General features: G+C 44.7%; 4 protein-coding genes across 10 annotated transcripts in view; 2 read left to right on the plus strand and 2 right to left on the minus strand.

Annotated features, from left to right (window-relative positions):
* Positions 1-5,681: 5,681 nt before the first annotated feature.
* Positions 5,682-18,442, plus strand: CHRNA6 (cholinergic receptor nicotinic alpha 6 subunit). 3 transcript variants are annotated; one of them, XM_074856442.1, is made up of 7 exons: positions 5,682-5,938; positions 10,665-10,804; positions 12,604-12,648; positions 13,721-13,830; positions 13,963-14,950; positions 17,712-17,765; positions 17,938-18,442. In XM_074856442.1, the coding sequence occupies exons 1-7, from the start codon at positions 5,860-5,862 to the stop codon at positions 18,073-18,075; spliced, it is 1,554 nt and encodes a 517-aa protein (XP_074712543.1). In that variant the 5' UTR covers positions 5,682-5,859; the 3' UTR covers positions 18,076-18,442. The 3 variants fall into 3 exon arrangements, with proteins under 3 accessions (XP_074712543.1, XP_074712545.1, XP_074712546.1); XM_074856444.1 differs by having other exon boundaries at positions 17,712-18,442; XM_074856445.1 differs by lacking the exons at positions 5,682-5,938; positions 10,665-10,804; positions 12,604-12,648 and adding an exon at positions 13,497-13,538.
* A 3,659-nt stretch (positions 18,443-22,101) lies between these two features.
* On the minus strand, positions 22,102-36,531 carry CHRNB3 (cholinergic receptor nicotinic beta 3 subunit). 5 transcript variants are annotated; one of them, XM_074856563.1, is made up of 7 exons: positions 36,289-36,531; positions 32,474-32,625; positions 31,399-31,443; positions 26,592-26,701; positions 25,837-26,366; positions 25,484-25,749; positions 22,102-23,713 (listed from the first exon to the last, which is right to left on the minus strand). In XM_074856563.1, exons 1-7 carry the CDS (start codon positions 36,374-36,376, stop codon positions 23,579-23,581), a joined length of 1,326 nt encoding a protein of 441 aa, XP_074712664.1. In that variant the 5' UTR covers positions 36,377-36,531; the 3' UTR covers positions 22,102-23,578. The 5 variants fall into 5 exon arrangements, with proteins under 5 accessions (XP_074712664.1, XP_074712662.1, XP_074712663.1 ...); XM_074856566.1 differs by lacking the exon at positions 22,102-23,713 and having other exon boundaries at positions 25,505-25,702; positions 25,837-25,884; positions 26,104-26,366; XM_074856561.1 differs by having other exon boundaries at positions 25,484-26,366.
* A 17,147-nt stretch (positions 36,532-53,678) lies between these two features.
* Positions 53,679-61,069, minus strand: THAP1 (THAP domain containing 1). Its single transcript, XM_074856515.1, has 3 exons — positions 60,850-61,069; positions 60,144-60,339; positions 53,679-55,724 (listed from the first exon to the last, which is right to left on the minus strand). Exons 1-3 carry the CDS (start codon positions 60,918-60,920, stop codon positions 55,272-55,274), a joined length of 720 nt encoding a protein of 239 aa, XP_074712616.1. The 5' UTR covers positions 60,921-61,069; the 3' UTR covers positions 53,679-55,271.
* A 2,911-nt stretch (positions 61,070-63,980) lies between these two features.
* Positions 63,981-70,403, plus strand: part of LOC141937719 (transcription factor JunD-like) — a 12,822-nt gene continuing 6,399 nt past the window's right edge. Inside the window, exons 1-2 of the mRNA XM_074855804.1 lie at positions 63,981-65,514; positions 68,747-70,403. The exon at positions 68,747-70,403 is cut by the window's right edge and continues 6,399 nt beyond it. Coding sequence (XP_074711905.1) covers positions 63,984-65,444 — 1,461 coding nt within the window. The 5' untranslated portion in view covers positions 63,981-63,983 and the 3' untranslated portion in view covers positions 65,445-65,514; positions 68,747-70,403. The remainder of the gene's footprint in view (positions 65,515-68,746) is intronic.

Consider the following 70,403-nt stretch of genomic DNA (forward strand, 5'->3'; position numbering starts at 1 on the left):
TCTAATATTCTTCTTTTCCTTCATCTCTTTTAGGCTAGGAAATTTCAGACCTTCAGTCTGGGACTCCTTACTGCATCATAACCCTATCACTCTTTTGCTCAATCTGACCCTGTACCTTTAAAGATGCCTACCCCTTCCAGTCATCATAATCATTGTTATTGTTTTTTCCCTAACAATACTACTACTATACCTATTATCCTCAATACAGGATGTTACAGAGGCTCCCAAATGAGCAACCAACCACCAAAAATAAAAAATTAATTATTAATACAGTTAACTAGCTCTCTGTAAATTACAGGTTCGAATGTCTGTGAGAGGAGGACAGAACAACTTTCTAGGGTTTAATGGCAACCCAAAACACATAACAAAGCCCCACTCCCTAGGGTTTAACGCAACCCAAAAGGCTTTATCACTCACCTGACAATGGAGGGCTCTCAACCTCAAGGACCTGCTCAGGGCAGCATCCCGACCCAAGGGGAGAGTGCTTGACCACAGCTGCTGCTCCAGGGGACAAGCTCAAAATGGCTCCCCCAGGGGACTCCATTTATACCCAGGCCGAATCTGACCTGTAGTCAATAGCAGCTCCCGTTGGCCAAAGGCCCCAATTACCACGAAGCCCTGAGAACAAAGGCAGCCAGGAGCTGCTGCACTTCAGCAGCCAAGAAGCTCTGCTTTCATTGGGAGGATGCACCTGCCACACAGGAAGAGGACATTAGGTGAGCCCTCTACACTTGCTGAATCCAACAGTCCATCTTTTCACATGTCATAGCATCCCTTTAAGTATTTCTATTTACACTTCTGCTTGATTTGGTTTTTCCCTACTTATCAGATGGTAAATTTCTTAGAAGTAAAATGTCAGTTATACTAGCATCCCTGGAGGCACTGCAGATGTCAATGTAGAATTAGATGACTTCCAAGAGATCCTACTCAAGCTTGGTCTTTATGTTATTTATGTTATCGTAACTATGTGCATAAACAAAGAGGTCTATCTCCTGCAGGTCTATCTCCATTGTATCCCTTTAGAGTTGCTTCAAAGTAGGTCTTGATTTTCATTCTGGGATTGAGGAGAAATGGCATCTATGGCAAAGAGGTCAAAAGAAGGTACAGAAACATCCAATCCACCCCTCTCTCCAATGTGAAAGTATGTTTGCACCAAAGAAAGGTATTTACATTAGTGAAGTGTGGAAACATGTATTTTACATGTTGAAAACATACTCCCAGGACTTGTTCCTTTAGTAAAAATGCTAGAAAAGCCAAACAGATAATTGGTTTGGGTTTTAGTTCCTTGAAACAGATCAGGTTTTATCAGCCTATGTAAGTCTCCATCAAGTTACAAGAAGAGTTAGTCCGAGCTAGAGGTCATTGAAGCTAAAAAAACTGATGCTATTTGACCCCATGTGTACAGTGGAAGTTGCTTTAAGGATGTTCCCATCGGTGATGCTTTAGCTTATAAAGGATGGCTCTTTGTGTACTCTGGGTACTGCAGCTGCTTGGCAGGCAGCATCATGGGAATAGGCATCCCCATTAATGTACTTGGCTACTCAGTGTGTAATGACTGCCAGACTTACCAGACTTTATACCTGGGGCAGCTGGGGGCGTCTGACAGAGGTCTTGTGGTTCAACCTCTTTAAAACAAAAGAAAAACGAGGAAGGGACTGTATCACAGAGGAAGCCACTGAACTGAAGAAATTCTATGCTCAATATGTGGAAATACCCTAATCAATGCAAGCTACAAGACCTCCTCCCACCCATCATTTAAAATCTGACTAACAAAAAAATGCTTTAATATAAATGATCCTGAAGCATGAGCGCATTACTGTGGACATTTGCACAAGCAGCCACTGAAGTTCCATACTCACTCATGCTTCATATCTCCTGCACACTAGAAGACACTGGTCAGTGCCTAATGGATCCAAGAGCAAACGCTGTTGGCACATGAGATCCCAGAGTAGGAGAGAGGCCAAAGCCCAGGGCTTACACATGAATGAGATTCAGGCTTTGCTGCAGGGAGTGCAGGAGGTGAATGAGCTGTGAGGTGAATGAGCTGTGTGAATGTACTGCTCAGGGTGTGAGACTTGACAAGCTGGACTCTACTAACACTTAAGCAAAGAGTAATGACCTGGAAGTGCTCCTGTGATAGTTGAATGTCTGCGATCATGGCAGTGAAAACTGGATTCCTAATATTCTTCTGATAAATGCTTTATTAGCCTGGTTTATCGTAGTGATGTCCAGGAGTCGAACAAAACAGGGGATCTCAACTGCACTCAGTGCTAACTCAGGTTAATGGAAACCTTTTTCCCTGATGAGACTGTAGTAGGCACTGACAAGGCAGGTACAGCACGTGGAAGGTCAGAGCAAACAGCGATATAGTGCTTTGTTCTTCAGTGCCCCAGGAAGAGCTGTGTTTCTCCACTTCCCTATGGCTCTCACTCCACAGAAGAATAAAAGAAGGAATGGAGAAGTGCTGCTGTTGGTATTGCTTCTATGCAGCTGTAGGAAATTAGACTGGGTCTCTAAAGAATTCAGGGTTTGGCAGGCCGGTGTTGCCAGTTGGATTTCCATGTCAAGCATTTATGGAGAATATATGTCAGATTTCACTCAGGTGGAAGTGCATGGTGCTGCATACGTATGCACATACGGGGGGGGCACAACATAACGTTGTCTGAGTTGTCTGATAGTGAGGATGTTTGTGCATGTCTCTGTGAACATGGGAGGTGCTGCTTTGGCACCTGTGGAAGCCAATAAATGTGCTTTGTGCTGTGCATTTCAGTGTTGGAACACTAAGCTATGGCAGGCAGAGCAGGCTTCAGAGGACAAAACAGTAATGAAGAGAGGGGCAGCACGGAGAGAGAGAGAGAGAGAAAGAGATCTCAGATATCAGGGTAAAGAAGAAAAGGAGGGAGGACTAGAAAGACAGAGGTTGTAGCAGCATAAAGGGAGGAAAGAGAATAACAAGTAACAGGAATAAAAATGAGTAAGAGAGGGGGAAAAAATTTATGACTCTTCTCTCCCTCCCCTGTCTTTCTCATCACCTCTTGATCCTCTGGTGCTTTGTCCACAAGAGGAGAAGAGGCAGGAAGATAAATAGATAGAGAAGAGAGGAGAAAAAAAATTAGAGGAGAGAAAAAAAGACAAAAGGAAACAGGTTTGGAGGGGAGCAGCAGGTTGGGAGTGGAAGGCTTTGTGGTAATTGAAGGTGTTTTCAACATGGGCAGATGTAAGGTGAAGGGGAGAGGAAGGAAAAGAAACTATGTGCAAGTGGGCAGGCAGGGGCTTGATCACTGAGAGATGACACAGGACATAGGACAGTGCCATTGTTGAAGGTTGAATTTTTAGAACAATGTAGCAATATTATGGTTAGGTCAAGAAATATGTTCTCTGTATATGTTAAAGCCAAAGGCATCCCTAATCAGAAGAACAAGTAGATAGCCACCTTTGAGCAAGGACATCCCAGAGCCATTAGACCTTGAAGAGAATACATTGCCAACTTGGCAAGCAAACTCAAGGTCCATATATACTTAGCTGAACTACGCTAGGGTCCTACCAGCAGGGCCTGTCATCTGCTCACTGAATGATTGGTATTGTCTCCTGACTCCACCTGCTTTCCCAGTCCCTTCATCCCCATAACAAAGCAGCTCTTTACTTCAAGTGTAACAGTAAGGATCACCTTGCCAGCTGGCCTGCCACTGCTCTCCATCTCTCCAGAGGGGAAACACACTCATTACCTTCACCTATGAAGACCTTTCAGTTAAACCCAGATATGTGTTTGAAGGTATGTTAACTTCTCACAGCCAACTCCTTGGCCTGTCAGTTTTTTGGAAGAACAAAAAGTTTGGAAATGTCAGAATGTTTTAATTTGGGCTCAGCTTGTGTTCGAATTGCATCTGACTATGTTACCATTTATCATCTTTCTACAAGCACTGGACTTTAACAGGAGTGCATATGCCATGATGACAGCCAGCCACAGGCATCCTGTGATGCTGCATGGGTGCGTGATTCTTTAGCCACAGTGCATAAATTCACAGAGGAAGTATGAGCTTCATTGGATAAGGTGAGGGAATTTCAAGGTTATGGACCTGGACTGTTAACATCATTCTAACAAACATTGCATTTGGGGAAAACCAGACAAAAAGCAAATTTTTTTTGTGCTTTTTACTTTTTTCCCTTGGAAAATGTTGGCAAAATGGAAATTTACAAGAAAAATCACTATGCTGAAAGCCACATTTTCATCTTAAAATCATTTGTAAGGAGAACTTATATCTGACTTCAGCTTGCAGGTGTCTCATAGCCATGCCTTGTGGTCTTCCATTATAACCATGTTAGTTTGCTACAGCTTTCGAGAGTGCAAGATGACTCCCAACCCTGCAAACACTTGTGGTTTGATTTTTTTGTTTTCTCATCTCTGCTGAAGGCTCTCTGACTCCAGTGACCTTCTTTTAGTAATCCTCCAAGACTGTCTTTTCACCCCTCAAAACTTGCCATGGGCAACTTTGTCCACTTCAGATATCTTCTCTATGCAGGCAACTCCTTCCTGAGTCTCTTTCTTCCAGACTTCTTCCCTTCTACCCATATTTTAACAACTTGTGTGGAAGATAAATTGCTTTCTTATCCCGAGCTGCAGTATTGCTTCCACGTTCTGCAGTATGAAGGGCATCCTTTTTCTGTTCATGGCTTTTCTCTTCTCTCCACATGTGCACAATGTAACTGCCTGGAAATCAGCAGCATTTCTGTTTTGATCAAATCATTCATCCAGTCACTCAGACTTGTTCATGCTGGATTGAGCACACATAAAAGAGATTTCCTGTCTGAGTTGCTTGTGGGAGGCTGGATGGCACCAAGTAACCTTTGGTGCCTTCCACCCCTCTGCAGTTAAACAGGGCCCTCAGTTTCTCAAACCCTTTGCCTACAGATTCTTTTCAGGCATTCCTGTTGCAAGGACATTGCATACTGAAAACTTGAGGGGTGAACCTGCATTAATCTGTACAGGATCATGATCTCCGTTTTTTTAATTTCTGTGATTAAGAATAACACTCTGAATGAGTGAACGTGGCCTGTTAGGTACTTCTGTAACGGTGCCTGGTGTTTCTCCTTTGTTCTACTCCTCCCATTCCACACTAGCAGGATGCTGGCACAGGAGTCACTGCACACAAAAAAAAATGAGAGAAGAATTGGTATTGTGAGGTGATTTGTCTGCAGGAAAGCACTTACCATGCTTACTTGTTCCTGTTAGACAGCAGTAATAAATCTACTTTCCTTAGATTTATTCACTCAGAATACTGACAAGAATACTATCACGATGCTGTGCTTATTTCAAAGTTCAGGTGGTTTCTGGTAGAGGTGTTAAAACCATATAGCATCCATTTCTCCTGCTGCAAAATTAGTCCTCAGCCAATAAACTGAAGTTGTTTCCTTTCTGCATATTCTGCCGGACTCACTCAGGGGAGCACCAGGCAACAGCTAAAGCAGCTGCTTTTGGATGTGTTCCTTAACCAGTGGGTGGAGGACTGACTGAGTTCCTCCCCCCAAGCTCCCAATGGCTGCCCAGTGTCTTGCCTTCCCTCTCTCTCCTGCACTCTTAAACATTCCCCTAGAGGCAGCGGTGCATGTGACTGTAAATGTAAAGAGTCACCTGATAAAACGCTGGCCGACTCTCTGCACAGCATAAACTCGGCTCACCTGGTGATCGTGAAGCAACTCTGCAAGCGTTTGCTCAGCTCAGCAGACTGCAGAGTTTGCCACAGATGCAAAACTGAAATCCATCTTTGTGCCACCTACTTACTGTCCAGGGGGGTTGTATGTATTTTTGCCTTATGTTTCTTTCCCCAAACCTCAAAAGGAAGCTCTATTCTGCTGCTAGCAATGCATCCTGAGAGGTGGCTATGTTGGTGTTACCCTGCTTTCTGTGTGTGGGCATTCGTGTTCACATCCTTGATTAAAGGTAGGCTGTCTTTGATACTAGTCTGTAAAATATTTTCTGGTCACTGTCTCTGCTTCTCTTTTCCTGGAATGAATTCAATGTAAAGCATCTACCAGCTATTTCTAACCAGAAATCTAATGTTTCAACAGTATTTTAAGAGAGCTAAAGCAATACTAGTTTTCATACATAAAACCTTTTGTTTTGGTTTGATAACTGAGGAACTGTGTCTAGCAAAGAATGAAAATTAAATAGGAGCTCTAGTAATTTAATTTGGTGCTTGAATTTTGCAATTGTTTAAATAATGCAGACTAAAGATGTGCATGTTCAATACACTTCAAAAGTGAGAACTTGCTGTATTTTTGTTCACTGTTGTTTGTGATCTATGCTTAATTTGTTGGTGTAATTTCCATTCACCTCTCACTGAGGTTCAGCAGGATTTTTGCTTTTAAGACACTACATCTTTTTTGAAAGTCTCACTTCTGCTGATGACCAAGACATGTGTGAAGTACAGTGCTTGTGTTAGCAAGCCATAAAGCATTGTCTTAAAGCAGCACCAATAGGATGAGAATCTGTAACTGATTTATAAAGATGAAAGGCCTAAATACTTGTCTGTTTCTGTTACTTTATTTTAAACTGTGTGTCTGTTAATAAGCCAGTAAGAAATTTTCAAATAAAACATGATTTTAGACTCACCGGCTTTATTCATAAGACTTTGGTAAGACATTCATGTTCCCACAGTAGGGTACTTCTGAAAGTCACAGTGTGATGGATGATGATGATGAGATCCGAAAAGGAAATTGCAGTTTCCTTTTTGAATGGCACAATACATGATATACAAACATCCAGACTTTACAGACATTCATATGTCTGCTCTCATGATGCTAAAAGGATGAAACGAAACATGTAGTCATGGAAGTTTTAGTAGAATTTTCTTTCATACATGTAAGTCACTGGTAACCAACATTTTAGCATTTAATTGTGATAGTCCCCTGAATCTGAGTATGCTTTGTATCACCTTAGAGGCAGAAAGGTAATATTTTTAAAAAACAGGGTAAGGATGGCCTAAGCATGAAAACAGTGTAGTATGCTGAGACTAAACATCTTCTTGTAAGACAGCTGTGCCACCAAAGGAAATGTAAATTGCAAATTTATGTCTTATGCTGTGCCAGAGACCACGCTGCCTGACACAAACCTGTTCTGTGTTTAATAATTGCAGTCGTAAAGGCTTATCATGATTGCTTTCCTGACATGTCCTAGTGCAGGCTGGGACTAACACAAAAATTTATGACCATGTATCTGAAAAACTAATTTTTCCTTAGTTGTATCAGTAGTATTTGGCATCATCATATAGCTTTGGTAACACGGCTGTGCTCAATATGAGGAGCAAGTTCTAAATCTTTGCCTTATAAAGTATTTTGAATTTAAGTGCTGAATTACAGTAGTGCATTGAAATAACAAAGTTATTCAAGAAAAATATTATTCTGAGCTGGTGTCGCCACAGTCCACATGATTTAATCATTCCATTTGAAATCAAAGTCTGTAGCCTTTAGCACTGTGGAAATAACTATTTCAGGTTTGGGCTATTATGTAACAGATTAAGAGCATTCTTCTTGTCTGCAGTGAGACAGCTCAGTGCCTGTCATAGACCTTATTCTCACTAAGCTATCCAGTCTGGGGTTTATATCAATGATCTACTGTTCCCAAAGAAGTGCTCTGTATTACAAAGATGCATGCTATTCTACAAGAAATTCTAATATTTCAACTTTTTTTTCTCATTGAACTTGATAAATGAACTCCCTTCAGAGCACAATTGTGTTATCTAAAGACCTGGAATAACAAACATGAGGATAAAATGTAGTCATAGTTTTTAAGACTAGGAGGTATCATAATCACCTAGAGTTCTTGACATGAGGAGGTCTAAAGCCCAGCTAGAAATTAATGTGGCTTCAGCAATCAAGGACAACAAGAAATGTTTCTATGTCAACAGCAAAAGAAAGACCAGGGAAAGCCTCCATCCCCTGCTAGACACAGGAGGAAAGATGGTAACAAGTGATGAGGAAAAGGCTGAGGTGCTTAATGCTTTCTTTGCCTCAGTCTTTAATAACAAGACTAGTTGTACTGAGGGAATCCAGCCTCCTCAGCCAGAAGACAGAGACTGGGAGAATGACCCCCCCACAATCCAGGAGGAGATAGTCAGTGACCTACTGCATCACATAGACACAAGTCTATGGGACCTGATGGGATACACCCGAGGGTGCTGAAGGAGCTGGCTGGGGTGCTCGCTGAGCTGCTTTCCATCATTTACCAGCAGTCCTGGCTGACTGGGGAGGTCCCGAAAGATTGGAAATTGGCCAGTGTGACGCCCACATATAAGAAGGGTCGGAAGGATGATCCGGGAAATTACAGGCCTGTCAGCTTGACTTTGGTGCCCGGGAAGCTGATGGAGCAGCTCATCCTGAGTACCATCACACAACACATGTGGGACAACCAGATGATCAGGCCCAGTCAGCATGGGTTTATGAAAGGCAGGTCCTGCTTGACAAACCTGATCTCCTTCTACGACAGGGCGACCTGCTTATTGGAAGAGGGAAAGGCTGTGGACATTGTCTACCTTGACTTCAGTAAGGCCTTTGACACCATTTCCCACAGCATTCTCCTGGTGAAACTGGCTGCTCATGGCTTGGATGGGCACACACTTTGCTGAGTAAAAAACTGGCTGGGTGGCCAGGCCCAAAGAGTTGTGGTGAACGGAGTTAAGTCTGGTTGGTGACTGGTCACGAGTGGTGTCCCCCAGGGCTCGGTTTTGGGGCCACTCCTGTTTAACATCTTTAGTGATGATCTGGGCCGAGGGGATCGAGTGCACCCTCAGTAAGTTTGCAGATGACACCAAGTTGGGTGGGAGTGTTGATCGGCTCGAGGGTAGGGAGGCTCTGCAGAGAGACCTGGACAGGCTGGAGCGATGGTCTCAGGCCAACTGTAGGAGTTTCAATAAGGCCAAATGCCAGGTGCTGCACTTCAGCCACAACAACCCCCAGCAGCGCTACAGGCTTGGGGAGGAGTGGCTGGAGAGCTGCCAGTCAGAGAGGGACCTGGGGGTGTTGATTGACAGCCGGCTGAACATGAGCCAGCAATGTGCCCAGGTGGCCAAGAAGGCCAATGGTATCCTGGCTTGTATCAGAAATAGCGTGGCCAGCAGGGACAGGGAAGTGATCTTACCCCTGTACTCGGCACTGGTGAGGCCGCACCTCGATGACTGTGTTCAGTTTTGAGCCCCTCGCTAAAAAAAGGACATTGAATTACTTGAGCATGTCCAAAGACAGGCAACAAAGCTGTTGAAGGGTCTGGAAGACAGGTCTTATGAGGAGCAGCTGAGGGAACTGGGGTTGTTTAGTCTGGAGAAGAGGAGGCTGAGGGGAGACCTCATTGCCCTCTACAACTACCTGACAGGAGGTTGCACAGAGCTGGGGATGAGTCTCTTTAACCAAGTAATAAGCTATAGGACAAGAGGGAATGGCCTCAAATTGCACCAGGGAAGGTTTAGACTAGATATTAGGAAGCATTTCTTTACAGAACGGGTTGTTAGGCATCGGAATGGGCTGCCCAGGGCAGTGGTGGAGTCCTCATCCCTGGAGGTGTTTAAAACTCGGGTTGACATAGCGCTTAGGGATATGGTGTAGTTGGGAACTGTCAATGTTAGGTTAATGGTTGGACTAGGTGATCTTCAAGGTCTTTTCCAACCTAGATGATTCTATGATTCTGTGATTCTGTGACATAGATTTTGATCCCGTGCAGCCTCAAGCTTTTAATTTCTGAGTAAGTACCTATACTTTTCGTAAACTCTCAGTTTTACCATAAAAATCCCGAGGATGAAATCAACCATATTTCTTTTTCTGCTTCACACCATCTTATTCTACTTCAGTCTAATCTCAGTGATGTAATAAAAACTCAATAACCAGAGTTATTAAGCAGGTATTCCTTTATTACGGCGCCAGGTGTGTGTAGGATCTGTCCTCCTAATGCGCGCGCGCGCGCACACACACACACACACACACACACGAGTTAAAAAGCCCTCAGACTATATAGATATTATACACACATGTGCATGAGTTTTCTGAGAAAAGGCTGGAGTATTCAAATGGTTTCCTAGAAATCGTTTACATAGTTCCCCCCCCAACCGTTCATGCTCTGTAAAATGTGGTGGTGGTCCTTGGGTGTTCTCTGGTGGTCATTTGATGAAGGCTCGAAGTCTTCCTCGCTGGTAAACTTCTGACCTCTTGCTAGTTTCTGCTGAGCTGTGTGCTTCGGGTGGTCAGAACCAGTCTCTGTATAATCCCATTGTCTTCTAGGCAGGCTTATCTTAGAGGACCTGCAGTTTTTATCAGATCTCTACAGCTAGATGGGCAAAAGGCTCAGAGTCTTAAAGGTACAGATTAGTTATTAACTTTTTCCCCTCATCATCAGGGTGGGCCAAATGGAGGCCCATAAGCTGGATCCAGCTTAGGAGACATTTCCATTCAGGCTATTACCGTACACCTTGAGGAGACAGGGAGCAGTGGGCAACATCCTGGAGGAGAAGACTTTCAACTGACAGCATACTGGCAGCCCTCTCCTTTCTGTGCTCCTGTGTCTTGATACATGGTGACAAGCACGGGATCCAGAAATACAGCATGAACTAGTATGTTGTCCATCACCTTCTTTTCCTCTTCCTTACCTCTGATGTAGCTGTTCTTTATCTTTACCAACACAGATACCACAGCCTGTGAATCAGAGGAACGATTATTTCACAGGCTCTTCTCCCAGTACAACCAGTTCATCAGGCCAGTGGAAAATGTGTCTGATCCTGTCACAGTGTATTTTGAAGTGGCCATTACCCAGCTTACTAATGTGGTAAGACTCATTACAGAATACTGCTGAGGTTTGGGGATGGTTGCAAACACACACAAATTGCTAAAGAAGCAGACATGATTGTCATGGTTGCACCTACAGCTCTCATAGCTGATGTTGTCATGTGTGCATATGTGTGCATGCTGAAACCTTTGCTGTTCTTCCTGTCGGCCAAGTCACTCCAGTTGCTCGAATGCGCTGTTCAAACTACATGGATTCATTTGCTTACTCTGTACTCTGGCACCCAGAGCAGCAGTACCAAATGTTCAAGCCCACTCTCCACAGGGCTAGCCCACTCCAGAGACACCTGGTTGTGTCTACGTTGTGTAACATGGAGCCTAGTTCTCCTGTGGGGCTAGTGTCATTTCCCAGTGGTTCTGAGAGATAAAAATCTTCTTTTTTTGCATGCTTTTTCAGTCTGTTTCAGAATAACATAAGAGATGTGAAACTTGCAGGGTGGTGTTTTAAAGCATGGAGCTGGGGATGAATGTTGTGTGTTCTGGGGCATACCGTATATAAGGGTGAGTGTGTCTGAGGTGGCAGACCTGCTGGGCAGGGCAGAGGGACTGTAGAAGAAGCAAAACATGATCTTAACCCTTTGCTGAGGTCTGCTCTGTGAAACATTATCCACAGAACAGAGACTGAGTTTTGGTTCTGAGGTACCTAGTTGAGTCCATAATGAAGTGACAAGCAAACAGTGAGGAGGAACATTCAACAACAGCTGGGGAGCTAAATTATCTGAGATTATAAATGAAGGCATTGTAAGTCCTCATGGTGATGGCATTGTCACTTTTGGGAGTTCCTTTGTCAAATTATTTGTTTCTATGTTACAGATAGCTTGACAGGTTTCAGCAGTTCTGACTCACATTGCAGTCCCTGATTCCCAGTACTGTCTTTGGAGAAAAAAAGGAACATCATAAGTAACTCAGTTGAATTTTCTCAAGAAAAGTAATTATTTTTACAAGAACTTAGATAGTTTAACCCATAGACAGGAACCCTACAGGCCTTTCAAAATGATCTTTGTGTTTAATCTTCAGTATGCAATGTTGAAAATTCATGTACAACATTTTTTACCTTTGGTTTGTAAATATCACATTTTTTTTTTGAGTCCACATTCTTAAAAACTAAGAACTACCCAAAGTAATATTCCTGCAGATATTTTCATTGTGAATGTCAACCTGCATTCGTAAATATATGTAATATGAATCCTTCTGAATACTTTTAGACCAAAAGCTCATTAGAACAGGATCCAATTTTTTTTTCTGATGTCTCTTGCAGCCCCTTCCTGACTCATTGCTGATTGGCAATAGCAATAATTAACTGTAAAAGGAAGGTCTCAGTACAACAGCAACTTAATTTGCATAGAAATGCAAGAACACTGTGGTACAGATGCCATTTTCCTTGAATCTTGACCAGTACTGTACTGTGTAAACAGAGGTTTTAAACACTGAATCCAACAAAGCACATAGCCACCAGCAGAACCTTATTCCTCTGGTACTGGTCAGAGCAATTCTAAGTTTTGTGTTCTGCAGGTACTCAGGCCCATGGCAAAACAGTGCAGTTCTTTGTATGTCTGATATTTGTGGGGGATAATTTTTCAGTAGATCTTTAAAATTTTTTCAACAGACTTGCACATGATTGTGCACAATATGTTAAGTCCCCTGAAAACAGCCAGAAAAAATTCTGATATCTGTTAATGTGGAATTCTAGTTTCCATTTCTATCAGAATAAGTTTGTGGCCATTTCAGGATACTGTAACTGATTTATGGAGTGAAGATGTGCATGCCTGTTTTTCTTTCTAGGATGAAGTCAATCAGATTATGGAAACAAATTTGTGGCTAAGACATGTAAGTGACTACATTGCATTTCTCATGCATTTTGCATTGATATGATGAAATGTGTGTTACCTTGTAAGCTACATCTATAGAATAAGTGCTTGGTTTGCAACAAGGATTTTGAAGGTATGAATAAGGAGAAGCTCCATTAACCAAAGCCACATTTGGAAAGGTAATTTCTTTATTCTTATTTCCAAGAAGTTAATCTCCCATCTTTCCTGTGTGGTATATTCTCCTCCAACTTCATGATCATTGGTTTATCTGGTAAATGTAGCTGGATGTACCCATTAAAGAGTGATTAAATATGCAGCTCTGCTCTGCTCTGCTAGGTCATCTCCATAATGAAGATTCCAACCAAAACATTTATTAGCAAAAGGAACATGCCTCAGTTTTTCCTGATGATTTTAGCATTTGTGCATAGACAAAGATCCTTAAAGGACCTAAACTGCTGAGAAAAACAAGCCAACTTCCACCAAAACCAGCTTCAGGCACTGAGTGTGGTCCACACAAAGCTTTCTGTGAAATATACCATACTTATGATCAGGATCTTCAGGGCAGGCTCTCAGAGCATGGAGCATGGCCCCATGATAGGGCACTAGACAGCAGTGCAAGAGCTGTCTGACCCTAACTTGGTAATTCGCTACCCCTGTGGAACCAATAATGTCCCCTGGCAGCAACTGCCTGTTAGTGTACCTCCTTTCTCGTTAGGATGCTGGTCGCCTTTGATGCCGGCCTCCTTTAACCTACAGTGTGCACTCTCATGACAGCAACAGCAAGGCCTGTATTTCCTCTCTGCAAGGGTCGGTACTGATGTAGCAAGACAGAGGAGAGATCTCAGCATGTCAGCAATGGATAACAATTGTCATCCCATCCCCTCACAGAGGAGAGAGTAGCAGATCAATGTGAGCAGAATTCATATATGTCCAGTGTTTCTCCAGGTCATGGCCTTGTTGTCTTTTGGACCGTTGTCCCCTTCTACACATGCTGCACTTTCAGTCTTTGTCATAGCCTGTCATTTTACAGAAATACCTGAGAAGCAGATATTTGCTGATAATACAAAAATATTTGTCCGTTCTTCTTTCAGATTTGGAATGACTACAAATTGCAATGGGATCCCAGAGAATACGATGGCATTGAATTTGTTCGGGTACCGGCAGATAAAATTTGGAAACCAGATATTGTCTTGTATAATAAGTATGATGAACACTTTTCTATTTTACCCTTTCTCTCAAAAGTATCCTCTTGCAGTGTCCATGAAAGATGTTTTAATTTAAATAATTTAATTTAAATTTAATTTTATTTTCTTTGCCTCATTTGTCTTTCTAGTGCTGTGGGAGATTTTCAAGTGGAAGGCAAGACCAAAGCCCTGCTTCGCTATGATGGAATGGTCACCTGGACCCCACCAGCTATTTTTAAAAGCTCCTGTCCTATGGATATTACCTTCTTCCCATTTGATCATCAGAACTGCTCACTGAAATTTGGCTCATGGACCTATGACAAAGCCAAAATTGATCTTCTGATCATTGGATCCAAAGTAGATATGAGTGACTTTTGGGAAAATAGTGAATGGGAAATAGTTGATGCCTCTGGCTACAAACATGACATCAAATATAACTGCTGTGAAGAGATCTACACAGACATAACATATTCCTTTTATATTCGAAGGTTGCCAATGTTTTACACCATAAATCTGATCATTCCCTGTCTCTTCATCTCATTCCTGACTGTGTTAGTTTTTTACCTGCCATCTGACTGTGGTGAGAAAGTGACTCTTTGCATCTCTGTGCTCCTTTCTTTGACTGTATTTTTACTCGTTATCACAGAAACAATCCCATCCACCTCTTTAGTAATTCCCCTTGTAGGTGAATATTTACTCTTTACTATGATATTTGTGACTCTGTCAATTGTCATCACGGTGTTTGTTCTGAATATACATTACAGAACTCCAACCACACACACAATGCCTAAATGGGTAAAAACTGTCTTTCTTAGCCTGCTCCCCAAAGTGCTGTTGATGCAGAGGCCAGTAGAACAGCAGACAAAAAACATCTCCAGAAAAAACAAGAAAGGACCAGCCAATATGTCAGGCAAGTCAAAGCACAGCAAACACAAAGATACCAAATTACACAGGGAGCAGCGATGCAGTCACTGTGATATGGCATCTGAACTCAATACCACCAAAAGAAGACATCTGAGCTGTCAGTCACTGAAATGGATGGCAGAGCCCATGGAGTACTCCCAAGAAGTGAATGATGTTATTAGCAGTGTTCAGTTCATCGCAGAGAATATGAGGTCTCAAAATGAAACCAAAGAGGTAAGGGAAACAACCACCCAGCTGGGCATGGGGCCACACTTCCAGCATAATCTAGGAGGGCAGCCCAGAGGAACTGGAGTTGTTGGGTTTAGAGAAGAAAATTTGAGAGCTGTGAATGGATCAAAATTTCCTACAGAAAGGGAGAAAATAAATCATTCATTGGGGATGGAACAAGAAAAGCAATCTGATCTGTTCTTCCCCTATCCCCAGTGGATAATTTAAGCAGCAGGACAGTTTTAGACTAGACATGAGGCTCACCCTTCAAAGAAAAAGAAGAGAAGCATCAGTCTGTTAGAGCTATGAGGTGTGAACTTTGATCAGCAATGGTTCAGGCAGAGTTGATCCTGCCATAGGCCAAGGGATAGACTAGACAGGACCTTTCAAGGTGTCTTCCAACCTTCTTCAGATCCTCAGAAGCAACCCTCTCCCACTGCTCACCAACTGCTTAGCCCTGGTAAGCAGTAATATCTTAATACTAAGTGTGTTGTTTGTCAAGCAGGGTTCTTTTCTGTGTTAGTAATGGAACAAGCAAATTTGGGAACAGCTCTTTAAGAAACAGGGCTTGTCTAGCAGTGCAGTAGTTAATCTGGAGAACTATCTTCAGCCAGTGATAAATCTGGTAAAGATACTCCTTTCAGAATACTTTTGTCTCTACTTTGTTTTAGTCTGGTGTGTTCTGGTTTTTTTACAGTGATTTGACTAATTGTGGCTTCAGCAATACATTGTTTTCAGCCATGACAAACATACATTGAAATAAAAGTTGAGTTTTGGGGGAAGACAACTGAATAAAAAGAGACAACAGATGAATAAAGACAGACTAAAAAAAAAAGAGAGAGGGGTTTAAAAATGAGACTTGGCATTTGAACTAATGGATTTGCTTGTGTGAGGTTATAAATCTTTCATCCTAGCTGGGATTACTGTCATTGAAAATGATGCATGTTGGAATTTAGAGAATAATGGGGCCGTGTCCTCAGGTGTAAACACAAGCAACAAAAAGCAGCTCCAAGAAAGATTATCTGACATCTCCCCACACCCAGGCCTCCCAAGGAATAGGAATTCTCTGACACTTTGTTTTAAAAAAGTATTTAAAACCTAATGAAACATTTGTCTTTGATCTGTCATGAAGTGTTTTCTTTTGGTTTTGAAGTTTTTTAGATGCTCTATGATGGTAAAATCCATTTCAAAGTTAAATACTGCTGTATTTGTATTGAAAAACACAAATACTTTGTGAGGGAAATGTTGAGAGGTATTCTTTCTGTCAGAATATTTTGTTGAAATCAGCACAAATTCATTCAACTTCTGTGCAACCCCAAAATTACTTTTTTTCCCTTTTTTATGTCCTGCAGAAGTTTCATCTGAAAACAAAGTCCATAACTTTCTAAGTAAAGGGCTACAGTTAAGGCCTGGTGACTGAATTTGTAGGATAAGTGGGTAATATGTGCCAGCCCAAAGGAAAAGACAGGAATCTGTCAGCACAGAGGAGGATGGGGACTTGCTTAGTACCTATGCCCTTAATGTTTTATGTGACTCCAACATTTTAGCCCTGCTCTCACTGCCAGACCAGCTGCATGAAACTTATCCATGTACCATATTCAGCTAGCATAGTCAGCTGATTTCTCCAATGCACTCCAAAAAATAAGAGGCTTTACTTGAAGCAGTCCAAATAACATTCTGCCTTGATTATACAGCTCATGATAAGTCTTCCATTGCCAGTTCTGCTGATTTGCATTTTGCAAATCTCTCCTGCCACGTGAAATTGCATTCTTAGTCTGGTGTGTGCATCAGCAGCTCTGTATCTTACCTTTCAAAAGATACTAGGGATGGGAAGCAGGAATTTTCATTTGAGAAAAAATCCTCCCTTTGGAAAAAAAGGGTTGTTCTCAGGCAAACACTAAGGAAATGGTTCTGCAGGCTGCTTCTGCTTCAGCCAGACATGCAAAGCCATATGGGTGATATCATGTACTAGTCCTGTATAAATAAAAGGCTTTAAAAACTGTGGCAACATTTCCAGCAGCTGGAGTTCTTGCTGCATTTTCTTTCACAAGAAGTACAACAGCAGCCTTTTGGAGAAAAGCATAAAGAAATTGGGAAAGCAAGTGGAACATCCCTCAGCAGAGAGCTTTTAAGCAGTCACTGGTTTATATGAGTGAATGTTCTTCTGATGCAGCGTATGTAGGAACAGTATGAAGGACAGCAACTTCATCGAATGTGGTTCTAAGGCATATGTCTCAGACACACAAAATCCGCTCTGGCCTGCTTAGCACATGACACTGTGGTTTGTTCAGTCAGGGCCCTGTGTCCAGCTGTCCAGTTTGCTGAAATCAGCAGGACTTGATTGGAGTGATAGTGTGGCAAATCAGGCCAGGATAGCAAACTGTCTCTTGTGTGGGCTGTCAAGATAAATCCTTTGACAGGGTCTAGTGATGTGCAGCTGTGGTGGTTCTGCCTGATGTTAAACCACCCCACTCTGCACCCACCACATGATCAAGTCCTATTTGTTAATGTCAGTGTCACAGCCATAGCTTGCCAACAGACTAGAATATTTAGAAAAATTCAGCAGACTAGGAATGTTCTCAGACGATTAGAAATTCAGCCCCCTGCTAAAGACACTTGAAAACTGCAGCAACTATAAGCATGACAAGCAATGTTCTTGAGTGCATGTATGTTCTTCCTCACGTTAAAAAGCACAAGCATAATGTCTACTCATAATTGCATGTTACATTACATGTAGTTTATCCTTTTCATTTTTTTTCTCTTGCAGGTGGAAGATGATTGGAAATATGTAGCTATGGTGATTGACAGAGTATTTCTCTGGGTATTTATAATCCTTTGTGCGTTTGGGACTGCAGGGCTCTTTATCCAGCCGCTAATAGCAGATACATAACTTGATCCACTGCTTTTTATTCACTTTTGCTCTTGTTTCATTTTTGAACTGTCCCCTGTATTTCTCTTCTATTACATAACCCCTCTGCTCATCATCTCCTCAGCACCCAGCCACAGAGGAAAGGAGAAAGAAAGAGAAGGGTCCTCTGGGAAAGCAAACAACCCGAAACAGAATGAGAAAAGGACCGAAAATGGGAGATGAGCATGTGGTCTTTCTATGGTGGAACGCCTGGGATTTTTAGAGTGCCTACCTGTCTTTCCCTCAGTGAATCAGCAGTAACAATCACACTGAAGATCACAGGAGCAGATTGAAGTTATTGAGCTTTTCCCTTGATTTCAGTACAGGGGGCTATTAGGGACAGTTCAGGCACTTCTGAGTGCATTGCACAAAGAAGACTCTACCTCGCTTCATTTTTCTCTCCTGATCATAATTCTTCTTCATCTTTGAGTTAATTTACACTTCCTCTCTATTTCTCGCCTTGTACAACAGCTAGTCTTTGATATGGCACTTAGATGAGGTACCAGAGTCCTACTGACTGTACCAATACTCCTTATTGTGTTTTTGTGTCAGGGCAGCCAATAATCAAAATAAAAGTACAATCAAACCAATCTCTTGACCCTGTAACATTTTCAATACAATCTAAAATAAGGGGTCCCTGTCTTCTGCAATACAGGTACACAAATGAGGGTCTCAGATTAGCAAAGCACATTGTTCACATTTATGTTTGAAGTCAGAGAGGTCTTAAATACTTAATCATAGTTGAAGACAAACCAACTTAGTATTTTGCACTGCATGTATCCTTGCTGACATCATTTGAAGCATCCTAGAGTCACCAAAGAGGAATAACCTAGATGCACTATGGAAAACCAGAGAAGACCTGAACTGTCTGTGGTTACCATGTAAGGCACCCACATTTGAAATCTACATGCTTCTAAGACCTTTAAAAACTAGTTCGTTTGCCACTTAACTTTGCATGTGACCAGCGTTCCCTCTACTTCCTAATACTGAATACTAAGACCTTGGTGAACTCCAGTAGGATTTCCAAGACGTGTTTATCTCATCAGGTTAACAGTGGTCTCAGCCCACAGATTCTGCTCTGAAACCTCATGCTTGCTCAGGCTCAGACATAAGCCCAAGAGGGAAGAGTTTGTCCTTGAGTAGCTACTCATCACAGACAGAATTGGGTTGACAGCATTGGATTGATCTGAGTTCTCCTGTGTTTTTAAAACCCAAGACCAACTTGGTTTACACACATTCCAGCGGGAGAAGACTGGCTACCATGAGTCCTGTGCAAAGCTGGGCACCTTGGTCCAAACAGCTCTGCGACAGTTTTTTTGTTTGCTGGCTCCTCATGAGTCAGTGCTGTGTGTGCAAACCTGTAGCTGTAGGGACTCTTCATTTGGAGCTGAAGTTCCTGCTATGTGACCAGGTTCCCAATCCTAGGGCACTTAATCCTTAAATACTTTGTAGATATGCAGCTGGTGTGGTTTCTATACTATGTGGACAATTTACCCTCAGGTCTCTTGTCTGTTTAGATTCCTGTTGGTTTTGTGCTGAAGGATTCTTCTCTAAAAGGCACCATGTCAATTAAAGCCAATGGCTTCAAGGGTAAAAAGCCTTTCTCTCTTATAGGAGGCTCTAAATTTAACTGTACAGTGTCAGTGCAGTGTTTTCAGAGTGTCTGCCATGTATCAGTGTCTGCTTTGGGCATCACCAGTCCTTGGAAAGTATGACTCCCTGTTTCAGAGGTCACTGACTGGCCTTTTACTCCTTTTTGATGCTCCATAATAAAGAGAATAGGACTGAATAAATGTATATGTCAGAGATAAAGGTGAAATGACAAGAATATAACTGTCTTAATCCAGTAGTTGAAATACATAAAATCATAAAACCGTGTTTTCTAAAATCCCCCCGAGTGTTGCATGATTATGTACCAACTGACAGACAGATGTATGGACAAGCATGGTTTGTTTTGTCAGCCTGTCAATTAAATATCATTCCTGGCATATACTTTCTGGAAGAATTTGTATTTTTTTGAAAACTTCCTGATGCACAATGTGTTTAGAGATGCTACTAAATGACATTTGCTATGCTGGTTCTTTAATCAGAAAGGAGGGGAGGGAAAAGGAAGGGAGTTTGTAGAGGAGAGCTGCATTCTAAGCCCGAAAGCTTCATTTCTATAGGAAAGACATCTGACTGCCAGCATTCACTGTTGCAGTCTATTACCATACAAACGATGGAAATACTGTGGCTGAAGTGTACTGCATTGGCGTCATAGGCATGACAGCTGCTACCCCACAGCCAGTAAGTTGATTTTAGCAAAATCCCTGACTTTTTGTCAAAGTATTCACAATTTTACAGCTCCTCATCTCCAGTTAGGAGACCTCAGTGCCCCAGCATCAGCTCCCTGTCTTTGTCATTTACGGTAATACACTTCTCTCTGTCTTGCATCTGGACCTCAAACACAGGGTTTGGTCAGTTTAGCTCATCAGCCTGGTATCCTAAGAAAGTAAGATTTACAAAGTCATGTTCTGTAGCTTTCTGAGTGTACTATTTCCCCTTCCCCCCCATCCAGTACCTTTTGGATCCTTCTTTTGCCATTTTCAGCTGTGTTTGGCACATTCAAAACTTGGGAGCCTTGCATACTCCCGTCAGCTCTGTGAAAGTAGCTGGCTGATTAAAGAGAGGAGGGGAGACACGCGATAAGCATCTCACCTTGGAGAAAGCTGCAGTAGGGGCTCACCTCTGAACTGACATGGAAGAACCCACACAAAAGGTACATTTTTTACTTGCCCCAAGTCTTGTTGGGGAACCTTCTGACTGAAATACCAAGGGAAGTTTCAACCAGAGCTGGTGCCATCCCAGACGCTGGGTTGGGTTGCATACCATGCACAGCCACAGGAGAAGTACTCATGTTCATTGCAAGGCACACAGAGTGGTGTGTCTGTTCTTGCCCCATCAGCTCCAAAGCCACATCGGCAACATCCCTATTGTATGTTCTAGTATAAACATAGCACTGGCAGCAAGAAATCTCCTTTCCTTGAGAATGATGGCATCTCTGAATTGATTTTAAAAGCATAGAAGCAATTTGACAGCTCAACCAGCTCATTACATTTGTTTCCCAAGGGAAACCATTTTTCCACTTTTCCCCCTACTAAAAGGACCAGAGGAGTTTGTCACATTCATCTCTTGGTGAATGAATGATACGGATACATGGTCCTGCCAAGCAGTGCCAAGGCCCTGGCAAACCAGTGCCCAGAGTCAACGCAGCACATGTTGAGGCAGTAGTAAGGCAGAGGATTGCTGGGGTTTTTTTAAGATTTGCAATTTACAATGTTGTCATTCACAGACAGAGCACATGGAGCAGAGGGAAGGAGCGCATTGGAGGACGGTCTGCCCAGATGTCCTTCCTAGTTGTTTTTTAGTGGCAGGCCAGGTTGTGGGACATGCTGAATGCATTTTCAGACCAGTGGCAAGGAGATTCAGGGAAGCTCAGAAACAGTCAGTGCAAGTAAATAATGACTAATGAGACTACAGATGTAGCAGTCCTAGATGCAATGCTAGGAAGATGAGAGGCCAAAAGCCATACCTGTGCAGTGTTCATACATCTCCTGCTCCAAAGATCTGAGCCCTGCTGACCTCCTCTAGCATAAGCCAGAAGAAGCAGCTTGGCGTGAGACACAGCCACGTGTTGCCTTCAGGCAGGCAACTGAAATGTCATGTTGCAAGGTGAGGACAGGACCATCTGCCAGCTAAACACCTGAAGCACTTGCCCAGGAGAGGATTTTGTCATCTGTCATGGCTAAGAGGCAGCCCCCTGGCAGCAGTGCTCAGACGGAAAACCTATTGCTAATTGATTTCAAGAGTCTAAATGCTGGAAAGAAGAGCTTCCTGGCAGTTTTGCTGTGGATATTTCACAGTATTGGCTAGGGAAATAAAATCAGACTTAATGCAAAAAGAGAGGAGCAGCTGGTAGTAAAGTCAATGTCTAGAAGTTTTATACCAGTGTCTTATGTTAAGACATCTATCTGTATATGCTAAACTAAATGGCTCTGTTCTAGGTTCCTGCAATATAATAACCAGATCTGAATGCTCCCTCCTCAAAATCACACACAGAACTAAAAAGTTATGAGGACTTTCCAAGAACATGACAACTCCTCTGTTTGAATAGATTTGAGACAAGGCTTTTAAAATGGGCTACAATCTAGACTTTTCTGACAACAAAACAACAACAAAGCCCAGCATATGAGCACTCTCATCCCAGGAATCATTTACTAAATACATGTTTATTAATAATGATTGCACAAGTGAACAGAACTTTCTGAAGTGACCCAACAAGATGGAATGATACTAATTCACAGATATCTGGTGTGTACACATAATCCAAGCACAAGAATACCTCTGTGTATTTTTAACACATTCTAACCTCCATCCCTCTGGAGAAAGTTTCAAGGCTAGCTAAAGTTTTAACACCAGGTGCACATTTAGACTGTCAAAAATTGGATCTCCAAATCCCTCGCTACCCTTGAAAACATCTACAAGTTCTGAATGGGTTTTTCTAAAGCACTCCATGTCAGCAAAACACTGCCCCAGCAAAAGTGGTGAGAGCTTCACTTGTGCATTTTCTGTCAGGTTTCATTTACACTTTTAAGAGCTGCTGCTAATCATGCAGGAGAATCCCATTTGAATGAATCAAAGGAATGAAACTGTGAATTGCCTGGGCGACACGAACAAATCAACACCCAAAGATGTGTCTTCCCAGTAGGCAGCTCACCCCACAGTTCTCAGGAGAAACTCCACTTCTGCACCAACCACAAGTTTCATTTGCCAAAAACAGTGTCTGCAGCTTCCCTCCAGCTGAACTGTTTAGGAAGATCACTGTTGCCTTATTGAGTAACATAGCCACATTTCTCCAAGCAGTATACTTTGGTTGATCTTCCATTTCCACTTGTCTTGTGAAAAAGCAGGTGCAGGAATCATTGTTTCTAAATGAGGAGCATGGGGAAAATCCTTACTTGTTCAGCCTTTTGGTACATTACAGAGCAGCAGGCAAAACTGCAAATAATACTGAAAAGTGGGTAATACCTTGTAGCTTCCTGACGTCCAAGAGAAGAGACAAAGCGTGCATGCCATAAAGGCTGGTAGCAGGTGGGCAGAGTGGTAAGTTCTGTCACTGTTGAGCTGATCCTGCCGCAAGGTGAAGCCACAGAGTCAAGATTTCAAACATCCCATCTAAAGGTATTTGTACTTCTTGTGATGTACATGCTGTGCAATTGCCAGTTCTGACACATGCAAAGAGCAATCTGTAGAGACTTTGTGGTTTTTACTTGGAAATGTAGATAAACTGAGTACTGATTTGTGTGCCTACTATAACTTCTTTTATAAAGTAGCATTTTAACTGACAGATCTGCCTTTTAAGCGTAATCATTGTGCCAGATGTACTGTTTCCAATTTTAATAATCTTGGCTTTTATTGTAATATAATCAAGCTACTAGGAAAATACTTATAACTCAATTGTGCAACCCCACTTTAGGACTCAGCTGCTCACCAAGCCCTTTTCCTATCTGTCAAATCTGTAACTGGTAGAGTTGTATGCAGATAGAAAGCATTAACCAATGCCCACTGTTACCATCACTTTTCCTCGGTCTTGCTGTTGCTTCCCATCTTGTACAATAGAGACCAAGGTCAAAGGCAACACCATCCCTAGGCATTGTACCTGTTGTATGCTACTGTGAGAGCATTTTCTACAAAGTACTGTTCAGCCACATCTGTAATGCAGGGGTAAAGATGAGAACTGAACCCATCACTGACACCACCAGAAATAGCCATAGGAAGATCCGATCCAGGACTTGAGCTACAAATTTCCAGTCTTGGACAACCTGGGAGGGAGAGACGGAGAACAAACAGAAACAGTAATGAGTCCAGCACTTTATTCATGCTCTACATATATTTTAGCTCAAAAAATCTGTTTTTAAAATTCTAAATTTGTAGTGTGCTGTATCCTAAAACTGACATGGATGACTTTTTCAGCATCCATAGCTGTGAGTCACTCAAAACCCCAAAACAAATCTGTAGTTTTACACACATGGTAATAAAACTTCTTTTAGCCTGTGCAAAAGCTTTCAGCTTAGTGCATATGTGAAAGTTTACTGATTCAAGCTTGAAGATGACTTTATAATGAACTGTTTTTCTTTCCATAGAACTGCATCTCCCCTGAAGTGCCAGGACGTGGCTCTAGCACAGACATTGCTTCTAGTTCAAGTGGTCTTATTGGTTTGTGTTTGCCTAAGTGCTCTGTTTGCTCAGATTGTGTGCATTGAGGAGGTGGAGGCAAATTTTGCATTGTGAGTACTGGCACAACCCTGTACACACAAAAGGACTATTTATAAAAGCAATGCAAGTGACTTTTTTTATTAAAAATTATTTCAGCTTCAAACAGAAGGCTTCACTCATGGACACTATATGCTCACAAACTGCATGTTTCATTTACTCTTCATCTCTCTGCTGAAGTCATCTCAGCACAGTTTGAACAAAGCCCTTGTCTTTTGGTAAAAGGGTGCTAACAGAAGTTTTTCTCTTCCCAATGCATCTCATGCAAGGGTAAGAGAGCACAGCAATGTTGGGGTTAGGGTTAGGGTAGGGTTAGGGTTAGGGTTAGGGTCATTAGGGTTAGACTGTTAGGGTTAGGGGTTAGGGGTTAGGGATTAGGGTTAGGCCATTATGGTTAGGGTTAGGGTTAGGCCATTACAGTTAGGGTTAGGGGTTAGGGGTAGGGTTAGGTATTAGAGTTAGGCCATTAGGGTTAGTCTTAGGGTTAGGGCATTAGGTTTAGGGTTAGGGTTAGAGTTAGGCCTTTAGGGTTAGGGTTAGGGGTAGTGTTAGGGTTAGGGTTACACGGTTAGGGTTAGGGTCATTAGGGTTAGAGTTAGGGTTAGGCCATTAGGGTTAGGGGTTAGGGTTAGGGTCATTAGGGTTAGGGTTAGAGTTAGGCCTTTAGGGTTAGGAGTAGTTTTAGGGTTAGGGTCATTAGGGTTAGAGTTAGGGTTAGGCCATTAGGGTTAGGCATTAGGGTTAGGGGTTAGGGTAGATGCATTGTTTATGCACACACATATTTGCCATTTTGATAGTCACGTGGATTGTTGGGAGAAGGAAAAACATGGTAGTTGGGGACTGATCTGATGTTAGCAAAAATCTAGAAGACCTTTTGAGAAGAATCAAAGCAGGGCAGCTGCACTGTCTATAGTCACAGAGAGGCCAGGACTGAGACCTAGCAACTGTCATAGAGCCTGCCTATTTCAGAGAGTTTCAGAGCATGTGACAACTCAGAGATTTTCCAGATTCATGTCTATCCCAAATTTAAGCAGGCCAAGCTTATTCAAATAATCCCGAAACAGGAATTCCTTCAAGGGAGGCTGCTGTGGCTTCTTGCTTCTGTGAAGAGCAGGGACTCACAGCACTATACAGTTCTCCCTGAAGCAGTGCATTTTCCCAAAACCCGTATTATTTATCAAGCAAGGGAAGCTCCCAGGCCATGTCTCAGATGACAGCAGGAGAAAGAGGCAAAGGGAAAGGCATGCAGAAAAGGTAAGAGCTTGGAAGCCACTGCTCTCAAGAAAACTGTGATCCCTCCTTGCCCTCTCTTCACCTACCTGTCTGATGAAATGCTCCTTTTTAACATGCTTGGAAATGTATCGAATGGAGTCGGCTGCTTTTTCCAGAAAGGCAGTAACAATTTTCTCTCTGTCTTTTGCTTGCTTGTGTTTCTGTTTCCCCAGGAGCTTTGATTTCAAAGTGGTTTCCCTTTCTTCAGTCTCTGAGAAGGAGTAACGATCTACATGGCCCTTCATGCAGAGCAGCTGAGGCAATTTCTGGAGGAAGAGTCTTTTAACCCAGGGAGCCATGGGATGATAAGTTGCTGAGGAGCGATGGTGGACATTGATAACAAACACAGTCACGATGATAGAGAGGGTCACAAAAATCATGATGAACAGCAGATACTCACCAATCAGAGGGATGACTTTGGAAGAAGAAGGGATTATTTCCTCAATCACTAAAAGGAAAACAGTGAGGGAGACTAAAACTGATGTAGATAATGAAAGCTTTTCTCCTTCATCTGAAGGCAGGTAAAACACCAGGACAGTTAGAAAAGACAGTCCCAGGCAAGGGATTATTAAGAAAAGAGTATAAAACAGCGGAAGTCGTCTCAACACAAAGGAGTAAGTGACAAATGGGTAAGAGTACAACCCGTCCTTCCTGTTGCCTTTCATACCTTTGGCATTTAAGATCTCCCACTCCCCGTTATCAAAGAAGTCTTTCCTGTCTACATTTTCATCCACTAAAATCAAGTCCACCATACTGCCATCATATGTCCATGACCCAAACTTCATGGAGCAGTTTTGTCTGTCGAAGGGGAAGAAGGTCACGTCCATCATGCAAGAGCTCTTATAACTGGCTGGTGGCATCCACGTCACCACTCCATTGTACTTGACTATGACTTTGGTCATCAGGGATCCTTCAAAACGTCCATCAGCACTGCAAGTTGGACAGGAAGAAACAGCACCAAGTTCAGTACTATGTTTGCCCCAGTCCTACCCCCCCACAGCTCTGCCTTCTGCCTATCACCTGGAGCACAAGGGAAGCCAACATTCATACTGCTGAAAGAAGCAGCCTTCTGACAGCACACGCAAGCTTAACGGCGACTGGCATGCCTTGCCCAAGCTCTGGCCTAAGCCTGGAGCAAGGAGCCATGCTACTCACTTTTCAAACAAAACAATGTCAGGAAGCCACAGGGACTCAGAGGGGACACGGATGGCAGTGATCCCACCATATTCCTCTGGATTCCAGGAGAGCTTGTAGTCAATCCATTCCTGTAACAAGCCAGCAGAGTCCTCTGCACACTCATACACAACAGCCTCATTCCTCCTCCCACCACCTGCCTCAGAGGGACTGCATTGCACAGCACAATGGACAGAGCTTAATGTAAGACTGCACAGCTGCAGAGAGGATGCCAGGCAGGCATGGCTGGGAGATGTCAATCCCCACAAGCACTACCCCTCCAGCCACAGGTGGGCCCCAACAACCCATCCCTTTGCAGGCAACCCCGAGGCAGGCACTCCCGGAGAGCACTTGACTCTCACTTCGCTCACCCATCTGCCCAGCCCACCTGAGTGGTAGTCCAGAAGGAAGGAGCCACTTCCCTTGGGTATGGCACTTTGTCCCTCTGAGAACCAGCCTATGACGTTTTTCGCTGGCACTGAACCTGTAGAAGAACCAGCTGGCATGGCTAGTACTACCCTAGTGACAGACAGGTGGCCTTTAATTACTTTTCAGTGGAGACCTGTCTTTTTTCAGTGAACAGAATACAACATCCAATATCTGTACACTGTCCTTGCAAACCAAATCATCGTTTTTTCATCAGAAAGACCTGCACACTATTGCAGGAAAAATAATACAACACTATTATAAAGCATTTGGTTACAGTCCTGAAGAGATAACACTAAAAAAGCAAAAGCAAGGGGAGTCCTGTCCATTTTCATTATGCTGAACTCCAGAATAATTTTTCTCTCCTCTTTTTGTTTTTCAGATGGGGACATCCTAGCAAAGTGGCTCTAGCAACCTGGAGATTTCCACAAAGATGTAGTGGAAAAACAGCTCTCTGTTCCCCATTCACTACTGATGGGGGTTTTCACTTACCCATGGGAATAGCAGCAAGAGGAAGAAAGAACTGTAGACTGTGGTCAGTACCAAGAAGCGGAAGATGAACCACTTTCCATTAAGCTCCAGCACTAAGAGCTCCCCGAGGATGGGGAGGGCTCATCCTTCTCTGAGTAATTTCCTCTATGACTTAAGGACGAGCCAAAATGTGATACTCTCTGCTTCTTCTCCCACCATATTGTTCCCCTCTTACTTCTTCAATTCCACACGCTTTTCACAGCTATACCTACAGACACTTGTTATTGCAGTCCTTTACAGTGTGACAGCAACCCTGAGCCTCAGTAGAGGCCTAAACACAGACAGTAAGAACAAGCATTTTCGTCCTCTAGGTGCAGGGATGGGATGGGGCCGCAGGTCATGGGCAGGTGGCTGATAGAGCCCTCCTAAAATCTGGACCAAGGCACAAGCAAAGGAGGCAGTTGCCCAGGGTGTTATCATAGCAGGATTAATGCCCCACTACCTGCACCAGCAGACACATGGACCCACTCTCTGAACTGCCCAAATGACTGGCATCAGCTATCAGGCACAGTCCTCCACCCCTGGCTCCTCTTGCTGCTCTTTCTCCTCCCTGCAGGAGGGATGGGAGCTGTTCAGGTGTAGAAAGAGAAGAGCAGTCATTGCCGCTCTTAGCCTCAGCAGAAGGGACAGAGCACACCACTTTTTCTGTGGATGGGTATGTACCAGATGTTTCCAGCAGCCTGGGTTGTTAGGTGGGCACAGACTCACACATGTCCTGGACATGTCCTGTAATTGATGCAAGGGGGCTTAGGCTGGAAACATATCTGTTATGCAAGTGGATAGTCAGGGCTGACTGCATCAGCTAACACAGTCAGCTCATAGTATGCACTAACACAACAGAAGCAAATACCCTGTGAGCCACCTGGAGATATAATCATCCCTCTGGAGTGGAATTGGAACAGCCCCTTGGCCTGGGTTATTTGCTACATCTGCAATACTCCTCCCACCCCTCTGCCCTGCATTGATTTATCTCCCAGCTAAAGTGCTCTTTCGTGTCTGCAAGGCAAATGGTTGCGTGTCTTCTTTTTAGAGCAGAAAATAGACTGTGTGCAGACTTTGAAGATGAGCAGTTTAAAATGGGAATCTCCCTACGGGCTATGCTGACACAAACTGTAGCAGCAGATGTGAAGGGCCCTTTCCTCTCTTCTCCCTTTCTTCCAAGCTGCTCTCCTCTTCCTCCAGTTCTGCCAAATTCCTGTCTCTGGGCTGTCACTGAAGTGCTCAATCCACAGCAAGTGGACTAAGAAACACTGGATACAGATTCTTGACTCTTGATGGTAGACACCATAGCTTGCCTGAACCCCTTTGTGCCTTGTGTGCTTGCCTGCATACACATCATTAAGTCCCACCATCTTGAACATCTGGACATTTGAGGTTAAAAAAAAAAAAAAAGAAATCCCTTGGGTTTAAGCTTTGCTCACCTGAGAAAAGCCAGACTCTTGCAGAAAAATTATGACTGTGATTCCCCCTAAACCTCACACACCTAGGGGGAGGCCCAGACTTCCCTGACTTCCTGCAGAAGGACAGGTTCTGATTTGGTTTAGTGTTTTTCACTTTTCCCTACGCAAAAGAAAAAAATATTTTTATTCTGCTTAGTTTTATGGATTTTTTCATAGCTGTTGTGCTTATGCACTCTAATAATCCACCAAGCACTGGATTGCTCTTGGGACCAGTTCCTACAAGAATGCATGACTTCCAAAGCAGGACACCTGGCTTAGGCCACAGGTATTTAGGGCTCCTCCTGACCTCATAGGGGCATCTGCATGTGCCTGTGTCTCACTTATTTTTGGCCCCCATTGCATTTCATTTGGGCCTTGATGTTCTCAGGCACTCAGATGGAGAAAAAAATATTAGAAATGGTAACAACTAGTGAGAGCCCAGCTCAATGATTCTGAAAATCACAGTGCTGAGTTACCCTAGGGAGCTGCCCTGGCTAAAATCTGAGCACAGTCTCCAAAGGCTCCAGAGAAATCAGCATGTCTACAGTGCAGACTCCAGGGTACGTCCTTCTTTTAGCTACAGCATGAGGCAGAAGGATTAGATAAAGTGACTTCCCCCTCATTCTCATCCTCCCCAATACCCAAGAGGCAATGAGTGGGTGGTGGCATGGAGTAACCTACAGCAGAACCTGATTTCCCACAGCAAGAATGGTGACACAGCCTTCAGGCTATGACTCTGGGGAGGTCAATGCTGCAGTACAAACAGGGTGTCAGCATGGATGGGCTAACCTGAAATGTCCCCACACAGGTTCATGCAGCAATGGAGAGGACCGTTAGGTGTCTGTCTGCCTTAGCATCTCAGGCCTAATGCCCTAGGGCAGCCTGGGTTTGTATTTGGCCTGCTAATGTCAGTCAATACTTCAGGTCCCTCTCTTCTGCAGTCACTGTAACCTTGCATTTGGCAAGATGTCACCCAGCCAGAGGGATGAAGGCTGCCCCAGGGCTTAGGAGACTTTGCTGTCCTGGGTGGAGCAAGCAGCCAAGTCTTGCCTAAGAAGAAGGAGATGGTCAGACCCAGGAATATTCTGTCAAAGGTTGCAAAAGGCTGTAAAATCTTTCTGGGGACACTTTCAGGAATAGAGAGAATGAGGAGGGTGAAGTGGGTTGATTCCACACCTGAAGACTGCAGGGCTTGGACCTGCAGGTGGAGCTGGGTGCTGGTGGGAATGGGGAGAGGACAGACAGGGGGTTTACTTTTGTAGAAGGGCTCTGCTCTCCACCCAAGTGGCTACTCAAACAGAGTAAGGAAGTCGAGATCTGGCCCTGTGAACATGAGGGGCTCTGCAATTGCAGCTGAAGGTGGGGAAAACGTAACATGTCAGCTCTTTCCAGGCAAGCTCTCAGCAGTTGAATTCAGATCCATAGCAAATTTCCCCAGAAAAATGGGAAATTCTTGTACTCCCTGCAGTAAGGGGAGGTCTGAGCTCCTCCCTCTTCAAGGGAGAGACCATCTTTGCACATAATGTCCATACAGCCTTTAGGAGTCCTGCTCCATCCAGAAGTTCACACTCCCTGCAGCACTACGTGTATCAGACTGAGAACAAAAACTGAGCCACATTTCTCCTTCCCAGCACAGCGACCCCTGGGAGCCACTTCCCATGGCACCATCGCAAGTATGGCTTGAGGTTTATGTCCTCTGCCTAGGATCAGATGACATGTTTATAGATACTCATATGGCTGAGAGACTTAAAATAATTGTCACAAGGTCAATAAACTGGTGCAATGTAATCTAAACCAAATGCAGCATTCTTCAGGAGTGAAAAAGAAAGGAGACCTAACAGTTCAACTTGCACCTTTCCCCCATTTGTATAATTTATTGTCACTTCCAGAAGTAATTATGTTAGAGAGATCTGATTAATTTGCCACAGAGTTTAATTGGGGGGGGGGGGTAAGGGGGGATAACATGATGGCATTTTCTTTCTCTTTACTTATGCTGACGAAGAAATCTGAGGCACCAGTCTTAGCTCAGGTGAGATAGACAGTACTTGTGTGACCTCTAAGTCTGAGACAGGATGGTTCCTCAGGGCACACACAGCATCCCAGGAACAGCTACTGCAGTATCAAGAGATGTTGCTTCCCTGAAATACAGCTGACTTGAATACACAGCTAGGGTGCAGGCCAGGAGAAGAGGGTATCCTATTTCCTAAAGCTCCACCTGTCCGCCTTTCTGCCCTTTTATATGAAAACTTCAGGCAAGGTAACATGGTGCTGCTTTTGTCTGACCACTCAGTGTCATGAAAGGGGATGGATGGTGCAGCGGGCAGCAGGCTGGGATAGCTGCTTCGCTCAGTAGTCCCACACTGAAAGGGGAGGTCTGATTTGGTCTAGTTTACCTGCTTCAGCCACACGTTGGTTGTCATCAGCTGATTCTTCTCATCCTAGGGTGACACAAGGTAGAGAGCATTGCAATACCAAAACAGCCAGAAGAAACAGACCCTATGCCTGCTGAGTCCACCCTGTGCTGAGCAGAGGAGACCCCTATGGTCCTGTTTCCCCATGGGCCTGGGCTTTTAAGTCACTGTTGGGGGAAGAGAACTGACTTTCTAGGTGCTGCCCCTGCTCTCGCTGGGAGCTCCTGAGGCTGGAAAAATCAAGATGTGGCATTTCACAGTAGTCCAAAAGAATCAGATGCCAAAGAGCAGGGAGGCAGCAGGGCTCAGCCAGCAAGTGGGGTCAGGACACACATGGTTGTGGGCTCACAGGATAGCTTGTCTCCCCACACTGCTCAGCCTGGAGTGAGTTTGGGAAGATACAAGCTGAAACATTGTCCTGAACATGTGAACAGAGCACAGGATCAGAGTCTGCCTTCCACAGCACAAGGGGATCCTGCCAAGAGCCAGGAGATGCAAGGAGCATGCTGTTGTGTGGGTACCTTTGAGCTCTGTGCAAATTGCACTGTGCATTGCAGTGATGGAGGGGAAGGGGAAGGGAAATTTTCCCTATGGGCAAAAATATAGGATTGTCTGTTTTGCCTCTAGTGGCCAGCAGGGTCAAGATACAAGCTGCCTTTGACCTGAATACAAGTTTACTTGTAGTAAGCAATGTCCAACCAGCTCTACTCTTCCTCACCTCTGTCTTGTAGCTGTCTTTTCATTAAATTACAAATGTAAATGTCAGGAATTGACTGGCATGGACTGTTGATTAACACCTGATGCAATGAGGCCTTATTCCCTGAGAACACCAGGGAAAAAAGGACCTTCAGCTTTGCTGCAAAACAAACGAGTCTTACAGCCCATGCTGTGTGTGGGGCAGGAGCACCACACCACACTCAGTGTTTTGTTGCCTGACCATCACTTTGCATTTCATGTGTCAGAAGTCAAAAGCCAACAGCATCACCAGCCCTCCCAGGTGGATGCATGACTGTCTATAAAAGAAAGAATGTTTTACCAAGCCCAACACAAGACTTACCACATCCACAAGCTGTGATATCTTTAATCCAAAAAGAACTTTGATGGTGTCATTGGAGTTTTCCACGGGGCGGACCCATTTCTGATAGCCTTGAAATAAGTGCTTGAGGAGAGCGTCCTCATTTTCAGCGATTGAACTGAAGGCAGCCACATCTGGAAGAGAACAACAGAGAGTAGGGCCATGCCAGAAAGCAGACGTGAAGAATGGCATGACCTGAAGAAGTGAGGCAGAGCAATGATGTGAGACAAATTTGCCTCTGGGCAGCTCTTGCCAGTAAAATCTGTAGGAATTCAGATGCACAGACTCTCGTCAGGACTAGGCGGACGGGAGGGGAGGGCAACACAGCCCAAGCCCAACTCACACAGAAAAATCATCACACGAGAGCAGTGATGACCTTGCACTAGGTTTCTGGTTTTTGTGTTCTTTTTGTCTTGAGTCAACGTACTTGCCCAGTCTTTCTTGTTTATTACTCATTAGAAAATCCACAGGCTCAGAGCATCAGGTACTCTCTTTCACTCTTAAGTAGTAAATATCCAGCCTGATAAATGCAACCCTCAGAAAGAGTTCTGTTTTTTCAGATACCTGTGGAGTACCACAGATAACTGGGGCCACAGGGGAAATTTGGTCACTGTGGGGCAATCCCTGGCTGGCTGGTTTGCAGCTAGAAACAGCAGCAATACACCGTGAACAATTTAGGGTCCAGGAATTTCACTTGCACTTGTGTGTTTCTATGATGTCTCTGAGAGAGAGACTGCCCTGTGCAAGGATTGGGCTGGTGGGATTTCCTTGCTGTTTTTCTGACCTGTAAGCTAGATCTGAGGGAGCCTCATGCAGCACTCGGAAATGAATCTCCTCTGGGCTTAACAGAAGATAGCAGCAAATAGTTGAGAAAGTTGAATTCTCCCAGCTGGAGAAGTTGATTGGGTGAACAACAGCATCAGTGGAGCAAAAAGCAAAAGGACTCATCTGGCAGCAGGAGGAGCTGGATGATGTAGCCAGGGTCTGCCCACAGCCAAGCATGGAGCCATCATGGTCCGTACCTGCAAGACTTGGGATTCCCCTGGTCCCTTCCACCATGTTACCTCTTCCCCCTGCTACCATGAAAGGGGAAGGGCCATTCAGACCCTCAATCCTTTCCCCAATGCCAGCCCCACTCTCTATGATGCTGAGGTCCTGACATGACCTCCACTTCTACTCTTGTGCACACGCACAGCACCCAAGGATGAAAAGGATTTCATCTATCTTCAAAGGCACCATGGAGCAAAAAGGAGCTCATGTTGATCGATCCTGTTCCACAGTGGTCACAGCCAATATTGCTGTACAAAGGGGACCTCACAGGGCACTGCCCTGGGCCCACCTTATCCCCTCACCACCCATTCCCTGCCAGCTCCAATGTGAGCAGGACACCCGTGCCTAGATTGCCAGCCATCAGGTGCAGAAGGGGTCTGCAGGCAGAGGGCTGCAGCTGAGGGACGGTGCGAGGATTGGGCAATGGAAGAGCCCTGGCAAGGAGGCACAGCTGAGGGGCTCACACACACTGGGCAGCAAACATCAGAGGTAAGGCAGCCCTCAGCAGGGTCCCTGTGCCATGGGAAAAGAGGAAAGGGCATCCGAGCTCAGCAGTGCCTCCAGAGAGAAAACTGGAGGCAGAGGGTAATGTTCTGCCACATGCAGGGAGGAAAGGGTGTGATCACAGACCACTATCCCTGTCTGTGTTCTCTTCCCGCAGCAGCTGCTATTCACCTTCTGGGTGAGACAGGCCATGCAGCCTCCTCTCTCTCAGTGGGGTCTATGTGAGGCCATGGGCAGGGGCAGACCTGTCAGCCTGGCAGAAAGTGGCACTGCTGCCTAAGGCAAAAACCTGCTCCCATGAGAGAGTTTCCCATTGGACAAAATAATTTCCTAATGCAGTCTGGATTCTCTCAAGGTAGCACAAGGTCCAAGCAGCACTGTCATCCCCCACTTCCAGCCACAGCAAATGCCCATTCCTCTTTGAGAAGCTGTAAACTCTGAAGCCTAATGATTGCTGCTCACAGGGTAACAATTACTTTACTGTTCGATGTTCTAGCACATGCCATGCTTGTCTTCTGTTGTTGGACATGCAGTTGTGGTGGGGTTACCAAACCTTGGAGAGGTGGAGGCCAGCTGGTCAGAGGGAGTTTTCACACTCCTTTCCACCTGCTCTGCACCACAGCCAGGGATAGGGTCATGCAGTTGTCAACAAAGTTTATAGCAACCTCTGCAGCCACCCTGTGTCTTGCTGCTTTGTCACAAGCCTTCGAGGTCTGCTATTACCAGCTGGGAAACCACAAATGCCTTCTCCTTCTGCTTGCTCCAGAGTTTATTCTCACTCCAGGGCTAACCCTAGCTCCACCGCAGCAAATGGGGGGCAGACTCTGAGGCCCGACCTAAGAAACTGGATTACCTACACAAATATGCCACACAGGCATAACCAAAAGAAAACTCAACAAAAAGAAGAGAGAACGTATTTCTCCCCCCTCACTACCCACAACCTCAGTGGTCCAATCACCTGACACATAAGAGTCACTGCAGAGACCCTAGTTCCCAGCCCTTTTGCTTTCCATTTAGGAGGATTACAGGGGTGCATGTTTGTTAAACACAGGAAATTTAATGGGAAAGCCATTGACTAGAAAAAATCCACAACCCCAAAACATGCAGGATCAAAACCAGATTTATCTTAGTGCTGGAATACATTGCTCTGTGTTTATTTGAGTATAACTCTCTGCGTACACATACACAACCACACATCCCATGGGCATCGTGTCCATGGCTGTGTATGAACTCCCTCAGGAAAATGGTGCTGTTTCACAGCCCGTACCTCACATGAAGTCCAAGGGCTCTGATGCTCCAAGGGGGTATAGCAGAGAGGTGGTAAAGCTGGTTTTGGGGCTGGATGTGTTGATACTCAGCTGCTGGGAAGCCACAGAAAAGAGTGAAAAAGACTTGAGAAGTCTCACAAAGAAGAAAGCCGGAAGGAACAAGGTTGGTTCGCTTATAAGACAGCCTCGGTACTGGCAGAAGGACAGTTTAAAAGCAATGAGGAGGAAGATATATGAAGCCGAAAAAATAGCCTAAAAGCTCCTTTGATCAAGCCCCATATGATGATTAAATTAGATAAAGGGATGGAGAAAACACTGAACAAAGTAGCACTGCCTTTGAAAAAACAGAGAAGTAGCCATAGAAGAGATGCATCCCTGAATTTACCATATGGTGCACAGAGAAGGCAAAAGTTGGGTATCTTCCTGTCAGGTTACCACATGTACAAGTAACCAAGCACTGTTTGCCATCTTTCCTCTCCTCCAGGTTCCCGTTTCTCTCTGCAGTCCGTGCCAGGAGCAGTTCCTCACAGGCACAGGAGCAAGAGACGTGGGACAGGAAGTCTGCTAAACAAATGTGCAAAACACCCTGAGAAATACAGGCAGGACACTTAGCCTTTCATCACCTTGCCTGAGGCATTTCAATTTTCCTCCTGGTGATGGAGATTGTCTCGTAATTCCCTTTAGCAGTACGAGTCGAGTTTAGGATTTTTTTGTTAACTTCTGCCCACTGACCACCACCACCCCACCCCCACTCCCAACCCAGCTATTAAAACCTTGCCACCAAACTGGCTGTGGTTGCAATACAAAGGCAGCAGCTGATACAACCCTCTTTTTCTAGTCAGACGGTGTTAAGAAGAGATCAAGGGAAGCCAGCATCTACCTTATCTCAGCAAGCAGCAGCTAACTGGTCAGTAGAAAAAAAAAAAATCTTGAACATCTGCAGCTTGGCTTGGAAGAAGAAGAAATAGCACTTACCTGAGCGGCTCAAACACAGCACAAAGAGCACTAGGCAAAGCATGGGCACCACCGTGGTTTTTCCTTTAGTCTGATCTTTTGTTTTCATAAGCAAATTGGTCCCATCCTAGTAGGGTACTAAAACAATCTAGTTAAAAATCAAGGCAGACAGTTGAGTCTGCAAGGCAAGACGGCACATTCTGAGCCTTATCTTGCCTCATCATGATGCTCTGTTAATCACACTTCATTGATTTTCAGTCAGCTGTCACATCCCCTCAAGCCTGAAACAGGGCTCTGGGTCCTAAACTCTGATTTGTTTGTGGTGGTATTTGGGTTGCTATAGCTGCTTCGGTCTAGGATTTGAAGTGAGGCAAGGTTTTTAAGGTGGGGTAGTATCTTGTAATATACTGCCAGTTACAGCTGGGGAAAAAAAAAACAGGCTGCAGATCAGACCTAAAGACAAATCACATGCCTGAAAGGTTGGTTGTTTGCTTCAGCTGTATCAGTTGGTCTAATAAAAGGGGCAGTCTCCCTACAGACTTAACTTAGCTTATTTATTTTTCATACTACACTTGCTGTTTTACAGCTATAAAATGGATTTTGGGAGGAAAAAACCCAGTAAGATATAGGTGGGAAAACAGGGCTGATTTCTAAATTTATATCTCATCACTCATACACGAAACATCACAGACAACAGCATGGAAATGCTTGCACAGTACTATCTATTGGCAAGAGAAGAAGAGTGATGCAAAATTGTTTTAGTTTGCACCCAGACGTGAAACTCTTCCTGCTTTGGTTTATTCTTTCAGGCTATTCTTTCTGTCTCTGTGCTATCACAATAATCCCACACATTTGCTGCAAACAACACTGTTTGTGGCTACTCGCATATCTTCAGAGTTTGTCTTCATCCACTGATACACAACCTAGAGGAATTCAATTGCTTGCTGACTTTTATAAAGGAAGCCTGTTTTTTTCAGCAACAGCTGGGCCCATTTCTTGCAGTGGCCCAGATTTTGGTACAGTCATAAGCCATGTGATTCAGATTTGCCTTATCTAAGGTTCTCACAGCGGATAGATAACTGGCAGCTGTAACCTTATCAGATTATTCAGCTTCCTGTAATGAAAAAGATGGCATTTCAGTGTGGTTCAAAGTCACGTTGCTGCTACAAGTAATCTTGTAGTGTCCTGCCACCTTATTCATGCTGCTGTGGACTTTCAGTCTGCCTCATCCATAGCACTTGTGCAGGCAGCTCGCAGCAGGGTTTGCCTTTTCGACTATATGGGACATCTGCAAGGGCCCTCATTAGCTCCTTGTCTCTGCCAGTGTTCATCTGACAGGGCTGGAGGAGCTGCTGGTTTCCTCTGCACCTTTCCTCATCCCAGCTGCAGAAAGCAACTCAAAACCAACAATGCTATCAAGAGACTGACTTGAATAAAGTGTCTTGTTATCACGAGCTGCTGTCACTACCAGACTGCACAGTTTACCCATTAGAACTAGACCAGGCATAAGCAGACAGCTCAGCAAGGTGCGCAGTGAAGGCCCTTTTTTTATGCTGGCATTGAGAGAACAGCATATGTTTGGCCACAGTGGTGCAGACAGACAGCACCACAACCTGCCATAAAGTTGAGCATGGACTTAACACAATTATCCTGCCTGATGCAAAGTTTTCTGCCACAAAGCTACCCCTTAAAAATGTCTGTGCAGACTAACCCATCTTTCCAGCATGTTTCTGGTCCTGTACAGGGCTCAGCACCCACAGGCAGCATCTATCATCTTTGCTGAACCACAGCCTCATGACTGCAAGCCCCAGCCTTTGCCCACTGACACCTCTGGTTGTAATTACTGCCTGAGATCGTGTCCAAGCACTGCTCTGATAGCAAGTGCTGTATCACAGACTGAAGAGAAACTTGTTTTCATAAGGCTTTAACTTGCTGCCTTGAGATAATAAAGTTAATCTGTTAGCTGGCTATAGGAGTAGGTTTTTTGTTACTACATGGTAGTTGCTTGGAGGGAAGTATGATGCTTTACCATTGCTTTACCATTTGCTTTACCATTGCTTCCACCAACTGCCTACATTGTGACAAGAGGTAAAGACCTAGTCTGGTCTTTGGCTTCCAGAGTTATCTGGCAACCAGACGAGGGTACTGGAGAAATAAATTCTGTTTGACTGCTGCTGATGCTTTCTGTTTACAAGTCTTTATTCAGCCATGTTCTCCAACATTTTGGGAAGGGAGGTACGCATGAATGCTCCATTTTAGCAGGTGGGCCATGAAGCATGGGGAGCATCCACACTGACGTAGCAGATGAATTCCTAGGTAAAACTGGAATCTTCTTTGTTGAGAACCTGCCTTTGCTTTTCCACAGGTTTCATGGGATTTGTACCTGACATGAGTCTGCAATTCCAGGCTGCAAATTGCCAAGAGCTACATGAGCACAAGCAACACTGGAACGGGGCCTCACGCTCTGGGTGGCTCAAACTCCTGGGGGAAAAAAAAAAAAATCCACCTAGAGGCATAAATCCGTCAGTCTGAGCCCACACGGTTAATATTAGGAGCGACTGAAAACTTGAGGTTATGATGGAGAGTGCCAAGACATGTTATCCGAAGCTGTCACACAGCTGAGTGTGCAAAATGTATTTTCCAGGGAGAGCTGGCAGTGCTGGCTGGCTACCAGAGAGTAAGGAACCTGGACTAAGGGGAGAAGGATGGTGGGAAGGAAAGACGTGGATGGGAGATGCTGTGAACCAGAACTGAGGGTCCCCATTTCCAGAACCAAGAGCTGGAGAGGGGTTTGCAGCACCACCAGCATTGTTAGCTGCAAGAAGAAAAGAGAAACTGCAGAGGCAAGGCTGTTACAGCAGAGGCTCCTTCCAGGTGGATGTGCCTTCTTCCTCCCCAACCTGCCTTGGCCTCCCTGGTCCCTCAGGCTAGTATGCCAGGAGCCAAGGGAGGCACAGCTGGGGTGACAGTATTTGGAATGGAGCCAGGCTTCCCAGAGGGAGGACTGAGTCACCTTTGTGCCATCATGAACCACACAGGGAGCCAGCAGGCAAACACCAGCCCTGAAGGGGTGAGGGACAGTTTCTAGAGCAAAAGTGGGGTGGCAAACAGCAGCACTTCTGGAGCTTCATCTTTGCCCTGGTGATTCCTCTCCAGTCCTCTCTGCTCTCGGTTCTCTCCATCACAAGACACATCTCTCCATCAGCAGCTTCCTAAAACATGTATCTTCTCTGGGCAAATGATATTTTTAACCCAGCTTGCCAGCAACTTCGACAGCACCAGGCCCTTCCACATGCCAGAGGGCACAGAGTTTGCCGCCAGCCCTCCACCTGCCCATACACCCTGAAACCTCTCTGCTCTCCTCCAGCTCCCTGTCCCTCCCAGGCACCTTCCTGCTGTCACTCCTCCTGGCTTGCTTACAGGCCCCACCAAGCACAACCCCATTCAGTCTCTTCCTCCCTGCTGTTTGCTTTCCATCCCTTCCTCCTCCTCCATGCACCCTTTTCCCACGGGGAGCTGCACCGCATTCTATCGCAACCCATCTCTCCCATGGTGCCCTAGCACAGCCGCCACTTTCCTCCTCTTTTTCCTTCTCTCACGCTGAGGAAAGGTCCTTTCACCTCCTCCTTGCCTTTTTCCTTTTCAGTCTCCTTTGTCGACGTTTCCCTCCCTGCTCTCCCGTGCTGTTTCAGCACCCCTCCCTGGCAGAATCCGGGCAGTGCAGGCAGCACCGCGTTGAGGTGCAAGGCGGTGCTTTTGCTGGAGTGCCCAGGGCCGTGCTGTGTTAAGATCTGTGGAAATAATTGGCCCGTAGGACTTGTTTGGGCTACAATGCAGATTACATGCTGTGTGGGCTTTATTTGGGATTCCAGTGTAACGCGTGCAGTTTTGAAAACTCACGCTTTGAATGATACATTTGTAGCTGGAACTCTGCAAAATATTAATTGGGACTAGATAATGAGTTCTAAAAATGTGTAACAACTCTGCACTTACTCATGGACCTGTTCATGACAGCAATTACAGCTTGCCTCAAGAGTTTTAACTTCTTTCACATAGTGGGCAACGGGAAAAAAAGGTCTTTGTGTCAGCTAGGGAACAAGCAGCCACTTAGCACAGCAAGCTTGGAAAGGGCTGACAGGAACCCTTGACAGAGACTGCCAGAACTGAACTCACTTTCAGGCTACTCTCAGACAGTTGTTTCAGTGGTGACCAGGCTCTGCAAGTACAGGGTCAAGGTTTTTCAGAACAAGAGCCATTCCAGTCCTGGGTTTCCTTGGCGCCTTCCTATCACGATGAACTCCTGCCTGCCCTCCTTCCATTTCCACCACATTTACATGAAATGCAGACTTGAGGCATCTTTGAGTCCCTGTGCCTTCTGACAGCATGCAGTCCATGCAACTGTCTGTTGCCCATTTCCCTGTAAAAACCTTCCACTTGCTCCATTGGGACTGGAGACACACAGGGAGATGGACCTTTTGGAGGTGTAGTTTTTCACCACTCTATGCACGCTAGTATTTCTAACAGATGGTGCATTGCCCTCTGTATTAGACTCTTTGTTTTCCTTTTTCAGTTCTAACTTTATAGTGAGGTCTCGTTCAGGATGTGGCACTGTGTCTTGGGGCTCTGTGGTCACTTCCTGCATTTTGGTGACACTAGCTAGCTCTGAAATACGATAATTTTCACAACTGTTTAGTCTGAGTTGATAACTGTAAATGAAGATCTGACCCAGCTCTGCTATTTTCTCAGCTTGTCTTTCCATTTTATCAAGCTCATCATCAAGCTCAAATTTTATCTGGAGCACCATGGACTTGCTGTTCAGATGTCAAGGCTTCAGGTGTAAGCAAATAATTAGAAAGGGTCAAAACTTGGCAGGGTGTGAGAGAAAACTCTGTTTTGAAGACAACTGCTCCGGGGATTACAGAAGTGCCTGGTCCATGTCTTTCTCTTCATTGACCTCTCAACCTCTCATTTTCAGTGATAACACCTGGTGCCTGGTAGCCCTTATCCCAACACACACAGTGCTCCATGACAAGAGGGAGTGCCATTGTCCTCTCTTCTGCTTTCTCCTTCCAAATTAATATAGGCTTTTTGTACCCAGGGCAACCATAAAACCCAAAGGGCAATTCCTGCTACATCCTATGACCTCAGTAAGATGCCTGAATCCTGGTGGCAGCTTGGTTCATTTCATTCACTTCTCTTCAGACACAATAGCCCAGCCACACAGTCTGAATGATGGTAGCTGACAGACTTTCTTTTTGGAGCCGCTGTATCCGACATGGATGGGTGGGGAAATCCCTTGGAGATACCATAGCAAAATCAAATGCTTTGTCAGAAGTTGGATGAGGTCTACAAGCCCTGTTCCTGCCTGCATTTGAGGGAATTTGTTATTTATAATCTCTTCCTGAATTAGCAGAGATGGTAGCTTTGTGGGTCCACATGGTCCACACATAATTCACAAGGAGGTTTCTTTTTTGCTTTAGAAATATATCCTGACACAGATAATAATTCTCTATTGTCCAAAAGGTGAAAACATAACATATTTTCTAGGAATGCTTGGAGGCCCATAATCTTTGTCTCTTTCATTACATTATTGGATATTGTTTTGGTGCTGCGGCCTTTTTCATGAATAAGAAGAAAAGCAATTGTTGTGCATTTTCCTCTGCTGTCCTATGCCTTTTCCTACCTGCTTGGGTTACAGAAAAAGTTATTTCCACAGTTAAAAAGTTCTCCATCATGTGCATTTTCAGCATGTGTATTAGGAGTTGCATTTCTGTGGAAAAATATTATATATTGTATACTTCAATCTGCAAGTACACAATAGCCTTATCAGATTGTGCTTCATGAACACAACCCTCATACTCAAATTTTTGTATATTGTGAGTGTTCCACCATTTATTTTTCTGGAAAACTACTATTTTTACAGAAGCAGCACCAATTGTCTCAGCCACATTCAGCCTCACAAAACTCAGGGTCTGAGAAACATAGCTCCTCAATGTGGGCTGCTGAGCTACAGCACAGATGCCTGTGCATTCATCTTTAGTTTCCAGAGATAAATTGGAAAAGGATGGGGGCGGGGACAGGGGGATGAACACAGGGGGGACAACAACAACAACAAAAAACAAACCAAACCCAAACAAGTGTTAAATCCTTACTTGGGTACTGGTTGATTCAGACTTGTTCTGACCATTGCCCTTCACCTTGAGGGCTCTTCAGAAACTTTCCCCTGCCAACCATTCAGCAGCAGCATGTCTCATCACCCCTTATGTGCCTTCTGTCTCAAAACTGGAGCCAGAAATGTTAAAAGGCTCCCTGTTTGGCTGATGGATGATGTGAGCTGAACATGAGCCAGAGTGTGCCCAGGTGGCCGAGAAGGCCAATGACATCCTGGCTTGTATCAGAAATAGCGTGGCCAGCAGGGACACAGAAGTGATCTTACCCCTGTACTCGGCACTGGTGAGGCCGCACCTCGATGACTGTGTTCAGTTTTGAGCCCCTCACTAAAAAAAGGACATTGAATTACTTGAGTGTGTCCAGAGAAGGGCAACGAAGCTGGTGAAGGGTCTGGAGCACATGTCGTACTAGGAGTGGCTGAGGGAACTGGGGTTGTTTGGTGTGGAGAAGAGGAGGCTGGGGGGAGACCTCATCGCCCTCTACAACTACCTGACAGGAGGTTGCAGAGAGCTGGGGATGAGCCTCTTTAACCAAGTAATAAGCAATAGGACAGGAGGTAATGGCCTCGAGTTGTGCCATGGAAGGTTTAGACTGGATATGAGGAAGCATTTCTTTACAGAACGGGTTGTTAGGCATTGGAATGGGCTGCCCAGGGAGGTGGTGGAGTCCCCATCCCTGGAGGTGTTCAAGAGTCGGGTTGACATAGCGCTCAGGGATATGGTGTAGTTGGGAACTGTCAGTGTTAGGTTAATGGTTGGACTAGATGATCCTCAAGGTCCTTTCCAACCTAGATGATTCTGTGTTTCTGTGATTCTGTGATTCTGTGAGTGCAGTGTGGCCACCTCATTCAGGCACTGCTTTGCTGAGATTTTACATGCCTGACTTTCTAGGTGCCCACCAAATGAGAAGATGCTGAAGTCCTGCAAGGGGGAACAGAGGCTCCTCTGCTTAGAAATGCTCCGTGTCCAAATGGTGGCTGGGTTTGCTTAAGTTACTAACTACTGGCAATCCTAAGCATCTTCAGCCACCCAGGATCCAGGCTGTTTAGTCCTTCTGTGAGCAAGATCCCTGATGTTTGAGATGCAGCCATCTTTTTCATTATATCAAATGGTTACAACACTTGCTCAGGAAGGAAGTCTGCACCCTGGGGTGGACTCAGCCTGGACTCATAGTTTGGAGGCTGTGGAGAGGCTGTGAGGCTGAGAGAAAAGTCCCCCCACTCACCTGCATTACAGCCAAGAATTTTACAAAATGGGAATTTTAACATAGTGGTCAAGATATTCAGTTGAACAGGGTAGCTGCTATGAAGTGCCTGCATTTTACTTCAGATCATCCCTGGTTAAAAAGCAGAAACTGCTCTGGCAGCAGCCAGTCAGCAGACCAGACCTCACCTCTGTCACAGTGATCACCCTAACCAGCAACCAGCATCACAAGACCAACTTTTCTGTGGGAAAATGAGGCTGGAGGCGGCGGGGGGGGGGAGTTTGCAAAAGGTTCTTCATTTAATACCTCCTGCTAACTTGCTTCTGTCCTTCTCTAATTGTGTCACAGAAGGGCTCAAATCAGCCCATTGCTGTTCTGAAGACTACCTCCTGATGGTTTGAGCTGGGATGTGAGCCTTCTAGCCAGAGATGCCTGCTTGCCTTGCTGAGTCTGTATTGTTTGGATTAATGTCAAATGATTTGTAAAGAATAATATTTATTCCTTCTAGAGGTTTCTTAAGATCAGGTAGAAATGTTCAGAGGTAGGAACTAAAGAGATAGAATATGTAGGATCATCACTTTGAACATCTGTGGCATATCTTGGGCTTCCATTTTCACTGGCTTATAAACAGATAGTACTCTTAAATGTAGACCCAGAAATCAGCTTCTGTGTACAATAACTTCTGGAATTTCCTATACATAAAAACTTATTATATGAAGTTATTATTTCCAGTTCAAAAGGAGATATAGTTCCCTTGAATGTCCACCTATGTGCTTAAAATTCAGTGCTGTCTAACTCCAAGTATTTGCTTGTTACATTAAAATTTTTCAGAGTTGTGCTCATGAATACATACAAACAAAACCCAGTTTGGCTTCTGAGTGGCACAAACAAAACAATGGGTATGTGGTTTTTCAGTTTTCATACCACATGTCTGAGTATTGACTATAGCAGAAATAAAGGTCTTGGACATTCATACATAACAGCCTATATCTACAACAGAAGAGTGCTTGAGTAACCAATTAGCATGTGACTATGGAAACACTTGTTGTGAAACATGAGTGTAAAGAAAGCAGAGTGTATCAGACACCTTCACCACTTCCAAGTGAAGCTGGAGTATGTTTTTATGTAATTTGCAAAAATTAACTTTTACACAATATATAATCATAACAGAAGGGATGTGAAGGTAATATTAGCTACTAGAATGTCCTGTAATTATTTGATAGCATATGTAATCAATAAATATATCTTAAAACTGCCTAAGTTCATCAAATAGTTTAAAGGTTTAACACAGCAAACTGAGAAGTTTTAAGACTCAAAAAGCTATCTCTATGACATCTTCAATATCTGTCATTTATCTTGCTTCTGACAAGCCGGAGAAGCTAAATACAATCCCCAAATGTTTATGGCTTCACCTCACTAGAAAGGGTAATTGATATTACTTATAAAAATATGTAAAAACTACATTTGTCTTTTCTACCATGCCAGAATATCCTATTTCCTGTAATGGTCTGTCTGTGCCTAGCCAGAAGAATTAACCTAATTAACGGTATTCGGGTAACTTCATCTCATAGCAAACAAAGGCTGGGTTGGAATGACTCCCTGAACTGGGAGCACAGTCCAAGAGTTTTTGTGTATTAGGAGGAGGACGTGCATATGGGACCACAGCCAAAATGCTCTGTATACTACTCCCATGGCTCAGGGGGACTGGGGCTGGGAAGAGGTCCAGCTCTCTGAAGGAAGGCTGATAAGCGCAGGGCCAGACCCTGGCATGTCAATGGATGACAGGAAAGAGTGCCAGGAGACAAATTGCCATGGCTCTTGTGGGGCTTGCAGAAAAAATGCCACCCTCACCAAAGCCCACAAAGGCCCAAAAAGGCCTTTTAACTGTCTCAGGCCCTAATGAAACAAACCGGGCTGCTGTCACCCTTCTCCATGTTATCACCCTTATGTGTCCTTACTCAGGCAACTCCTCACATTCACTTCCAATGCAATGTGCCTGCCTCAAACAGTGTTTCAGTCAGCCAACAGATTGATAAGGTTTACAATGTTTTGAGGCTCTGAGCAAGCCCAGAGAGCATGATGCATTAACACCATATGCATCAGATAATCAGCAAAATCAAAAGGAGCAAAACCAAAGACTGCAGGAATGCTTCAGACTTTAATTCCTCTACAGGTAATGAAGATGACTGTTTGGCTAGGAATGCTATCACACACCTTATTCACTCAGGTAAATAACCATTTATCATTGCAGCTGGATTTTACCTTACTGTGATCTCACAGCAGCACAGTAGACTGTCACACTTCTGTGGAGCCCATCTCCCATTGTGACATCATGAGCAAACACGTAGCAGCTGAAGCCATACATGGCTTCATGACTTTCTTGCCAAAAAGCAATGATGCTTAATCTTGTCTGAGACAACAACGCTGCCCCAGTGCCCCCTCTTCTGCACAAGGCTGATGAGAAAAACCCATGGTGGACTTTCCAAGGGTACAACGATACCATTTTCAGCAATATAAAGAAGAAATCCCAGCCTCATAGAACTCAGCAAGGCCTTGCCCAAAATGTTCAGAGTTAGGCTTTCAGCATTTCAGCACAGGCAGGACTTTTACTGTCCTGATTTCTGTGGGAGGAGAGTTATGCCAGTGGTGAAGACATTGCTCAGAAGGCTCTCAGCTCCCCTAAGAAACACTGAGCTCACTTTTATACCTCTTCATACATTGTCTTATATATAGGAATCAAGAGACAAATAGAATAAAAGTAAAAACTCAGCTTGAATGCACAGAGAGCAAAACCCATTGAAATAATAAAAAAGCCTCCTTTTTCTTCAGGCCAAACTCACCCATTAACCTGAAGCAGTCTTCAGCTGAGCATGCTTTTCATTCCAATGCTGTTTCCAACAGTGTTTTGCATTTTCATCTCTGTGGCACATTTTATGGTATGAAACAGTTAAAAAGTTACCAGTCCATAATAAAAGGTTACTGCCCCACCTTCCAAACACCCCAATGCTCAATTGTTGACAGCCTCTGTAACTGAGCAGGTCAGTGTCTCATTACCATGTATAAAAGATCAGAAAAGGCAAATGTGGTAAGAAACACAGGTGTTTAAATTCTGAAATTAATAACAGAAAAGATCAAATGAATCTTTTGTAAGAGAGAAGAGCAATGCTGTAGAGGAGCAAGGCAAGGCACACAAGAAAATGTCAGAGAAAATGATATAACATTAAAGATTAGAAAAGATTTCTAGTGGGGAGAAAAGTCTTACTTCTACAGTCATATTTTATCAAAGAGGTGATGGTTTCAGTAGACAGCACGCTCACAAGACTTTGTGGTGATCGTAGTGTGAATAAGCAAGGCCAACATCATCTACTACATGTGTAAGCTTATGATTTCTTCTGTAACTGGAGGAGTAAAAGGTGTTGAAGGAGGATGCTTTTTGTGCTCTCATGGTTTAAACCCAGCTGTCAGCCAAACACCACGCAGCTGCCTGCTCATCCTCCCCCACCCCTGGGGAATGGGGGAAAGATTTGGAGCGGTAAAGGTAAGAAAACTTGTAGGTTGAGATAAAAACAATTTAATAATGGAAATAAAATAAAATTAAAATAATAATAATAGTAATAATAGAAAATACAAATGGGTAATGCACAATGTGATGGCTCACCACATGCAGACCAATGCCCAGCCTGTTCCTGACTAGTGATCCCAGAGAAGAGGGAATCCTGAAACCACCATCCCAAAAACCCAAGTGGACCTTCCCAATCATGTCGTATCTATATACTGAGCATGACATTAGATGATATGGAATATTCCATTGGCCTATTCGGGTCTGTTGTTTTGGCTATGCTCCCCCCCAGCTTCTTGTGTACCTGCACACTAGCAGGATGTGAGAAGTTGAAAAGTCCTTGATTTCTTAGCAACAACTAAAAATATACTGAATCCAAAACACAGCAATATTCTAGCTACTAAGAACAAAGGAAAAAAAAAAAAAAAAAAAAACACAAAGAAACAATCAGCTCTATCCCAGCCAAAACCAGGACAAGTGCAGAAATCCAGTCTGTCAAGCAAGACTGGGAACAACACAAGAAAGCACCCTTTGCAGATACTATTTTGATTTAATTACATCTTATCACTGAAGCTATTTACATGTCAATTACCTGACAGCTATTAAGCTGGTATATCATGAAGCAAAAAATGTAAATCATAACAACGTTAGTAGACAGACCAAGAGGTAAATGTCAATACTGATGAAAGAACAGTGATCAACAGAGTGATACTGTTAGATTAATTATAATGTCATCATAAGTTTGCTTGAACATCATACTGTAAAAGATATTTTTATATATAGATAGATTTTTAACGAGATGAAACATTACCACCAGGAAGTCTGATTTTGTCAGCTGATGGTAGTATCAAAGAAAGATAATTCCACTCATACTGTAACTGTGGTTTGTGTGTGACTATATTTTAAATAGATTACTTCCAAATAACTACAGTTCCTCAGGCTGAAATAGCCACATGCACATTCACTTGGGGAGGATGGACATGTTTCCTATTATCCATGACCAAGAGATCTCCATGCTTTAGTGGTACCTGTAGTGCAGAACCTGCCCAGTTCATCACCATGCTGGACAGACAAATAAACTCTGAGCAATTTCATCTCTTGTCAGTCAAAGAAAAGAAAGCCAGCAAAAATTTTTTCCTGTTCAAACTCAGAAAGAGCAAAATGAAGATAAGAACTGAATGTGCATACAGACTACAGAATTTGAGGTTATTGATAAATAAATTCTTTTCCAGTTCTTGGACATAACACCATGATTATTCATTCACAGAATCATAGAATCACACAGAATCATTCAGGCTGGAAAAGACCCTTGGGATCATCGAGTCCAACCATCAGCCCTACTCTACAAAGTTCTCCCCTACACCATATCCCCCAACATCTCATCTAAACCACCCTTAAACACATCCAGGGATGGTGACTCCACCACCTCCCTGGGCAGCCTATTCCACTGTCTGACCACTTCTTTCTGTGAAAATTTTTTTCCTAATGTCCAGTCTAAACCTCCCCTGTTGCAGTTTAAAGCCATTCCCTCTTGTTCTATCGCTAATTACCTGTGAGAAGAGACCATTCATCTGGTAGTGACTCCTGGAGTCCCTCAGATAAACCGTCACCACAAAATCACTTGATAAAACATCATATCAGCTCAGGAAACCTATGAGACACAAGCCTGCAAATGTGGATCAAGCTTAAAATACTCGAAACGGAAACATTTATCAGTAAGGCCAGCCTCTGTGGCCTGGGCTCACGTGGCATGTGCTCTAGCGAGAAGACTTCGGTGTCTCACAGTCAGCTTGGGAACAGTTCTCTCTGCATGTAGATTTTCTTTGCATGCAGGTGCCATTTGCCTGGACCCAACAGCATCAACACCAGTGAACTGATGAATGAAGAGCCTGATCCTATCAATACAAGAAAAGAAGAAAAGAAAAAAAAGGGGAAAAAAAAAAAAGGAAAAAAAAAAAAAGAAAAAAAAAAAAAAGGAAAAAAAAGGAGTGAGAACTCTGGACTGAGCAGTGGAAGTGGGTATCCTGAACCTCCCTTCTCTGTAGATCCAGCTGCTGTGGTTATTATCCTAAAACTGAAAGTGCAGATGGAAGTCTCAGAATTCCTTAAAACCAGAGCAAGATCCTTTGCTCTTAACATAAAAAAAGTACCATCCTTGAAAATTCCTTCTTTTCTGAGCCACAGGTCCAGAATATAAAGTACCTGAAGTCAAAAAAAGTTCACTTCTTCCTGCAAAAGACATATGTGAGGACACTCCTGAAAAGAGACTGTGTGAGTATGTGTGACTGACCCCTGCAATGTAAGAGGGCCCACAGGAGATGAGCAAGAATGATGAGCTCAGGGAAGAGTGTAAGGAACAATGATGAATTGTCATAAAGAAAGCTGAAATTATCTCAAAACAAGGGGACTGGATGGTAACTTTTCTTTTTGGTATACAGCTGTATCAGTCATCAGACTGCATAAACAGCCTTCCCTGAAATAATTAGTTGAGAGTAACGTTTTCCTGAGCTAGCCAGATCAGTGTGGGAGGGAAGACTCTATGCGACTCAGCCCAATATAAAGTATAAAAACTGAACAACTCACAAAATCACCTTGGAGAAGAATGACTGGCTTGAGCTGTGTTTAACCCACATATTCCTTCCCAGCAGCTGGGGACACACAGTGTCATGATGGCAAGCATTTAGAGACTAGTAAGGGGAATTTGTATAGTACGTTTGTAGTGTGATTCTGCTGTATATTGTAATTGCTATACATGTACTGCAATTTCAGTATATTGCTGTATCATTCCGCTAAATCGAAGTCCTGGGTACATCTGTAAGAACCTGGTTAGCTAGTATTGGACTCTGTCTGGGAGCTGCTAAATGAGCCCAAAACAAAAGAAGAAACCATTCCAGAAGGCAAAACCTCCTCCTTTTTCTGGATTACCTGTCCCAGGTCACTGAATTTAAGATCTCCCAGTAGGAAATCTCACGCCTTTCACAGATGCAAATACTGAAGAGTTGGTGCATTTATAGATGACTAGTATAGCCACAGACCCTGAATCTTTAATAGTCACATCCAAATAAACCTGAAAGGAAATGAGAAGCCTGCCTAATTTGCTCAAGTTCTCCCTGAGTTTAGAAAAAAGCAACAAAACTTCAAATGACTGGTCACATGATATTCTCTCCTAACTAAAAGACCTTTTAATAGACCACTAGAATCAATTAAGATGCAGAGGACAATCACTTTTTCAGAGGTTCCAGGAATGCATGAGCTCAGGCCTTACAATCTAATTTTCCTGTACAATGGGAGGAGGCAGCTACAGGAGGAACACTAGATCATTTTGCTTGACAGGCAATAAAAGGCTTGATATTCAATGCTAAATGAACTAATAGTGGCAGGACTGTTGGAGACATTTAATTATTGCAATAATTTAATTATGACAGTTTAATGTATCTATTCTCAAGAGAAGTTCTTGAAAATTTCCTTCTGAGTAACTGATTTAAATGTTTTCTTTGACTTAACACTTAAAATTACTTTCCTTTGGGAAAAGTATTCATAGCGGATTATTCAAGTATTCATAGTGGATTAAACAACAACTCTGCAACACCTTTTTTCAGCACACTGTTAAACTACTTCAGTCTGTATAACACTGTAAGGCCTTCTGCCCAGTTTGTACAATAAAATTCTGCAGTTCCATCAAAGGATCTCTATAAAAAGGTAAAATTTCCATTGAAAGCATTAACAGGCACAAAGAGAAATCTGTAATAGCAATTACTGTCATCATCTTATTTTTGAATCATGTATCCTGTTTCGCTCTTTCTCATTTATTAATAAATCATTATCATGGCTAAAATATGGCAAATAACCTGCTGTGCTTGAAACAGCAGAAGTTACAGACCTGAATTTGCAGTCATCACAGACTGTAAGCATCACCATGCTTTGGCAGATTGTGTTTTGGTTATTAAAATTAGACAATAGCTCAAAACACCCCTTTCTACCCTGCCAAAACCACCTGTTGAAGGTGTAAACTGACAGAAAACAGATAAGCCTATAGACTAAAACTTAAAACAGATCTCAGGAAAGAATCAAAGCAAAAGGGCAAATAGGAATAACTGCCTGATTCCAGAGAAGCATGTAATAGGAGACATCTTCTGAAATGGACTTCTGAAACTGTTGTGGTTTTAGTTTTACCCAAGCAGCTACTTCGCTTTCCTTCTTCCTACATTCAAACTGGGATTTGCTTTGCACTTTCTTCAGCTACAAGAGAACTCCTTCAAAACTCACAGAGGGCACCTGTACCCTAAACCCTTTGTACAGCTGAAAGAATATAAAAATCTCAGCAAGACAAGATATCTTGGAAATCTCAGTTTCATTAATTTGCTGTCAACAGTTGTTAAGACCACGCTTGTAACAACATAGACAAGATGGCAACTGGAAGCAGAGCAGAAAAAAGGTCAGTGACAAAGGACTCCCTCAGTGTGACAAGCAGTAATGCAAGTACTTAGCTATTCATATTTTCCCACAAAACATATCTCTGGGTTTGAACTGTCCCAGTTAGACAGGGAAATCTAATGCTTTGCAGAGGTGTAAAGAGGAAAAAAGTAAACACTACATGTAGGTCAGATACACTACCACAGCAAAAGGGAAATTGGGGCAATGGGGGGAAGTAAGCCAAAAATTCTCTATTTAGAAGTGGCTCTAATTTCTGCCTGTTGAAGCATCAGTCCATTTCAGAACAAATCTCTCTGTCCAGACGTTAAGGATGGAGCGTTTTTGTCAATTTTGCTACTTTCTAACTTCCTTGAATTATTTGCTTTATAGAATAGGCTTCAGTGAAGTGCAGTTACATGCATTTAAACAAATGTCACCTACTTCATGTGCAATTGGACAACCACACACCATTCTACATTCCTACCTCTGCTTTTTAACTCCCAATCATTTTTTAGAGATGTTTATGAAATCTCTGCTATGTGCAGGTACCAGTTGTTGCCAATACAAACAGTAAGTGATGCAGACCTTTTTTACAGTTGATTGTGTGAATGTAAGACATCCCGCTTTCAAAAAAAAGGAAATTTTAGCAAATGCTTGGGAAACATATTGTGCTTATTTTACATAAAAAGTTGTAATTCCTTTCCTAGCCTGCCCAGTAGCAGATAGCAATATAGAAAGAGAAGATGAAGGCTAGCAGTCAGAAAGATTGTAGTATAGTGCTGGCATGGGTCACAATGCAGAAATCAACTGCTGAAAGACAATTAGTTGCTTCTGTGTCAGCCTTTTTTCCCCACTTCAGAGATCTGTGATACTGACAGCCCTCATGGGCCTAGCAAGAGTCCACACCTAGCCCTAACATCACTGCACCAGGAGTTAGCGAGGTGGGTTTTTTTAAAAAAAAAAAAAAAAAAAAGAGAAAAAATTTGCTACAGGAGAAATTCAAGCCCATTGTCAGGATGGACTACATCTCTTCTTAGAAAAATTCTTTTATAACAGGAAAGGAAATGTCAGCAATTGGGGAGCAGTCCCCTCAACCTGGTGCTACTGAAACCTCCAAGATAAGCAATAATCACCCCTCTCAATGCAATGGAAGAAACATTTACTTGAGTCAGCCATTAAACCGACTTCACCATGAAAAGCTTAAACACAGAAGACCTCTACACACCACCCATCCATCAGTGTGCCTTAAATTTACCTTGCTGACTTACTTTTGTTGGGCTGCTTTTCTGGAGGGTTATGAAGCTAAAATATAACTGAAGGGCAGGCCCAACAAGCACGACAGCCAGAGCATAAGATGAGGGAAGACAGGGATCTTTGATCAGGGTGGAAGGAAACAGTGCTGAACATTAAGAGTATGAAGTTACCCTTATATTTTCAGAAGCAGCTGACATAATGCAACAGCTCATTGCAGCCAGGGAAGACGACTTTTTTCTCCCCGGCTCCCAGCCCTGCCTTTTTCTTTGTATCACATCTGATACTGTTGATCTTCCTCTGACTCTCCACTCAGCCAAACCTGCTGCTTTAGCAAGCTGAATTGTCCCACAGCAGGGCACAACCAGCACCAGAACTGGTGCAAATAAGAAGGGTGGTAATGAGAGTACACAGGCAGGGGGAAGAAAGGGATGGCAGAAGCACCCCAACCACAGGGGTGTGGTATTGCAGCAACCCACCATGCCTCAGGAAATCACACTTTAAATTCCCAGAGAGCAAGAAGAGAGGGTATTCTGCAGAGAAAACAGAAACAATCTGCTATTTGGCCACACATGCCAACAGCATAGCAACAGTTGTTTAAACGTCTTTTCCTTGTCACTTTTTGAATTTGAGCATTTTCAAGTTTATTTTAAGTATAAAGCATAACAGCAACAAGACTTGAGAACACTGTGAGAAAAACCCAGCATCTAAACCAGAGAACTACTTCAGAAAAAAAGATATAAAATGTCAAGTTAGTTTTGCCAAAGTCCTGGGACGAATCCTGAGAGAGAGCAGTTAAAAATTGAACACACCGTTTGCTTTGCATTTTTTAATCAGGTATAATAAATGTACACAAAAGGATGCATCAGCATTTTTGTTCATCTTAAGTATATGAAACGGTAGGGAAAGTAGATACATGGCATGAGTGAGGTCAGAAGTATCAAGACTGGTTCAAAACATTTCAGAATGTCATGCTAACAGAATATTAAGGGAAGCTTTTAAAGCCATCATGAACAGGGCTTGATTAATATCAAGAATCCACACTACACACAAGTTTGCCATGGACTGAATAATTTTCCTCATGTCTAATATATCCAGGAATTTCAGCTGTGAAGGCTACAATAGGGTTAGTTAGCATGATGCCATTTTCTCTCATTTTGAATGAGTTCATTGACTGAGCAAATTATTAGACTGTAAGTGCAAACTGCTGCACTACTTTGTCATGCTAAATTAATTTTTAGAAAGAGTCTTAATAAGGCTGAAATAGAGGCAGCAGCATTTGAGATATTAAAAACCAGTCTAGCACCAAGCAGGTCCCAAAGTCTAATTCTGCAACCGCCCTTTCGCAGATACCTTTTAAGGAGCAAAGAAAAAAAAAAAGAAAGAAAGAAAATAACAGCATACTGCAATGAAAGTCACAAATGCCTGACACCCTGGATAAGTAAAAAAAATACATGGTTGAGATGTGAGTTAAGACCAACAGTTTCAAAGATGAGGACAACATTCTACCTGTTACAGTGTTTATGGGAACACTGCACTCCAACGTACTGTGGACTGTATATTATCAGAGTACTTTTGAAAAGCAGACACCCTAAACAGTATACTCCCTTCTTGATACTGTCAACAGTCTAATAATATGTATGTTCACTGCAGCACTGCACTTCAGGAGTATTTCTAAGTGCCCTCAAAACAAAAGTTTCTTCTACAGCTCTTGCCAGCTATGCTAAATAATTCTTCTCATCTCCCTCACAGCACAAATGTGGTGAAAGGTTACTCCAAAAGAAAAGGTTAATTTACATACTTTACCAAAGGGATCCAGGAATTAGACTTTTTGCAGTGCTTTGAAGGCACAGCAAACAGGTTGGAAGTTTTGCCATGCTGAAATGTGTATGTTATACTTCTGTTTCTGCAGTACTTGCAGGTGTTCTTAGCTGGCCTAATTCTGCTCCTTCTGAAATCAATGAAAACTACTTCCTAGGTATCACCAAAGCCAACATTAAATGCCTTGACAAAGCTTTGCACTAAGTGTAAAACAACCTCAACTTCACTCTCAGCCAGATTCAGTTCCCCATACCCTGTAAGCATAAGACAGCCATTGTAAAAAAAAAAAAAATTAAAAAAAAATATTAACAGATTTTAAATGCATTCAACCTTGCATCCTTTCCTTCTGTAAAGCAATTCAGATTTTGTAAACTAAATGCGTATTCTAATTCTGAGATGCTTGCATTTTCAATATATTAAAAGTGTATCAAACTGAAACAACAACAAATAAAATGTGATCTCATTTGCACGACTGCTTATTTACTGGTTTAGAATTCTGGAAAGTCTTACACGCAGAATTAGAGAGCATTTAGTTTTTAAACTAAATTTCTTGGCCTAGCAAAGTGAAAACTGATGTTCATGACTTCTAGGCAGGTACTTCTACAACTTCAATATAGTCATTGGGCAGAATTACATAGCCTTTTCCTGCCAATATGTCTTTTTCTTTCTGAAACTGAACAATCTCTCTCAGTTTTTCAATTTGTCTTTCCTGACGCCGACATCGCTGTTGCGCTGTCTTGAGCTTCTTCCGCAGTTTTTCAACTTGTTCCTCCAGCTGCTGAATTCTTTTTCGCTGATGAACTGTATCCTCTACGGTATAGTTGTGATCACAAAAAACAGCAAGATTGCTAGGGGTCTGGAGAGGAGGCATCAATAATCCAATACTTGGATCTACAAATCTGGCATCTATTTGAGACAAATGAAAAGAAGGAGTTGATGGAGATGGCGGTAGTGCTGGAGCTGCTGGTGGTGGTGGTGGTGGTGGTGGCAATGGAGGAGGTGGTAGTGGATCTTCCGGCTGCTCTGCAAATTCTTCAGGCTAGAAACAAGAAAAAAAGTAAATTTTCATTCTTGACATTGTTTACAACACAACTCCCTTTCCACATACCCAGAATAACATAAACAACCAGGACTGAAATTAATAAAATAAATTTCAAAGCCTACATTTTCAAAATTGACAAAGAGTTCCGAGCCTGTTTTGTCTGGCTTTTCAACTGGAAATAGTTTTAAGCAGCTCCATTTTCATGTCTCTTTGAAACTCAAGTCCTTGATGTCTCAAATAAATCAAAAACTGAAAAATGTAGCAATCACTCTCACTTGAAGACTTAGGTCAAAAACATCCATGATTACCTAAGAAGCAAGAACGCAGGCTGCAGTTCCATAAAACAGAGTTCAGCTGACCTAGTAACTCATCACTGCCATCCCATTTCCCTTTGTTCCTCCTCCTTTCTACTGTATCTTACCATTATATACTCTGAACCTACCAGCTCACTTAATCAAAAACACAGCAGAAGTAGACAGTCTTCTGCTGAGGTAGCGTTAGGTATTGGAAGCATGAGGAAGGCAAAACAGCAAACAGTGAAAAATCTGCGAAGCACACATTTTCCTTGACACAGAGTGCCCAGAATAAACACAGGATGGGATGAAGGTCCAGTGACTTGTGTTTGATGTGGCGCTAAGGAGGAACATGAAACGGGGTGCAGGCCGCGTGGTCCCATTCTTTCACTTCAAGGACAGATTTATCTCCTGTTCTACTCGTTTCCCTCGAAATATGATTTTTTGTACCAACCGTCCAACTCTGTGCCTCATCCTCCCTTCTTTCCCACACAACCCAGCTGCACCCATCGTACAAAGTCGACCTTGCTTCCTGTCCTCCCTCTTTTTCCCACAAAAACCAGCTGTACCCCTTGGCACCACGAAATTAATTATGCCATTACCAACAGAATAATTATTTGACTACAGTCCCACCCACTCACCATACCTACTAAGATAAATAGTACCCCAAGTTCGTACCTAACTTGGAGGGATGATAATCCAACACCAAAATGGAGAGGCAGATCAATGGGTTTGTGCTCTCATCCCCCCCGAGAAGGGACGCCTTTCGGTAAGACTTCCATGGCTATGCCGAGTGTATACCTGGGAACTGTGTGTGTGTGACTGCAATTGTTTTTCTTTTGTGTAGTGCTATATAGCCAACCTGCAGTTTGTGCATTTATCGTAGGCAATCTTAAAGAATCTGTAGATGTTGCATGAAAATAAACCGTACTATTCGTGAATCTGACTGCTTCTCTTGAATGCAACCGGACTTACAGTATATGGGCTGTTTGGGCTGGGACAGACCTATAGTGATGGCCACTAATCCACACTATTTGTGAATCTGATGGCTTCTTTTGAACACAACCGGACCTACAGCGTACGGGCTGCTCGGGCGTACAGGTCAGACCTATAGTTACGGCTCCAACTGGCATACATATTAAGGAATAAGTCCAGCCACCCCTAGCCCCTCTAATCTCTGAGGACCGGCTAGAATGCAAGGGGATTTATCTCTTACCAAATTTATTCTCACCCTAAACGCAACAAGTAGAATAAGGGTCACCTACTGAGAGGGCTGACAAACTGGCAAAGCAGAGACGTAGGCACAGCAAGGCCGGCCTCTCAACAACTGGAAGGGACTGCGTCACTGGTTTTGGGCTGCAGCATAAGGGTTTGGTTTCAAGAGACATGATGAACCAAAATAAACAGCTCTTCAAAGCAAAGCAACCCTCCCAGCCCTGGTATTTACTCTTTGCTGTAATATAGTAAGTTGCTAAGATGACAGAAAGCTATTCGCTCTCCCATCACCACTGCAGACATCTGTCCTTCACTAAAACTCAAAGCAATGCAAGACAAGGTATGACCTACACCTGCACTGGTGTGTGGAAGGAGTGAGAAACAGGACTGCACGGCTGGCAGATGGGATGGAGAAGGGAGAAGCATGATTCTCCCTTTTGGCAGCAGCAGAATATCAACTGGCTCAACTCCACGTGAAACTGCAGTCTTTATCAAACTGCTCTCAATAGATTCACTTACACAGTTCAGGACAACACGGATCCCTCACCACCTGAGTACAGACCAGAGCAGATAATCAGACTCCTTCTGCCCCAAAGGAATTCAGAAATGCTTCTGTGCACATAATGATTAAAAAAAAGCACTTTTAAACAAACAAGCTTGCATAGTCCCTGTCAAAAAGAAAGCCTAAGATATTCTCAGTGAAAGAGGCACTGAACACATTTTCTAACTACCCACCTGTTGCCAATATTCTTACTAGACATAAAAGCATGAAGACAGGGAAAATATTTATAAGAACAGCTGACAATCCTCAACATCTAAATATCAAGCTCATCAGATCTGAAGGTCAGTCATTAACTTCCTTGACTTGACATGCAAACAAGCTAATACTTGATCTTGGGGGGTCTAGATATCCTTCTTGAACAAACTACAACACTTGGCAGACAGTCACTGAGAAGGCAGTTTGGTGATTGATGTTGAAGGGAGGTTTCACATGCACTCAAATATTACTGATCACTTTAAAGTACAAGACCAGCCAACTACCACTCTTATGTCTCAATCATACAAAAGTGCTGCTAACAGTGGGTCTATCTAATTCACACATGAATATTCTAAGAGTCTGACCATATCAGCTATCACTGTCAAACTTTTCTACTAAAAAAACCTACAAGGTAAAGATGTAATTGGCAAAGAGAGATTCACCCTTGTTGGAAACACAAGCAAAGATCAGATCATTGCTGGACAGCTGAATTCACACAGAGACTTCTATGTGCAGCTTATCCAGCACATGCTACCTCTATAAATATGTTACTATTGTCACAACGTATCACAGACATATCATAGGTGACTTCTAATTACTTCTTACAGCCAATAAATGGTTCTCCTAAGACATAAGAAAGTGTTTCAAATTACATAATGCAAAAGATAAAAAGCTGTATTTCAAAATCTGTGTGGATTCAATTCCAAAACAACCACCACTATTCTTTGTTATTTCTTTAAGATATATGGCAGTTCACTTAGAAGTGCCGTGAGACAAATAGGAATAGCACTAAATCCTTCTCCATAATTAAACGGCATTCTTTTGTGTGTTTTAGATCCAGGCATGATAATGAAATTGGGAATGTGGCTCATCACTAATTCTGCTGCACCAGTTGCACTTTTGCAGATTCCCCTATACACCCATTCAGCTTTCGGATTGTAAAAAACTTTGCAACTATTTTACATATGACTAAGAAAATGTGTGTTGTGCAGATAGCAAGGAAGCATAAGCAAACAAAAAACTTAACACAGCCATATTTACCTAGAAATTGTCTGTCTTTCCTTATATACCTTCTGCTTATATTCCCTGTTATTAACCACTTCTCATTTTTCAAATACATTCCCTTTTTACTTCTGCATCAAATCTAATATTGTATATAAAGAGAAAAACCAAACAAGCAAAAGTCCAAGTTTTCCTCTGTGCACTTCATCCCATTAGAGTATTTCACCCCCTAGACCTATCATATTCATCCTCTCCTTTGCCAGTTTCTCTACAGCAGAGTGGCAAGATATCTAATATTTCATATCCGATACGGGAATTAAGAATCAATCTTTTCCATTCTTATCCTTTAGTTATTACATGAAGAAGGAAGAACTCATAACTGACTTGCATCTCCTGATAAGCTGCTTTAGCAGCACAGTGAAGGGAACAATACATCTCACAAGAGACTACCATCAGAAGTTCAGATACAGAAGTTAGGGACCAGTCTGGCTTACGATACAAGGTAACTGTTAAGGCAATACAGAGATGGTTTCAGCACAGATAGATAGATAGCAGATACAGCTACTGTTCTGCCCCTTTGTTTGCATCTCACTTTTAACTCTGTGAAGCCAGGACAGAGACCTTTAAAGAGGACAGTTAAGTTTCAGAACTAAGGTCCGTCATCTCTTCAGTGTTAGCAGTAGCCATCACTCAGCATGGGAGCGTACAGTGCAATTTGCAAGAATTATTGAAGGCTCTCTAAAACTCCAAATATGCTACAAATACAGTTGAACAAGTTAGCTACAGGGAATACTTTCCTACTTTGCTGCCATTCCATTTAATTCAGCACAAGGTTTTAACCAAAGTTACACTGCTCAGGCTTCTGCATATGCACTCAAGAGCAGATCTGAGCTACTGCACGTCTCTACAATGTTCTACATGCTCCAGAGCTTCGGAATGCCTCTGCTCTTGTCAAAGCAAATGAGAACAGCTGTTGGATGTGTTTCAGCCACCACAGCCCTCCATGTGCCTCCAGGTACACGTGCCCAGTCAGTACCCTTCACAATCTGCATCTTCTCCCCACTGCTCTGCTACATCAAGCCCTGCTGGGCTAATACGAGCAACACACATGCATTCCAGTATCTTAGACTACAAGAGCTCTGGGTTTACCTTTTCACTGGGTTCAGTATAACAAAATATTGTGGGCACGGCATTTTCTTTCAGAAGCTTGTTGTTGCACTCCCTTTTAAAGCAATCGGGAGTAAAGTGTTCTGAACAAATGCTGCTATACTTGGTTGGCTTGAAGTTTTTCCTTTTAACAGCAGCTTCCCATTTCTTGCAAAGATCAGGTCGTGTAAGAGGAAACCTGTAAATAAGAAGCACTTTCAGCTTTTTTGGAAAGCTTTGTAACAGGGGGTCGGGTTACAGCTAAGCCCTGCTGTGACTGACCGCACGATCGCTTGGGTTTTCCTCTGTCGGGCTCATCTTCGGAGCCAAACCCCTCCTGACAATCCAGACCTCGCACGCGGACCGGGCTGGGGGGGTCTCAGCCCTCTGAACCCCGCGAGGTGTGTGTGCGGTCCCCCCCTCCCGGAAAAAGGTAGCGAAAAGCGCACTGCCCCTCGGCTTTCCGCAGAGAGCTCCGCAGAGTCGGGGAAGGCTCGGGCCCCAGCGGGGGTCCCCTCTCCGCGGGCGACCGCTGCGCCCCACCCCCACTGACACGCCGCGCGCGTCCCCCCTTCTCCCCACAAATCCTGCGCGCGCCCAGCGCCGACACGCGACCCCTCCCCTCCGGGCGGGCGTCCGCGCGCGACGCAGACGCAGCCACCACCACGGCCCCGCCCCCTCTCAGCCCCGCCCCGCCGCCCGCGCTCACTTGTGGAAGGAGATGGGCTTCTCTTTGTCGTATCGGTTCCGGCAGCGATAAGCAGAACAGGACTGCACCATCCTTCCGCACCCGTGCGGCCCAGCGTCAGGGAGATGAGCTCGCGGGCGCCCTTAAATCACCGCCAGGCACCCATACTCCCGCTTCCGCCCCCCGCCCGTGACCCTCCAAGAGGGACAGGAACGGGACGCGGCGTCTCCCAACTCCAAGATGGCGGCACCAGCTTCAGCGCAACTCTCGCGGTGGTAGCGCGCGCCACGCTGGCCCATTGGCGGGCCTGCGCGCGGGGGCGGAGCCTCCGCGGCTGTCCCTCCAATCGGGCCGCAGCCTGTGAGCGCGAGCCGAAGTTCTCCCCGCTCCGCCCCCTTCCCTGCGGCCGTGCCCCGCCCGCCCTCTCCTCCACCCCCCCTCCGCCTGCACATCTGGGCAGCGGCAGTTGCGGATGCCACCCATCGCCTCCACCCGGCCTCCCGCGGCCGCGCAGGACCACCGTGGGTCTGAGGCGAGGGACGGCTGGCCTGGCCTGCGGAGACCCGCACCCCCGAGGGCCGCGGCGGTGGGGGCCGGGGCCCACCCTGGGCCAGGGCCTGCAGAGGCCGGCGGAAGCGGTGCTCGCGCTGCGGTCGTGCCTGCGGGCAGGGAGACCCGTCAGGGTGCTCTTCGTCCGGGCGATGTCCGGGGCCCTGGCCGGGGATGCTCGCCCCACCCGGCAGGCAGGGCTTCGGGAGGGCTGGCGTGCGCGACGCGGTTGTCACAGGCTCAGGAAGCTGGCTCTGCGAGAGCCGGAGGCTTTCCAGGATCTCTTCAGCAGTAAAAGGCGGACGGGTCGGGGAGAAGAAAAAGAAAACAACAGAAAGACCACAGTGCGATAACACGGTTGCCTAAGGATGTGTAAAACAACTCTGTTTCTCTCACCAAAACCTGGCTTGCAGGTATATTGGCAAATATTAGATAACAATTGAAATAAATTGATCTGTTGTTACAAGTAAGTTTATTTCAAGCAACTTCTGCATTTTTCCATTCTGTGGGCTCACCTTCAAACTCTGCATTAGATCAGCTAGTAAAACCATCCTATATAACTGACCAACAGGTCTTGTCAGAGGACTGACATCTCTGTTGTGTATCACATCATACCTAGAATTTCTCTGTCAATGACTCCAGAGCCAAGTCAACCCCCCCAGCTTTTTCTCTGTCCCCACCCAGGACCACATTCTCTTTTCAGTCTGCTTTCTCTCTCTGCACTTGCTTCGTAAGGGAAAGCAGAGAAGCTGTACTGACTTTAGCTTGGAGGCTGCAGCTTCTCTGCCTAGACAGCCCTCTTTGCCCAGCTGCAGAGAAGGTACTAGTCACTGCCACTTGCTCACCCAGGAATATGACAGGAAAAGCTTGTACAGCAAGCAGCCACAGGAATACTTCCACAAAGCGGCTTGCATTTGCTGATTTCACTACTTGGTGTTGCCTGAACACTGCTAGCTCTGCCCCTCTCCTGCTAGGTTAGCCAAGAGACAAGGAAACAAAAATAAGCTCTTTCCAGCACCACCTTCCATATCAACAGATATTCTTACTCCTCCCCTATCCACACAAATGCCTCTGTTTCTGACTTTTGCCTGATAGCTTTCTTCTCGCTGGAGTCCTGCTGCTGTCAGTTCTCTGGCCAGCAATTCTGCCACAGCCTCAGGGAGTGGCAGAGTGGGGCTGGCCCACGGGAAGATGAGGTGACTGGAACAAATGCAGTGGCCCTCACCAGCCCAGGGAGACTCCTGTAGCACCTGAGCAGGGCAGGCAGAGCAGGCAGTAGTGGTTGGACCTACTGACACACCCAGATGTGGCAAGGTGATGAACCATGTGCAAGGTCCACTCAGGGAGTCCAGGCAGGAGCAACAGGAGGTGACGCCAGGAACAGAATTGAAAACACAAGTCCAAGGTCCACCAAGGAGCTGGATCTGGAGAGATGAACACTTGCAACATAGCTGGACAGGAACTGAAGGCCCTGAGTTGAAATGGACCTCTCACCCCATGAGCAGGGTGTGTAGTTGGGGGTCTCAAGGTAGGTGAGTCAAGACATCAAGGCCTCAGCTAGTGCGCTTAGAGTCTGGTTCTCCTATCCATCTGAAGTGGCATGTCTGGGGTGAAGTCCTTCCTAACTTGACATCAGTGTCCTTGTCTCTCCCCCCACCTCTCAGTTTTGCAGCAAACAGTGGAGGAACAGTGTGGCCATGCACACTGTGGAGCTACAGCAGAGCTCAGCAGCATCACTAGACTCTAGGAGAAGAGTCATTTGGTTTTGATGTGCAGGGAGGAAGTGTCTGGGGAGAAAGCACGAGTAGGTTGCAGAAGGGCAACACCTGAGAGGATGCTGGTGGATCCCACCATGGATGGGGAGAACTGGTGAATGTAGATGAGGCCCTTAGTCAGCAAGCTGATTTAAAAGAGAGCTTTCAGCAGCTCTCTCAGGATCACTTTATTATCCCCAGCAGAAGGGATTTTTAAAAGACTGGGTGGGAAGTGATTTTCTCATCCTGTAAGAATTATGGAGACTTGGAAGGGGGAATTGTCTCAAGTGAAGATAACAAGTAAATACCACCCCTAAACTGAAAAAACATACTTCACGTTTCAGTAACATTGAAAAGACGTCTAAAGCTGTTTCGAACCATTTCCATAATTTTTCAGAAGAAAAGCTTTGTCAGATCCATCTCCTTCTTGCTAGCGGCTGTTGCTTTGACAAGTCGGCATGCTGAGCGTTTCCCCGGCAGACTTCCCATCCCGCGTTGTCGGGATGCGTTAACCCTCGACACCTGCACTACCCTGTGCTCGTCCATCACAGACCCAACAGCAGCCGCCGCGCGTGGGCTTTGCTTTCTTTCCTCCTGCAGGACGTGTGTCGCGGCTGGAGCATCCCTGGGTGATGCCCACGGGAAGCCCCTCGTCCCTGGCGAACCGCCGGCAGCGCCTCCTCTCCCGCTTTACAGCCCCGGGGCGAGTTTTCGGGGGGAAGCAGGGCGAGTCGCCCACGGACACCCCACCGGGGCAACACCGTGGCTGCGGCGGGAAGCCCTTTCGCGCAAGCGGGGCGGGCGGGGGAAAGCAGCGGTGGGACCGGTGGCGGCGGAGGGGAGGTGGCGGCGATGGGGCGGGCAGTCGGCGGGCCTGGGGCGTGGCGTGGGGCCGGCGGCGCCAGGAAGCGGCTCAGTCCCCGCTGCCAGCCGAGGGCGGCCGGCCCCGCGGAGCAGGCGCCTGGCCCGGCCCGCTCCGCACCGGAGCCTCCGCCGCCGGCCGGCGAGGGCGGCAACATGAGCGGCGGGCGTAGCGGGCGATCTGCCGTGAAGATGGAGGCGCCGTTTTACCCCGAGGAAGGACTGGAGCTGCTACCCGACTTCGTGCCGCTGCCGGGTTTCGGTACCGCAGGCGGACCCGCAGCCGATGCGGCGGCAGCGGCGACAGGGCAGAAGCTGCTGCTGGCCGCCGGGAAGAAGCGGGACCAGGCGGCCGCCGCCCCCGCGCCTCTGCCGGGGCCCTTCGCCCTTCGCCCGCCCGCCGGCGCCCGCGGCAGCGCGGCGGCTCTGCGCTTGCTACCGCCGCCACCGGCCGCCGCCGCCGCCCCTCCGCCGCCCCCCGGCTCCGTGGAGCCGGCGGGCGGCGGCGGGGCGGCGGTGGCGGCCCGCGGCGGCCCGGAGGCCGCGCTGGGCTCGGCCGCGGAGCTGCCGCTGCTGAAACTGCCGCCAGCCGCCGACCTGGAGCAGCTGCTGATCCAGGGGGGCGCGGGGCTGGGGTCCGGCAGCCCGGGGCCGGCGGCACCCGGGGCGGGGAATGGCGGGGCAGCGGCGGCGGGGCCGTTTCTCTACCGGCAGCCGGTGACGCAGGAGCAGGAGGGTTTCGCCGACGGTTTTGTTAAGGCCCTGGCCGACCTGCACAAGCAAAACCAGCTCCTGGCGGCGCCGCCGCCGCCGCTTTCCACGCCGGGACCTTGCTGCACCGCCCGCCCGGGGCCGCCGGGAGCCCCCGCCGCCGCCGACCCGCCGGCCGTCTACACCAACTTGAGCGGCTTCAACTCCGCGGGGCAGCTGAGCCCTTCAGGCAGCGCCTACCCTGCCGCCTCCGCCCCCCCGCCGCCGGGCCTGGCCTTCGGGGCGGCGGGTCTGGGGGGCGGTCGGCTGCCGCCGGCGCGGTCCCTGGAGGAACCGCAGACGGTGCCCGAGGTGCCGCCGTCGGCGGGTGGGGAGGGCGGCAGCAGCGCGCCGACGCCGCCGTCGCTGTCGCCGCTGGACGCGGAGAGCCAGGAGCGGCTGAAGGCGGAGCGCAAGCGGTTGCGGAACCGCATCGCCGCCTCCAAGTGCCGCCGGCGGAAGCTGGAGCGCATCGCCCGGCTGGAGGAGAAGGTGAAGGCGCTCAAGGGGCAGAACGCAGAGCTGGCCGCCACCGCCAACCTCCTCCGCGCCCAGGTCACCCAGCTGCAGGGCCGCGTCCGCAGCCACCTGTCCTCCGGCTGCCACATCAACACCACCGGGCATCCGCCGTCCGCCGCCGCCGTCCAGCCCCGGGAGGCACCCCCCGAGGCGGCCGCCGCGCCGGAGACCAGCGCCTGCTGAGGAGGGACGCCCCGCCGCCGGCCGGCCCCATGCCCGCCCGCCGCCGCCGCGGCGGCACGGCGGGACCAAGGTGCTGCCCGCCGCCGCTCTTCTGTTGTTATTATTAATTATTTTATTTATTTGCGCCCGGAGAAGGCGGTTGCAGGAGCCGAGTGTTGCTAAGCGTTGTTTCCCGAGGTCTCGGCAGCGAGGGTCTCCGTGGGTGGTTTTGGGGCAGGTGGTTGTTTTTTATTCAGTGAAATACTTGAGGTCTGTAGAGATTTCGGAAATTAAGGGAAGTCCTGTTTACAGAAAGATTCAACTTTATTTTCATGGGGGATATAAAAAGTGTGTTTCCTAATACACCTTACTGAACTGTATAGCAATGGATAAGCTTTTCAAACTTAAAAAAAAAAAAAAAAAAAAAGCCAGAATCATACCCTTTTGAAAAGATGTGCGTGTATATATTTAAAACATGCATATGGCTATGTATATTTTCTTGGTATTGATAAAGAACTTTTTTTAAAATACCGTCTTTCTCTAGAGCTTTAATTTGCCATTGAGAGTTAAGACAACTATGTGGGTGCTCTTGCACTTAGACGGCTTTGATTTTAAAATTGAACCCTGGAGGGAAATTATTTTTGTTGTGAATCTTAAGCAGGATGAAATGCATTGCTGACTAAGTCATGTGAAAATACTTTTCTAAACTGTACGCTCCATATTTCTTGTGCCAGTGCAGACTTGGGGCATTGATAGTTATTTATTGAAACTTGAACAATTTTGGACGTTGCCTAGACCTTATTTTTCTAGATGACACATTAGTAGAGAAAATGGTTACTTTGGCAAAAGAGCTTTACTTTTTTTTCCTTCACTGTGTATATTCCAGTAGTGCTTGCTCTTTACATAGTATAGTAACAATTCAGTGCTATACAGAAAAGGGCTCAGATATGGGGTGGGTTAGCTATAAAGGTGGTAATTCTATTGTATTCTGTTCGAATAAATTGCAGAAATATTATGGAGAAGTAGATTTCTTTTTCAGTAGAAATCTGTGTATCTTGCTTCTTGGCCTACTTTGTTCTAAGGAAACTTTCTGCAATACCCTAGAGAGAAAGAGTCAGCACTAGAACGTGAAATGGTTTTCTGGTTGGGAAGAATTGGTATGATTTATTTCTTTGTCAAGATTTTATGAGTAGAAGAGAAGAGCAAAGGAACTATTTCCTCTGATTAGACATAATCCTCAATAACTTTTTGAAAGCTTTAGATCCCTCGCTCGGTACTACTGCCTACCTTGCTTCTGCTGCACCTGTGTATTTTGAGCATAACCGCTAGCGCAGCACTGTCGAGCCCTGTGGCGTGGTGCAGTGGGAAGGGTCTGTCGGAGTGTGACTGTCAACCCACCGGAAGCCCCTCAGTGCGGGGGCTGTAGGCCGGGCCTGCTGCTGGGGGAGGGCAGGGCTTCTCCTGAGCAGATCCAGCGGCAGAGCGGGACCGCTCCCCTCTTTGAAACTGTGCTAAAAACTCTGCTTGAACTCAGAGGCAAAACTTATATGGGGATATGTGTCTGTGCCAGCTGGTGAAAATGGGGGATTATATGAGGAGCCGAGGGGGCATAGACATCTTTATGTGTACAAGCCATTGCTCAGATCTGTTAAACCCACTCAGGAGCTGTTAAACATCTCTTCTTTCTTCTGAAGGCTACACTTGATGCTTTGAAATTCAAGAAGAATGGGATAGACTCACAGTTTTTCTTGCTTTTATTGGGGATACGTGAGTGCTATCTGTTCAGAAACTTGCACTGCGGCAGTCAAGTGTGTGAGCTTTTTCTTTTAGTGCATAGTCATTCCTGGCACACGTGAAATGATATGACAATGTGTAGTAATTCTGTTATTGTAGCTGAGATGTTCTGAGAATATTTCTTTTCTTATTGCATATGCAAATTAGGTAGAAGCCATATTAATCATTGTATAACTGTTTAATCATGTCACTGGAGCCTTTTTCGGTCGTTGAAATGATTACCTTCTGCTGTTAGAAATACTAATGAACAGACGAAAAATTATTTTGGTCTTAACACCGTTTTAAAGACTTCTTAAAGGCATTGTGAACCATACAGCATACAATCTGTAGCAATGCCTGTTATATAACTGGGTGAAAAACAACTGTTTTTTACTATAGGGCAGGCATCACCTATCTGCAAAGATGCTGCAAGACTGGAGAAACTGATAAAGACATTTTTCCCCCCACGCACACTTAACACGCTTTCCCTAGTGAGAGAAGTAATGCTGCCTGGTAGATACATTGATGTGAGATGCTTAGCTTTACTGTATGTGTGGTGAGGTGGGTTTTTTGTAAAGAATCCTGGAAAAATTCATAAAAATTACATGGGTGGAGACTGCTGTTTCAGTTCTTGTATTTGTAAATGAGTGTAGGGCTAGGTAAAGATCTTGTGGTAGGACACAGGACAGTGATAAATGCAGCTGTGCAGTACTTGTTCTTTACTTATTTTGCCATTTCTGGTCAGAATAAATCAGTGATGTCAAGGAGAAGTGGGGGATTCATAAGACACAGGAAATCACTGCAATTTCCCTCCCCAGCCACGAGCAGGTCTATAATGGGCTATAACCTGTCAGGGCTATAATGAGCTCACCTTTTTCACCATGGTAATATTAAAGCTGGAAACCACCACACGTTACCCCTCTCCCATTTGGACTTTTTGCAACAGCAGTCCTGCATCCAAGCCTCTCAGAGATCTCATGTGGTAACTTCTTCGATAACCTGCTTTATGTCCAGCTGACATCTGTTAGGTGGTAGAAGCACTGACAGGCCAGCCTGTTACCCTGATGACTGATGAGAGGTTACTAGTGACGCTGGCAGATCCAGCTGTCTGCCAGAGGCTACTATTCTGGTAGTAGAGTTGTCCAAAAGAAATGTGTTTTCTGTAGAGTGACAGGTTACCTTCATAAATGCCTTCTTTTATCTGGTATTTAGGCTAAGACACAGGATCTAACTCAGGCATGACCAAAATCTGAGAATACTATGGGGTGGTTGTTTTTATTCACTCTGTTGATTCTGCTAGATGTTGCTGCGTCTGTAGCAGAGATAAGCATGGACAGCCTAAGCACCTAACAGTTTAAACCAATGTAACAAGACTCAGGAGTTCTTGCCTGCTGCAGCAGTGAGGCTGGATTGTTACTGTCTTCTAAAATGTATCAATACTCTGACTTTTACGCCTGCAGTAGTCCTAAATCATTAAATATGGCTTCTTTATTTTGTCCTGCCTTTTTTCTTCTGTTTGTTGCAGCATTTTTCATGTCTATTTCTTTTAGGTTTTGATTTTCTGCCTGAAGCTTTGGTCACTGTGAGATGCTGAAAGACAGATTCTGGGTAAAAGTTTTCCAGACTGTTTATATGATTTGCATTAATGTAGCTACTTTTCAGTAACTGCAGGCAAGTTGGCTGTATAAGCATCACCATAAAAAACAACAAACACCCCCCACCCCCCCCAAATCAGTTTATGTTCAGTGGAACCTCAGCACTTCTTAGCATTTTTCTTCATTCTTCGAAACTGTACCATGTTCTGTTATACCTGTGCACATTATTTGCTAGTCCTTGCAAAGATTCTCACTGCGTGACTTTATTTGCGGGCTATCCTCATGCCCTTCTGATCTGGTTTTGCATTCCAGGTGTGAACCCATGACAAATAAACATCCCTCTTTGTTTCTTTGCCCTAGGTGTAATCTCTGCTCTGGAGATTATGCAGTCCCTTCCATGTCTGTTTGGTTGGTGGATGCTTGCCCCTGTGCACATCTCGCTTGCTACTCATCAGAAGATTCTGAATGCACTTGAACCAGTGTCTTGATCTAGATGTGAAGTGCCTTCCTATTTAGGTGCTACAGCAAAATAATTTGATTCATAAATTACTTTCATTTCTTTGAATTGTTATTAGATGGGAGGAGGGGTGTTTGTGGTGAGGGAAGTCTTGTTCACTTCTTGCTTGGGCAGAGGGAGGAGCTCCCATCAGATCTGCCCCTGCAGGGAAAGTACTCTGCTACGATTGGTTCAAATTATGTCATTACTGGAAAAGTTGATTGGTTTTCTCTTCAACGTAGAATGGGTAGTGAAATGTGTCAGTATCACAAGGTGTCCAGATGGGCCCAGGTCGTTATTACAAATTTCAGTCTGACTCCAGGTCAAGCCCATTTGGCAGGCTTAGAGAGCAATTCCCAAAACATGAGTACTGGGCATACTTTGAGAAATGAAGGTGTTTGGGGATGGTAAGTCCTGATTACGGAGAGGGGTGATTCTGGTGATGGTGGTGATGATATTTTTGTCATGAGCCTCTGATGGTCTTGCAAGAGGTAAATACCTCAAAGGATTTGGACTCTTCACTGCATGTCATAAATCACTATTGACTATCACGCACAGTTCAAGATCAAAGGGTGGCCCTACTACAATTCGCTGTTATCTTGGTTCATGTTTATGTCATTACTAAAGGAAGAGTCATGAGGCATCCTTTTTTTTTTTTCATTTAAATATCTGATTGACTGTGTCTGTCTCACCTTTGATGAAGGAGTGATGTCCCAAAGTTAAGCCCTGAGGCATTCTCCACTTTGCAGCTGTTAAAGTGTTAAACCAATTTCTAATCAGTTACATAGCTGAATGATACTTTCCAAATTATTGTATAGTGTTTTCTGGTGGTGTCTGATGTACAGATACATGCTATGGCTGAATTACTGGTTGTGCTGAAAATAGTGACTTGGCTGCCATAACCTGAGTCTTGGCTATTTGAATCCAGTAGTAGGGAAAATTTCTCTATTTCTGAAATTAATGTGCAAAGAAAAACCCTATCTGCTTGTAACAGTCATTCTTCAATGCATTTTATGTGTTGTCCTGATTCTGGAATGTAAATTGAAAAAGTGATGAGATACATTTTTGTTTATTCTTATGTGCAGCTGAATTCTTAAGTGCTGCTGAATGATTTTG

The sequence above is a fragment of the Strix uralensis genome, chromosome Z, assembly GCF_047716275.1.
Source record: "Strix uralensis isolate ZFMK-TIS-50842 chromosome Z, bStrUra1, whole genome shotgun sequence".
In the NCBI taxonomy this organism is placed as follows: Eukaryota; Metazoa; Chordata; class Aves; order Strigiformes; family Strigidae; genus Strix; species Strix uralensis.

Coding starts and splice junctions, on each gene's coding strand:
- CHRNA6 (XM_074856442.1), top strand. CDS start 5,860: ATGCATCCTGAGAGGTGGCTATGTTGGTGTTACCCTGCTTTCTGTGTG. Junction 10,805..12,603: donor TTACCCAGCTTACTAATGTG/GTAAGACTCATT, acceptor TTTTCTTTCTAG/GATGAAGTCAATCAGATTAT. Junction 12,649..13,720: donor CAAATTTGTGGCTAAGACAT/GTAAGTGACTAC, acceptor TTCTTCTTTCAG/ATTTGGAATGACTACAAATT.
- CHRNB3 (XM_074856561.1), bottom strand. CDS start 36,376: ATGAAAACAAAAGATCAGACTAAAGGAAAAACCACGGTGGTGCCCATG. Junction 26,367..26,591: donor GACATTGTTTTGTTTGAAAA/GTGAGTAGCATG, acceptor TCCAACTTGCAG/TGCTGATGGACGTTTTGAAG. Junction 23,714..25,483: donor AGGAGCATTTCATCAGACAG/GTAGGTGAAGAG, acceptor TCTCCCTCCCAG/GTTGTCCAAGACTGGAAATT.
- THAP1 (XM_074856515.1), bottom strand. CDS start 60,920: ATGGTGCAGTCCTGTTCTGCTTATCGCTGCCGGAACCGATACGACAAA. Junction 60,340..60,849: donor AAGCCCATCTCCTTCCACAA/GTGAGCGCGGGC, acceptor TCTTATTTACAG/GTTTCCTCTTACACGACCTG. Junction 55,725..60,143: donor ATACTGAACCCAGTGAAAAG/GTAAACCCAGAG, acceptor TCTTGTTTCTAG/CCTGAAGAATTTGCAGAGCA.